We start from the raw sequence: 63753 nt of genomic DNA, 5'->3' as shown, positions 1-63753 counted from the left end.
GTAATAACGATTTTACAAACCATTTCAAAGTTTATTATAGGTTTATCAAATTAAAAAAAAAAAAATACATTCAAAACATATTCCTATGTATTCTGAGCGTGAATAATTGTGTTTGCAGGCAAACGAAAAAAAACCGATTTCAATTATATCGACAAGTAAATACAACAGAAAAAATAGTCAAGTAAATACGCATTATCAAAGATTACTCCAAAAGTTGTAATCAGATCTCGATGAAATTTAAGTATGACCACATAATAAAGGCTTTCGAATAAATTAAAAAACATCAAAATCGGTACACCCAGTAAAAAGTTATGCGGATTTTCTAAAGTTTCCCTCGATTTCTCTGGGATCCCATCATCAGATCCTCATCCATGGTTTCTTTATCATGGTACCACACCAGAGATATGTCCTTTCCAACAAAAAATTATTATCAAAATCGGTTTATAAACGACGAAGTTATCCCCGATCATACATAAAAAAATATATCTATCTATCTATCTATACATTATATAAAAGCGAAAGGTCACTTATCACAAATTCTTCGAAACTATAACACCTAAAGACTTGAAATTTGGCAGGTAGGTTCCTTATAGAGTGTAGACATCCGCTAAGATCGGATTTTACGAAACTCGACCCCTAAGGGTATAAAACGGGGGTTGGAAGTTTGTATGAAAGTCCTAGGTTTTTGAAGTAAGAGACTTGAAATTTAAAATGTAAGCTCTATAGATGGTGAGAAAGTGTCCAAATAATGTATCTTTAGAAATCAACTCTTTTTGGGGTTAAAACGGGGGATCGTAGGTTGACTCACTGATCACGAAATCTCCGAAACTATAACACCTACAAACTTGAAATTTAGCAGGTAGGCTCCTTATAGGGCGTAAACTACCGCTAAGAATGGATTTTATGAAACTGGACCCCTAAAGGGATAAAACGGGGGTTGGAAGTTTGTATGAAAGTCCTATGTTTTTGAAGTAAGAGACTTGAAATTTAAAATGTAAGCTCTGAGATGATGAGGAGGTGTCCAAATAATGCATCGTAATCTATATATATAAAAGAGAAAGGTCACTGACTCATTCATCACGAGAACTCAAAAACCGCTGGATGGTCCATCCATCCAAGATGGACAAAGATGAAATTTGGCAGGGAGGCAGATTATAGTTAGTAGACGTCTGCTAAGAACGGATTTTGCGATATTCCACCGCTAAGGGGGTTTAGTTGGGGTTGATAGTTTGTATGAAACATATACAGCAGCTATAAGTTTGCCTGATAGGTTATTTATACAGCAGCTTAAAAATAAAACTAAAAATGTGGTGTAAAGAGAGGTTTTATAAATACAACTATTAAATTATACTAAATTGTGCCTTTTAAAAAGTTATTCAGTGTGATAAGCATTTCAAGTGACTAAAATGAAAAAATAATTTTCGTTAAAGATCATATCTTCATAACCATGCGAACGTAGTCGCGTGCAACAGTTAGTGTATTATTAAACAAAGTCCTCAAAAGTGTATGTGATCGATTCCCTCAACTACTACAAAACTAAAACTTAAACTAAATAAACTGAAAAACTTTGCGACACACTGATTTCAACGCGGGCAAAGCCGCGGGCACAGCTAGTATATATATATATATATATATATATATATATATATATATATATATATATATATATCGAATTGAGTAACCTTCTCCTTTTTTGAAGTCGGTTAAAAAACTTCATTTATAAATATTAGGCATGGATATTTTTTCCAAATATATTACGAGACCATCTAGGAGATCTCATACATTCATGAAAATAAGTCACACAGTTGCGACAGACAAAAAACCACTACATCCGATGTTTAGTCACCTGGACAACCATTAAATTTCCGGTTTAATAGTTATTTTATTAAAATAATTTATTCCTATGTTTGCTTAATAATATATTAAATGCGACATATGCTAAAAACCACTTAATTTTCTTTAGAACTGCGATTATTTGTCAGGGACAAAACATAGTACTCACAGGACAAATAAAAGTTGATTGACCCATTTATAAACTAGCTGTGTCCGCGACTTCGTCCGCGTGGAATTTAAAAAAAAAGTTATTGTTCAGTTAGCAGAGCTATAAAATAAATAAATTTCTAAAATAAAAGTAACCTAAGTTACTCCTTATTACATTAGCTGTCTGCTAGTGAAAGTCCCTTCAAAATCGGCCCAGTCGTTTCAGAGATTAGCTGGAACAAACATACAGACAGATAAACAAACAGACAGACAGACAAAAATTAAAAAAAAAAATGTTATTTAGGTATAATTATGTACCGTGTATACATCTAAATGCATTTAGTAAAAATCCGTTATTTTAATATAACAAACAGACACTTAAATTTTATTTATTTGTTCAAATCATTGTAAATAAAATAAAGGTGTTAAGATAATATATGTAATGTAGGTAGTTTTTTTCATTTTTATCTATAAAAAATCATAATAAAAAATGTATACCCAAATAATTATTTTCTTTATAATAGAATAAATACCACACAGTTTTTAAATAAAAAATTTATACCAAGGTTTCGTTATCCAAGCCATAATTTAAGAGACACCATCGTACCAAATCTTTTATTTTTAATTTCTCTACTTATGGTATAGAGTTTCAATTTGTTATAACAAATTACATGACATGGATTAGGTATTTAGAGCAGTGTACGCAACATTCATAAAGTTATTTTTTTATATTAACTATTACCTTGCCGACGGCAGTGTAAGTTGTGACCGATTAGCTAATAAGTAACTATTAGCGTTTAATAGTTTAATACAGGTAACTTTTGTAAATATTATTTATCTGGAATATGTATCACAGATGCTCATTAAAATAGCAGACTATTTCGAAATTGCGGTTGCAGTTGATGATACCGCACAAGCATTCTGTTTTATCAAATATAACGTACAAATATAATGGAGGCATTTACCGAAAATATTTACATTGGTAGCAAGTGAATCGGTATCGGCTTAATTTGTGGGGAATTATGCGGCGAAGCCCGCCGGGAAATCAACTTTACATTCAATTTGCCGCCGCGGCACAGATAAAAACCAATCTCTTCATTTTTACCTGGCAACACTGAGAGGAGAGAGCGGTCCGCTAAGAGCGATGTTTTCGATTTAAGTATTATAAAATTGTGATTATGTTCCAAGAAGCTTACTTTCATAATAAATTGAATTCTGTTTTATTTAATACAAAAAATATCTATTGCACCACTGTGAGTTTAAATTCTAAATAATTATATATAAGTAATCAAGTTATACCTACACGTAAATAAATATAATAAATTAAAATGTAGATATCTGCCTTCCACACAATGTTATTATATTTTAGGGATACAATTGATTATTATACATAAAAAAAAATTTGATTCGTTTCCAGTCTAATTTTTTTTTCTAGATTAAAGTCATTCGATATAATAATAATGTAATACCTATTCGTAGAACAGACATGATATGTCATGTGAAAAAATGTGTGTTCGTGAATCTCGAGTACTGATGCTTATCGGTGTTAGTTGACAAGCTGTATTGTTCAAGTCGGCCAAGCGGAGGTATCGTTGTCGTAATCACGGTCGCCAGCAGCTCGATTCAATGAGATGAAATCACTATGCGGTTCTATGAATAATTCAGGTGCGGTCCACCCGCGCCCTGCCTCCCCATATGACTCCCCACAGTTAGCTGGTCGCTGACAAAGTTGACGTCATACATATAATATGTTATGACGGTTTGTAGTTTATGTAAATTATCAGACTTTCGTTTAAATATTGGAAGTTTTTACGCGCATGTAAGTAGCGTGGAGTAAGGTAAACTACTTACAGCGACAAAAAATACGTTATCTAGATCTAGACCTTAAAAGTGTACCTATATACTATTTTAGAGACTCTTAATGCTGAATTGAAACAAAAAACAACAATATAAATGATCAACAGACAATTTATTTACAAGTGTTCATATCATATTATCAAATAAATAGGCAAACTTTAAAAAATAAATTAGTTTAATCTAGTGGTGGTATGAGACGATGGGGGAAGAGAAACTGACTTGAGCCAGAGGGGCAGCGTAAGCTACCTTGGCGACAGGTGCGGCGTAGGAAACAGGAGCGGAGTAGCCTATCTTAGTAACGGGAGCGGCGTAAGATACAGGAGTAGAGTAGGCTACCTTGGCTACGGGAGCAGCATAGGCAATAGGAGCAGAGTAAGCCACCTTGGCTACGGGAGCTGCGTACGCGATTTTAGCAGGAGCAGCGTACGCAATTTTGGCTGGAGCAGGGGCGGGAATGGGAGTACCCTCGTAGCGTACGTTAGCGTTAAATCCATTGACCTTGTCAGCGGTGTACTCTACGATGCGGTGAACACCGTCAGGTTGCACGAGAGAGTAGGATCCGTGCACGGCATCACCGGCGCGGGACTCCTGTTGTTGCTTCACGTCACCGTTGTGTTCATCGTGGACGGAGTACTGGAATTCATAGTGTGCAGGAGCCTCGGGTTCAGCATATGCAATTTTGGCGACGGGGACCAAAGGCACAGCGGAGGCTGCTACGGCCAGCACGAGAACGATGACGAACTGAAAATTAATACTTTATTATAATAAAATATTTAATTTGTAGGCATCTTGTACTTTAGATCTCTTTTATCAAGGCGACTAACGATTGTTTAATCTATTGGTGATAAAAGTTTCACTAACTATGACATTTATTGCTTACATTACTACTTATTGTCGGAGAATATACTATTAATTGTACAGACTCATATTTGTTGCTAGTCTAAATTTTTTGTGCATCTCTTTATAATCTAACCCGTAACCAGTGAAGCAGTTTGATAGATTAAGCATCAATTCTTTTCTTAATTGTGGAAGATGCCTTTCCCAGTAATTTGAAGTTTATATTTTGTTTAATTTTAGTTCAGTCATTGTAGAAAAAAATATTTGTTGCGACTTTAACATTCAGGTAACTTACCTTAGCGACCATTGTGACTGTTGTGATTGTTCAAATTTGAATGTGCTTCTCTGAGACTTGCTTATGGTTTTATAGCGTTCGCGTGAGTTGACATGTCAGTGCTTCGAGCTATAGCGCAAGCATAAACCAAAAGCTACAATTGTCGGCGAGGTCTAGGTCAACATTTCACTTAGAATTGAGAACTGTCGTTTGGTATGATTTATACTATATTTCTGCATGCTTACCTGTACCCCTTGATCAAGTTATATTTGACGTAAATTGAATTAATATTCAAACAATATATCTGTTAATTTTATCTGTTATTCTGTTAATTCGAGGCTTTAGTAACAATGTTATTGTTATCATAACTAAACTGTTTGTATAACATAAGTAGGTATAAACTACTGTTACGTGAAAAAGTATGTGTTTAGAGCATACGCATGAATATTTGAAAATAAACTAAGATTGAATATATCTCATTAGATTATTATATATTACATAATATTTTAATTACTAAGGATATTATTATTATTTTTTTGTAATAAGGTAACGTTACTATAAGTTTAACGGGCGACCTGTTATGCAGGACACATACTTAAATAATAACTAAAATATATTAGTTTCAGATCAAGGCTACTATTGTTAAATTTTTAAGTACAAAGTTTGTTTGAAATTATTTTTGCGCTCCACCGCGAAATACACCGAAGAAAACTTGGACACAAAATTTTAGTCAGGCAAAATAAGTTCTAATCTTTGATAAACTATCCTTATTAAAAAAAATTCAGTGGCATTTGCTTGTTCTTAGATTTATCAAACCTATCTTAAACAAACAATTATAACGTCAATAATTATTCACTGACGTATATAGGCCACGATCGACGACGCGTTGGCGCAGCGGACACGGCACTGGCTGTTGCGCTGGCGGTCGCGGGTTTGATTCCCACTCGCGGCAGATATTCGTATTAGCCATATAGATATTTGTCGTGATCTGTGCGATTGTGATTGTGTATTGTGTGTTTCCGGACTCCCGACACAGGAGAAAATCCTACTGGGGGCCGTTGAGTGTGAAGCGTTTATGATTTATGATAAATGATATAATGTATTAGCTGACTTGCATTCCAAAGTGTCAGCATTGTAATTTTCACAGTGTTCCAAACTACATAGTATGAGTATTTGTTACCGTTTGGGTTTATTTGTATTGTCGCTGGCAATTGGCAAGCGTAATAAGGCTTTAAAATAATATGTTACTTATTTTAAAGAATACGACGGGTTCGTCTTGTTTGGGTGTAATAAGTGTAATCTAATACCTTTAACCGAGCAATTCTTGTATATATATATATACATAATGAAATTTAGTATGCAGGGCATTTCGGGGCGATAAATGGATATAGCTAAGATTTATTTTTAGAAAATGTCGTTTTATGCCTCCAATCCAAGTCCAAATCCCATGTCTCAAGATCGATTATTTTTTTCCTTTTTTTTTCTAATTGCTCTTATGATTTTTTATTTAAGTAAACAGTTCATATTTTTTATTATTATGTCAGTAAAATCGAAAAATATTATTCATATTTTATCAATATGTAATTTGTATTTAAATATGATTTTCAAAAAACACAATTTACTAAAAATACTGAGCTAAGCTCGGTCACCCAGGTTATTTTATATACAGTTAGGATTTAATTTTTTATTTGCGTAAATATACATAAAAACTATAATAATGAGCTTTTTCGACGTTAAGCTGTATAAGATAAAATAAAATCTTAAATAGTTTTTAAATGAAGGGACATATTTCGACTAGGTGTAGGTATAGTGATGACACAAGCTGAATTAAGGTACAGTTCAAAAATTGCTAAAAATTCTCACCATTGGAAGTTTCTTCTTGCTGATCTTACATCAATGTTTAAGTAAATAACCCTTACTTGACTTTTAATTAATATAAAACGGGTTAAAATATTTATTTAAAAATTAGGGAAAGGTTAAATCAAACAGAAGGGCGTTTACTTGCAAGGGTATGTTGTTATTTCGAGTTTTCTGCACAATATGGAATGTCGGTCGGTTCAAAAATACGAAAAGAAATGCGATCAATCTAGACCATGGTAACTAAAACTGGTTGTGGTAAGGTCGATTTTGCTCATTTTTAAGGGTCTGGAATTAATACAATGTGAATTAAAATTAATAATTATTGTAATGTATATACCGACTTAATAATTATTACGGATAGAAAACTAGCCAATACATAATACCTTTACTATATAATAAAATAGCTTTCTTAAAAAATATAAATTCAGACTCAACTATTGTCACTCCAAAAGTTTATTAAAAAAATAGGGTATTAGAATATGACAAAACATGAATACCTAATCTAATGTCAACGTCATATTCAATATTCACTACTTGAATTATTATTATTATTATTATTATTATTATTAATTGAACACTGTCTGTGCCATAATCACAAGAATTACTTAGCATTATTATGTATTTTTTATTTATATATAACAGTATGTACATAAAAGATTCGAGCGCCTTTTTCGCCATCAATTTATGTAGACAGTTATGCGAATTAAACATTACCAGTAACATTTTTTGAGTTAGTAAAAAAAACCTACCTAATTCATTGAAAAAAATCGGTATGATATAATGTGACATTATTACATGACGTCATGACCTGGTATTATAATGATGTGGCGTTCTTGTTACACTTTTTTATTGTCATAGTTGTTTTTTTTTTTTTATACAAGTGATATACATCCACGGGATTTTGAATCCATGTCCTTTTTTATTCTAAAAACATGCAATTTTTATTTTTATTTTTTTTTTATTTCAAGGTAGGCGTTACTCAGCAACATCGCTGTTCATTATTACAGCCTATACAGTCCACTGCTGGACATAGGCCTCCACAAGTTTACGCCAAAAATAACGTGAACTCATGTGTTTTGCCCATAGTCACCACGCTGGGCAGGCGGGATGGTGACCGCAGTACTGGCTTTGTCGCACCGAAGACGCTGCTGCCCATCTTCGGCCTGTGTATTTCAAAGCCAGTAGTTGGATGGTTATCCCGCCATCGGTCGGCTTCTTAAGTTCCAAGGTGGTTGTGGAACCTTGTTATCCCTTAGTCGCCTCTTACGACACCCACGGGAAGAGAGGGGGTGGCTAAATTCTTTAGTGCCGTAGCCACACAGCACCCGTAGCCACACAGAACATCGCTGTTCAAGTTAGACTAACTTAATGTCTCCAAAAGATACGTGAGTCAATAAGAGTACAATGTCATAGTTGTTTAATACAATTAGTTCAAACTGTTTCTTCTACATCCAAATCTATGAGGTCGGTAAATTTTTCAAAACAAACACTATGGTAAATATCAAAGTTTGTTGATTTTTAATTTTAATATTTTACTATCGGTTACAACTAAAAAGATATTTTTTTTAACCATAATATGGTATTTTGAGACAATTGTAGCGATTTATATAATAGTAGTTTATTGAAACCAGTTTGTACGTTTTTGATTTGCTTCGTTTTAACCCGTTGCTGCCCAATGCTGGACTTAGGCCTCCTTAAGCTCGCGCTAAACGTTTCAGTTTTTTTGTAAGCCTAATTCTAATCTCCGCCGATGATCATCGGTCTAGCAGGCCGAAGGACGTCCTATAATACTTGCTAACACGTGGTCTCCCAGACTCATCTGCTTCATCGCCCATCCGTCTTGTGATAAACGTGACCAGCCGAATACCATTTCAACTTACTGATCCTACGTAATGACCAAACCAATTGTCCGTATGTATGCAAAATGGAACCAGTTCTCAGAGTTATAAAATAAATAAATTTCTAAAATAAAAGTAACTTAAGTACTCCTTATTACATCAGCAATCTGCCAGTAAAAGTGCCGTCACAATTAGTTCAGCCGTTTCAGAGATTAACCAGAACAAACAGACAGACAGACAGACAGACAAAAATTATAATTGTAACTATATGCATTTAGTAAAAAGCGGTTATTTTAATATTACAAACAGACACTCCAATTTTATTTAGATATATAGATTATAAGCTTGAACATTATTATGGTTCTGTTGTCAAAGATTATACGTCTAAACAAAAGAGTATACTTACGTGTGTGTCAAATACATGGTAGCATGCCTAATTTTTTTTTTATTTATTTATAGATTTGATGTATTTTTATGCATAATTAAAAAAGATATTAGCATTCTGCACTCCTTCTCTATATAGACTATAAGTGTGCGAAATTTCATACTACTCCGTCCGCGCAATTTTCGTAAAAAGAGGTATAGTTCGCGTCATGTAAAAAGAACGCTGGCCTTGAAGCTGCGCAGAAGCGATTTATCGGTCTATTTGGTGGTACGGGGTAGGGGGACGGGAGTGTTTATCACTGTCGCATGCTTGCCGGTGTGCTATTGGTTGACAGCGGTTGACAGTTCGACGTCGACTCAAATTATTATCGCGCACAAAAGTTTTAAATGACAAAATTCTCCATTTACTATTTATTTCAATAAAAAACAATTATCAATTTATCATTTTAAACACATAAAAACTATTAAGATACGAATATCGAGAGTACAGATAATTATTATTTTTGAATACGACATTTCAATAACTAAAAATTTTTGTTATTGCTTTTGTTTAAAAAAAAATTGTGATTTTGTAAAGTGATAATTATTATACTTATTTAGTCCGAATTATTCGCATTTGTATTTCTAGTATTTTTTAATGTAACCTACCAATAACCATTATACGAAGCCGCGAGTGAAAGCCTAATTAAAAAATAAAACAGTAGTACTTGTGCGCGAGTATACCCATGCGCAAACGCACCCCCTCCAGTTTCTTTCAGCGTTCTTTTTACATGACGCGAACTATACAAAGATTTGTTTCACGTATTGATATATGTATGTATAGTATTTACTAATATGCTTTTGATCGATTTCGAATTAAAATTAAATATTCATATATATAAGAATTTTTGCATATGCTGTCGCATTGCTATGACTAGTTCGAAAATCAAGCTGGAAAACGACCTAAGATATTATATGTGAATGAATACTAAAATGGGAATAGAATACGTAATATAGAAGAATAATACCCTAAAGTTTTATTGAAACTAGTCGTCGCCCAGATCTCGATATTCGACCACAATTTAAAATTTAAATTAAGGGAAACCAAAAAAACATGAAAATAAAGAAGCTTTTTTTAAAAGGATGGGTGTCAATAACCAGGGAATTTTCGCTATAAATCACGAAAAATAAAATAATTGCCCAGAGCCTTACTGTTACATTTTTTCAATACTAGACTATCGACTCTGTACGTATTGCATAATATATCTTGCCTTTAATAAATGTTTTTGTTTATAGTTTAAAAAAGGATATTTTTGGAAATTTTCTCATTAATTGATCATTTTTGTAGCTTTAAATTTTTTTTATACATCAGCGCAATCTCCCAATACTTTATCCTTTACATATATATAATATAACATATTGTAAACAGTAACATATATAAATAAAAAAGTGTTCGTCCTGTGCGCTTGTATGTTACACATATGTGTACGTAAGTGACAATCATCTTCAAAAATATATAACGCATGAATTCAATATAATAATTGCTTCTCTCCGCCAATTTGTGGTTGGTAGGTACTGTCATTGTAAAGTAGGTGCACGAGTGGTGGGTGTCGTCGAACTTATAAAGCCGATGGCGGGATAACCATCGAACTGCTGGCTTTGAAATACACAGGCCGAAGACGGGCAGCAGTGTCTTAGGTGCGACATAGCCAGCCCTGCGGTCACCAACCCGCCTGCCCAGCGTGGTGACTATGGGCAGCACACATGAGTTCACGCCATTTTTGGCACAAACTTATGCAGACCTGTGTCCAGCAGTGGATTGCGATAGGCCGAAATGATGATGATGATTCATATATAAATTACGCAAGTATGAAAGCGGTAACATAACAATACACTTTATTGGACACCAATACAGAAATAAAACATATCAGATTGATTTTAACAGAGTATCATAGGGTACAAAGTGCGGCCTTATCGGTGAAAGCGACCTACCCGATATGCACACAAAATTTCATAAAAATCGGCCCAGCCGTTTCCGAGGAGTATGTTAATTAACACCGTGACACGAGAATTTTATATACAAGAAGATAGGTAATAATTTAATTTAAAGTATTTTTGTAAACGTTGCTGATTTCTCCGTCCTTTAATTAAGATCCTATGTCCTTGAGACTCATAAGCACGCCACATCTAAAAGTGATATTTGTTACAGCTTCTTGAGATCAAAACAACTCATTGATGATAGACTTCCTGAAGTAATTGGTAATATTTTTTACTAAAAATACATCACATACAGATTAACGAAGGCATTATCCTGTAATAGTTTAAATGTACGTGACACTAGTATTTCGAGTAAAATGTTGGCCTTGACTTCGTCGAAAACTATTAATGTTTGCTCTATAGCTTGAAGCATTGACATGTCACCATACGAACGTGCGACGTAATAGCTATAAAATCATAAACTTGTCTCTGAGTAACACATTCGCACTTGAACAATCACAACTATCACAATGGTCGCAAAGGTTGGTTATCTGCACTGTTTCAGTATCCATACCTATTATGTATATTTTAAGCATTTATTAGTTTAAAGAAATCCTTAAACTAATTACAAAAACAACAAATAAGATAATATTGGAATATATAACCCAACTAGAAGTTTTTACTCATACAAATATTTGAGAACCCAATTTATGTGATGTTCGAGATTTTATTGTATTTTAAAATAAATGTTTTTTCCATAGTTCATCATCGTTCTCGCTCTGGCCGTGGCTGCCTCAGCCATTCCCTTGGTGCCAGTTGCCAAAATCGCGTACGCTGAACCCGAAGCTCCCGCTCACTACGAGTTCCAGTACTCTGTCCACGATGATCACAGCGGTGACGTGAAGCAACAGCAGGAGTCCCGCGCCGGTGATGCCGTGCACGGATCCTACTCTCTCGTGCAACCTGACGGTGTTCACCGCATCGTAGAGTACACCGCTGACAAGGTCAACGGATTCAACGCTAACGTACACTATGAGGGTACCCCCATTCCCGCCCCTGCTCCAGCCAAAATTGCGTACGCTGCTCCTGCTAAAATCGCGTACGCCGCTCCCGTGGCCAGGGTAGCCTACTCTGCTCCTATTACCTATGCTGCTCCCGTTGCCAAGTTCGCCTACGCCGCTCCCGTAGCCAAGGTGGCTTACTCTGCTCCCCTATCCCAAGTCAGTTTCTCCTCCCCCGTGATCTCCTACCACCACTAAATAAAAGCGATTACCTTTTTTAAGATAATTTATTTATTGATGTGATATAAATAGTTACAAATAAATTGTTTGTTTAAGATTCACTACGTTGTTTTCTTAAAAACTATATATATGTATATATATGTGTGTGTATATCCATTCTACCACTGTAATCGTAATCAAAATATCTTAACTAAATACCTAATACCTAGTCGTCCAAGTCTCGGAAAATATTCTGAGACATTAAGAATCAAATCAAAAGACTTTTTTTGTTCAAAAATTAATACAAATGGGAAAAATATTTACGAATGGGAACAATACATTACTAAATATAATAAAAATAAATAGGTACCATTTTAATTTGTAAAATGACAAATCAAAGCTTTTGAAAACTACTTGAATTAAGCAATTTTATCCTTTTAAAATAATCCACTTTTAAAACCATACAAAAATAAACCAATGTGTCAAATATATTTATATAATTTTACTAGTTGACCCCGCAAACGTTGTTTTGCCATATATGTTATTAATTCCCTTAACCCCCCCCCCTCTTGTAACTTCGGGTATGAAAAATAGCTGTTGGCCGATTCTCAGACCTACCCGATATGCACACAAAATTTCATAAAAATCGGTCCAGCTGTTTTGGAGGAGTATTGTAACTAACATTGTGACACGAGAATTTTATATATAAGAAGATGTATTTTTTACTTTTTTTTATTAACATTTAAACGTAATTCGTATAATTGTGTTTGTTCGCAAACGAAAAAAAAACCGACTTCAATTAAATCGACAAGTAGTACAACGTAGATCGACGAAAAAATAGTCAAGTAACTGCGCGTTATCAAAGATTACTCAAAAAGTAGTTATCAGATCTCAATAAAATTTATATGTGACCACATGACAAACATCAGCTTTCGATTAAATTAAAAATTATTAAAATCGGTATATCCAGTAAAAAGTTATTGCGGATTTTCAAGAAGTTCCCTCGATTTCTCTGGGATCCCATTATCAGATCCTGGTTTTCTTATCATGGTACCAAACCAGGGATATCCCCTTTCCAACAAAAAAAGAATTATCAAAATCGGTACACCCAGTAAAAAGTTATTGCGGATTTTCAAGAATTTCCATCAATTTCTCTGGGATCTCATCATCAGATCCTGGTTTCCTTATCATGGTACTAAATTTGGGATATCTTCTTTCCAACAAAAAAAGAATTATCCAAATCGGTACATCCAGTAGAAAGTTATGCGGTATAATACAACGTAGGTCGACGAAAAAAGCGTCAAGTAAAAACGCATTATTAGAAATAACTCGAAAAGTAGTTGTTAGATCTCAAATAAATTTAAATGGGAGCAATTGGCACACACCACCTTTCGATTAAAAGAAAATTTGTCGAAATCGCTTCACCCAGTCAAAAGTTCTGATGTAACATACATAAAGAAAAAAAAAAAAAAAATACAGTCGCATTGATAACCTCCTCCTTTTTTGGAAGTCGGTTAAAAAGTAGTAGTACTTTTATTTCTTAAGGAAAAATCCTCCGTCCTATAGGAGAAATCCTAAAGAAAATCCTAAAAAATAATAAGAAAAGAAGAAAAAAAAAATGAAAAATCCTAAAAGAAAGACACGTTAAAAGAAATTTTAAAATTACCTACACCCGCTTTGTATCCATGAGTGGAATTAATAAGCTAACGCCGAGTTGCACGAAAGAAAATTAAAATTTAAGTAGAGATTAAACTAATTTAATCACAAGAATTTCATATAATTCTTGCGATTAAATTAGTTTAATCACTACTTAAATTTTAATTTCTTTTCGTGCAACTCGGCGTAAGTATATTTTTTAATGGTTTTAACTGAATTATTTTTAAATCGCATACGTAGATAGAAGTTATTTAATTAATGTTTTGCCGTTTTACGGCTTTTTCCAGATTAAAAATAAAAAGAGTATGTCAGTAAGTAAGCTACCTTTTGGCCTTAAGATTAGTAACACAGCCTCGTGTCATTATCAAATCGAAATTTTTAGGTTGAAAAAATATTAACAATAAAAAAAATAAAGTACATTACATTTTGAAGTATTTCATATGATACACGTTGTCTCCTCGTAAGTATGTTTCTTTAAAGTTCTCTTACGGAACCTCTGTATGCCGAGAGCATTGGTGAACATTATGTAGGTATATCATTTAGCTGAAGTAGGGCACAGCAGCAAATAATAATAATAATAATAAATAATAAAGCTTTTTATTCCACGCAAAAAATACATACATAGTTTAGAGAAAAAAAGAAAAGAAAAATAATGATGTTAATTACACATATTTTAGAAAAAATTGTTTATATTTAGATAATAATATAGAGAGTGAAGGCCTCATCTAAGGAATTCCATGTGTCTCAATCTTGAGCTATTTGCGGCCAGCAGGTACCAGCTATTTTTATCAACTCGTCTGCCAACTCGACAGCAGGAAATATCCTGCTCAAAATCTGGAGCAGCCCGACCGTGTGTGTACCTTGACCTTACTGAAGATCACAGATAAAAAATACTGCTCTCAATCAGTGTTGTGTTCCTGTGGTAAGTAAGATGTGAGGTAGGCAACGCGCTTGCGATGTTTCTGGTGTTAAGCTACGGTAATCGCTAACAACCAGGTGAACCGTACGTTTGTTTGACATATCATTAATCATGAATTTAGCAATGGAATGACACAGTGGTCTCAACAGCAGGTTCCTGTTGTGGTTACGTTATACTCAGCAGGCAAAATCATGTAAAGGCCAAGGCAGATGTGATCCCAGTTTACGACACTCTAGGTCAAGTAAATGACGATATTTGTTGGATGTTTGTGCTAATCATACAATAAGTAATATTTTTGTTAGTCTTTTGTATATGGGGATATACTCGTAGTAAATACAAATTAAAAGTTGATTTTCTTACAATAAATAAAAATTTAATTAAAATGTTTCACCAATAAATAAATAAAAATCTCGTAGATGTGGAAAAAATTAAATAAAAATCTCTACGTATCATTTGAAATATATAGATTTTATTTAATTGTCAATTAGTAAAATAATATTGACAAGTCTGTAAGTGCTTCGTAATCTATACGTGATATCTACGTATGCATTGCAAAAATTTAGATTAGGACGTACAATTTTTATTGATAGAAATATAATTCCCTTGAGGGCTGAAACAAGAATACCAACCAAGCTGACGATTATTAAGCCAAACGCGGGTAAAACCACAAAGGACGTCTAGTCATATACATCAGAACTCACAAGGTGCAAATTATCAGTACCGGTTTGAAAGAGCTCAATGCCTTATACTTATGCACGGACATATTTAAAATTGCTTATTTTATTTATTTTACTTTATTTTATTATACAAGCATAAATTATTTTTATTTGAATTTTATGGCCACTTTTATCTCGTAAGTTTTAGTTTGAAAAGATTTATTTTTCAATTTAAATATATTTTAACTAATTTTGCCTTTTAAAAGTAAGTCAATCAAATCCCTGTCGAATATCTGCAATTTTTATCCTTTTTGCAATTTTGTCAACATTGTGGTGTTAAGCCCGCCTTTTGTCTAATAAATTTATGTAAAAAAGTAAAAAAAAAAAAACAATGCCAATGCTATTTCTGCAGTCTCCAAATTTTTATTGAGGTCCTTTGTGTCTTCTCCACTCTAGATGATTTTGGCGAAATCATCTGCGCTATCTAGGCACTAGTGTAATTAATATTCAAATTAATAGCTGTTATGTATTGTCCAGTAAAGTATTATATAATTATATCTCATTCAACTATTAACATCCCACGGATAGGACTCTTTTTCCATGTAGGAGAAGGATTGGAGCTTCAATATCCACCACGCTGCTCCACCACGGGTTTACGTATATATAGGGGATAGTAGTGAACTACAATGAGAAACGATCGCTATCAGATATTTATGATAGCTACCGGGGCTGACAGCTTAATATGTTCTCCGAGGCACGGTGGGGAGACCCACAAGGACAGACATCCAAACCAGAAAGAAATATTTGTACAAACATATATCCAAGCCGAGCGGAAATCGAAACCGCAAAGCCTCGGTGTTTTAGGCAACTACTCACACCGCTACCCTAGAGCGATTGTTTAAACTAGTAATATTATATTGGAGTGAAATAATATAAAAATTAGGTATTATTTTCTTTTACAATTAAGTTTTTCAACACATATTTTTAATATTCCGTATGTAGATTGTCTATTTCCTATTTCAATAAATCTTTATTTATTTTATGACTATAATCCATGGTTAAAGATTGACTTAAAACATAATAAAAAATTACTTTCAGCCTCTACAATATGTTTATGTTATTGCCATGATAAGGTACTTAGATTATTTATTAACTTGTCCTTAACTTGCAGCAAAACTCGGTCGATCGGGTGCTTTATATTAAATAACATTATCAAAAATAAATATCAATGTTAAGACCTTATAAAAAAAACTTAAGCGAGTGTGCTTTAGATCACACGACTGAAGTAAAACTTACGAAACATAAGTCTCTCTCTTTCTATCTAACGTATATCTCCCTCTCAACTCGTTTAACTCGTTCGCCTAGCCCGATGCCCCGATCACACTTTTCGTAACAATTTCGTCACGCGTTCGCCAGCTTACTCCCCAAGTCGAGCGTGTGTAAAGAAATTTTACTTCAAAAACGAGTGTACTTTCGACCACAGGACTGAAAACTCCTTAAGCGGCAGGCCTTCACAATAATCCTGCACTGTGTCATAGATATACGAAACTTAACTGGTTATGAGAGAAAGAGAGAAAGAAAATGTGTGCTCGCCCCCCACTCTCTTGTGCCGTTCGCCTCGCCCGATCACACTTTTCGTAACGCTTTCGTCACGCATTCATCAGCTTACTCTTCAAGTTAAGCGTGCATAAAGAAGCTTAACTTCAAAAATATTATATAAAATTTCCATGTTGATATATTGTCTGCATGATAGCGAAGCTTATCACAATAATAATTGTGTTTGCTCGCAAACGAAAAAAAACCGACTTCAATTACATCGACGAGTAATACAACGTAGATCGATGAAAAAATAGTCAAGTAACTACGCGTTATCAAAGATTACTCAAAAAGTAGTTATCAGATCTCAATAAATATAATATATGTGACCACATGACAAACATCAGCTTTCGATTAAATTAAAAATTATTAAAATCGGTACACCCAGTAAAAAGTTATAGCGGATTTTCAAGAGTTTCCCTCGATTTCTCTGGGATCCCATCATCAGATCCTGGTTTCCTTATCATGCTAAACTAAGAATATCTCCTTTCTAACAAAAAAAGAATTATCAAAATCGGTACATCCAGTAGAAAGTTATGCGGTATAATACGACGTAGGTCGACGAAAAAAGAGTCAAGTAAAAATGCATTATTAGATATAACTCGAAAAGCAGTTGTTAGATCTCAAACAAATTTAAATGGGACCAATTGACACACACCGCCTTTCGATTAAAAAAAAAATTGTCGAAATCGGTCCACACGGGCAAAAGTTCTGATGTAACATACATAAAAAAAAATACAGTCGAATTGAGAACCTCCTCCTTTTTTGGAAGTCGGTTAAAAATAATAATATTGACAGCATAAACTGATCTTGCCCTTGAAATCGTAATTTTAAGTTGGTATGGTGTACATTTTTAATATTATATATAGATATATACCATATACTAGCCTCATGGTGTGTATATATATACACGCCATCCACACATATATATATATATATATATATATATATATATATATATATATATATATATATCTATATTCTATAATATAAAAATGAGTCGCTGAATGTGTTGCTAAGCGCAAAACTCGAGAACGGTTGGACCGATTTCGCTAATTCTTTGTTTAAAATATTCCTTGAAGTACGAAGATGGTTCTTACGGAGAGAAAAATTCTAAAAAAAAAATTTAAATTTCCTGAAAAAGTCTAAAAACAACACTTTTCTATACTCCCATACAAAAGATTTGTGATAATACTTAAAAGTCAATTTGAACTTTAATACCATACGATAAAGTTTGTGTTAGGCGATACGAAGTTCGCCGGGTCAGCTAGTCTATAATATAAAAATGAGTCGCTGAATGTGTTGCTAAGCGCAAAACTCGAGAACGGTTGGACCGATTTCGCTAATTCTTTTTTTAAAATATTCCTTGAAGTACGATGATGGTTCTTACGGAGAGAAAAATTAAAAAAAAAATTTTAAATTTCCTGAAAAAGTCTAAACTTTTTTTTCCTGAAAAAGTCTAAACACTTTTCTATACTCCCATACAAAAGATTTGTGATAATACTTAAAAGTCAATTTGAACTTTAATACCATACGATAAAGTTTGTGTTAGGCGATACGAAGTTCGCCGGGTCAGCTAGTATATATATATATATATATATATATATATATATATATATATACTAATATGTGGAGAGCCGGTTTTTTTGTTCGGTTATACATTTTTTGTCGGTATATATTAGCGACCTCTGCAGGAATATACTAGACTATGTTCATAATTAAACTGTCAAGCAGGCATATTGTATTAGTAAACAAATAGCCATTGCACCTCGTTCGAAAGAAACGTAACTTTACGTCGTAAGAAGTCACAGAAAAAAAAAAATCGACATTTTTAGGTATATGAGTTGAAATTCAATGTTATCCTATTTTCATTAATCAAACTTTACCTAACTACTTCATTGATTCATAAAGATCATATTAATTTATGGTCGTTTATTTCATCATTACAGCCTATACAGTCCACTGCTGGACATAGGCCTCCACAAGTTTACGCCAAAAATAACGTGAACTCATGTGTTTTGCCCATAGTCACAACGTTGCCGAAGACGCTGCTGCCCGTCTTCGGCCTGTGTATTTCAAAGCCAGCAGTTGGATGGTTATCCCGCCACCGATCGGCTTTTTAAGTTCCAAGGTGGTAGCGGAACTGTGTTATCCCTTAGTCGCCTCTTACGACACCCACGGGAAGAGAGGGGGTGGCTATATTCTTTATACCGTAGCCACAGAGTACTCGCTTATTTGTATAAGTATAAATGCTTTAATAGATAATTAGAAAATTCTAAGAGATGAAAATCTTAACAGATACAGAATTACATTTTATGTTTTTTTTTGTATTCAAAATTGAAATTAAGCTGCATGCTATGGTTTTTATTTAGTAAATAATTCAAAAATATGTTTTATTTACTACTTAAAATGATAGTTTTACCTTTTTTTAGAGAAGAATAGGCATTTGATCAATTGTAGATAATTGTAAGCTTTAATTAAATAAAGTTTCAATTCAGTTACAAAGTTGAAGATTATCATCTATATGAAACATTACTTTGTTAAGCGATTTTTCGGTTTGAATTTAAAGAAATAACTTATCATCTGATTCCTAGGGAGATATAGTTGACATTATTTATTGTCTCTGGTTTCGTACAATGAACATAAGAGCTATTCACAAAATGTTTTAGTACCCTTTAATAAAAATAAAGCTTTATCAAAATTGGAAAGTGTCACAGTGTTAAATTTTTTTCGCAATGACTGCAGTATAAAAGTGAAATCTGAGTCACAATAATTACATTCACAATACGACATTCACCACATCTGCAATGACTGCTAAGGTGATTTATATCTCTTTTTTTTATATTTTATATTATTAAAAAAAAATAAGTAATAACAATGTATACATCATTGATTGAAGAAAGTCGTGACTAAAATCTTTTTTATCTTTTATAATTACAGATCTTTGCCATCCTCGCTTTGGCTGTAGCCGCATTCGGGTTACCAGTTGTACCTGTTGCCAAAATTGCCTACGCTGAAGCCGAAGCACCTGCCCACTACAACTTCCAGTATTCTATCCACGATGGTCACAGCGGAGATGTGAAAGAACAGCAAGAGGCTCGCGCTGGTGATACCGTGCACGGCTCTTACTCTCTGGTGCAACCTGACGGTGTGCACCGCATTGTGGAGTACACCGCTGATAAGGAGCACGGATTCAACGCCGTTGTACGTTATGAGGGACATCCCATCGATGTTCCAGCTCCCGCTAAAGCTGCGTACACTGCGCCTGCCAAGGTAGCTTACTCTGCCCCCATCAGCTATGCCGCCCCTATCGCTAGAGCGGCCTATTCTGCACCTCTCACCCATGTGACCTACTCTTCACCAACCATCTCCTATCAGCACTGAAAAATCTAGTCATACGTTTCTCTGCTCCTTATTTATGTGATATGAATAGATATAAATAAATTTTATTTAATATTTACTTTCGTTTTCATTGTAGTGATGTCCTTAGAACTAACTAAACATTTAGTATTATACATTATTAGATGGACGCAAATCGATCAAGAAAAATCACGAACAAAAAATAAAATAAAATTAGTTGATATTCTGCCGATACCTAAAAGATTAAACAATACGTTAAAGAAATATTTTTATAAAATTATTTGTTCTGCCTATCAACGACATCCTTGAAAAATTGTCACACGTTTACATTCATCACATCTTACATGCACGTGATACACTTCCAAATTATAAAGTTTGGTATATTTCTAAATAAAGTTGTTATAAAGCTTTTAAAAACATTTGATTAGCTTATAGTCAATTTACATATCATGCCGGAAATATTCTGCTTTATACTAAAATTTTATCAACTAATAGAGTAGGTACGGTGCCTTTTGTCTTCTCGTTTATTTTATTACAATATTAATTTATCTTAGGTTTATTTTAAAGGTTGGGTAAAATATTGAGATGGTAAACAGTATAAACTAATAACAACAGCTTAACTATCCCACTCCTGGAACTGCAGCATACCACGGAGTTTTATAAGCAAATACACAAACTTTACACAAACTTGGCACTTCTATTTGCCGTACTCGTTATCTATTATTATTATTATATATTGATGTAGTCACTCGTAGATAGTCAACTTATCAATAAAAAAAAAATCTAAAACAGGTAAGTAATCAGAGTTAAGCTATAGGTAACTTTATTGGTTTTTTTTTTAACCAGAACTAGTCATTTGAATCAGCTCAGGTATTTTTAATTCAAAGTATTCTAGACTAGGTACATCATTAAATTTAGGACAATTTTTATTCATTATCGAGTCAACATTAGTGATAAATACACGTTTGTTCAATTAGGAACACTGCGATGATACTTGATAAATTGCTTTAGCTTAGTATAATTGGATAAATATTTATATGTAAGTTTTGACGATTTTCAATAATTTTTCTCTATTACATTCCTGATATAAAGATCACTTATAAAATCACTGCTGCTTGATCGGTATTCTTTACAGTTTTGGTATTTTACTGAATCAATTGTATCACAATTATTTTATTATTTGAATTTAGTAGTATTTAGTTAAAATGTCAGTATCATGTAATTTTATACATAATACTAGCTGTGCTCGCGGCTTCGCCCGCGTTGAAATCAGTGTGTCATAAAGTTTTCCTGGCAAACTTCCAATGAAACTCTCATCAAAATCGGCTTAGCTGTTCCGTAAACCTTCCTCTTGAAGCCCTCTCTGGTGAAACCGCATAAAAATTCGGTCAGTAGATTTTGAGGAAATCTATCACATACACTTTTTTTTATAATCGACTAAGTGTTGCCCGCGACTACGCCCGCGTGAAGCGCGCGTCGCGTGGACAAAATGGTTCGTTGAATTCGTCAGAATTGTGATATAAAACAATGTAGTAATAATACAGTATTGTAGTGTAAATATATTTAAAATACACTGCATGCAATTTAGTTTTTAATATGGTACTACGTAAATATATGCCACGTAATAGCGTAACGCACGCTCCTCCGTGACTCCGTGACGACAGGGGTAAAAAATATTGTTATTGTTGTAAAAAATTTTTTTTTTTTGTACTACTTATAAGTGATCAATATAAATGTTTCTTGATCATAAAGGGTTGCAAACGCGGTTATTTTCCTTTAAACCGACCCTGCTATATATGTTTCATACAAACTATCAGCCTCAATTAAACCCCCTTAGCGGTGGAATATCGCAAAATCCGTTCTTAGCGGACGTCTACTAACTAATCTACCCCCCTGCCAAATTTCATCTTTGTCCATCCTGGATGGATGGACCCTCCAGCAGTTTTTGGGTTCTCGTGATGAGTGAGTCAGTAACCTTTCTCTTTTATATATAAAGTCTCTCTTAAATTTGAAGTCTCTTACTTCAAAAACATAGGACTTTCATACAAACTTCCAACCCCCGTTTTATCCCCTTAAAGGTTGAGTTTCATAAAATTCGTCCTTAGCAGATGTCTACGCCTTATAAGGAACCTAGCTGCCAAATTTCAAGTTTGAAGCTGTTATAGTTTAGGAGATTTCGTGATGAGTGTGTCAACCTACCATCCCCCGTTTTAACCAAAAAAGGGAGTTCAGAGAGTTCAAAAATACATTATTTAGGCACCTCCTCACTGTCTATAGAGCATACTTTTTAAATTTCAAGTCTTTTACTTCAAAAACATAGGACTTTCATACAAACTTCCAACCCCCGTTTTAGGGGTCGAGTTTCGTAAAATCCGTTCTTAGCGGATGTCTTCGTCTTATAAGGAGCCTGCCTGCCAAATTTTAAATTTGTAGGTGTTATAGTTTCGGAGATTTCGTGATGAGTGAGTGACCTTTCCTCTTGTCCTTACTTTGAATCTTGTCACAATAATTCATTAACTTTATATACGTCTATGTATGTCTATTACAACTTTCCATTTATATATGCCATGTAGGTACATATACTTTATTTTAATTTTTTATTATTTTTTTTTTTACATTATTTATCTGTTTAAATATATTGTATATGTTTAGGTAAAACTGTACACCTAAACTGTCTACATATATACCATTTCCTTTATTCAAAGGTTGCCTGGAAGAGATCGCTCATTAGCGATAAGGCCGCCTTTTGTACTTATCTCCTGTTTTTATTTTTGTAATTTTGCTCACTCTTGGTGTACAATAAAGAGTTTTTATTATTATTATTATTATTATTACCTTTCGCTTTTATATAATATATAGATATAGATTAACGGTCAGTCTCTTCTTCCAGTAGTTCTTTATAAAATAATATAAAAATCTCATTACTAATATTTAATGAATTCGATAAATGTTTAAATGTTATTAAAATCAATATAATTGAACGAAATATATATATACAATTGAATGAAGTAAGGGAATCGCTTTCCGAGAGCACTTTTCCGATATAGGATAAGGATAGCTTTATTTGTCACAGTGGTTCTTCGTGTTTGAGAGAAACTGCCCTTGACAAGAATTAAGATTATTATTAAAATGTATGGTAACGAATAGGACCAACGATTGTAGGTAGATGCTCTTCAAAGCGCGATGGGGAGATAGACGAAAATAAACACCTAGCGTAGAAACACATATTTGTAAAAAATTAATAACAAATGTTTGTAAAAATAAGACGACCATCATCGAAGGAATGATAGTCTGTGGGTCTGTGTTATTTAAAATTTCGATACATTTTGTCCTTTGTAGAAGAGAAAACCTTTAACCAGTATCGGTATAAGGTATTTCATTAAACGCCTAAACTATTAGTAATCATTCTACACCTACATAAAATAGACATTGACTGGATGCATAGATATCATGAATGTCAACGAATAGCAATTAGTAGAGGATCATAACTGTCAGAAAACAACCTTTGTGACCAATAAATAATTTATCTGTCATTGTGATAAGGATATAATCTGGTTCTTGAAATTTTTTTTTAAGTTTGTCTGATAAAATTGTTATTCGTCCGCTAATCCACACCTTCCTTCTTCTGCGTGGAGGAAGGGCCTACGCTCAGCAGTGACATGTTACAGGCTGAATCGACCCACAATGAGACATTAACTGACTGACATATTATAACATGCTCAATCTTAAGAAACAATTTATCTCCCACTTATTTAAAGGATTGAAATTATTGTATATATTAAATAGTTTAGGACTCGTGTAGTTAAGAAAAGCATCAGAATAAATCTTAAACAAACAATTTATTTGCAACTATTTATATCAATAAATTAGAAAACAATAACGATTTTAAATCTAGTGGTGGTAAGAGATAACCGGTGAAGAGAAGGACACTTGAGTGAGGGGTTGAGCGTATGCGACCTTGGCAACCGGGGCGTATGCTACCTTAGCTACAGGAGCGGCATAGGCAACGGGAGCAGAGTATGCGATCTTGGCAGGTGCAGCGTAGGTGATCTTGGCAGGAGCGGCGTAGGCGATCTTGGCTGGGGCAGCGTATGCGATCTTAGCGGGCGAGGGTTGGGGGATGGGGTGTCCTTCGTAACGAACAATAGCGTTGAATCCGTTTTCCTTGTCAGATGTGTACTCAACAATACGGTGGACACCATCGGGCTGGACTAAGGAGTAGGACCCGTGTACGTCATCTCCAGCGCGGGCTTCCTGTTGTTGTTTGATGTCACCGGTGTGCTCATCGTGGACGGAGTATTGGAACTCATAGTGAGCGGGAGCTTCAGGTTCAGCGTACGCGATTTTGGCGACTGGCACCAAAGGTACGGCGGAGACGGCAACGGCCAAGGAGAGGACGGTGATGAACTGAAATTACGGAAAAAAAATTATATACATTCATCATTACAGCCTATACAGTCCACTGCTGGACATAGGCCTCCACAAGTTTACGCCAAAAATAACGTGAACTCATGTGTTTTGCCCATAGTCACCACGCTGGGCAGGCGGGTTGGTGACCGCAGGGCTGGCTTTGTCGCACCGAAGACGCTGCTGCCCGTCTTCGGCCTGTATATTTCAAAGCCAGCAGTTGGATGGTTATGTATGGTAACGAATGAAGGCGCATATACCTGTATCACTTTCAGGGAGTACCTGTCGGTGAGCTTAAGTACAAGGTACGCTACCCGGGTCGACACACTACTGACTTCCACAAAGTTGTTAGTGAGAGTCTTGTGAACCAGAAAACCGACGCCACCTTGGGAAAGCCCATCACCTTCACGGAAGTAGAACAAGTGCCCGGAGTCCAGGATCATCGTGTCCTCTCCCTCTCTTCGGACTTCAGACAACCCCAGTATGCTCCACTTAATGTGACTAAGTTCTACCTCAAGTTCGGTGAGGTGATGGTCCAACCGTAGCGTGCGTCCATTATACGTAGCCAGGAATATTTTTCTATGGCAGCCTCCCGTACCCCGGTGATTCTTAGCACCCTCTACCCCACCGTTACCACGGCCGCTGCCGTAGCCGGGAATAGTGGGGCTGCCGGGAACTGAGGGCCTTATTTTTAGGTTCGAACTCATGGGGGTTTTTGCCCATAGTCACCACGCTGGGCAGGCGGGTTGGTGACCGCAGGGCTGACTTTGTCGCACCGAAGACGCTGCTGCCCGTCCTCGGTCTGTGCATTTAAAAAGCCAGCAGTTGGATGGCTATCCCGCCATCGGTCGGCCTTTTAAGTTCCAAGGTGGTAGCGGAACTATGTTATCCCTTAGTCGCCTCTTACGACACCCACGGGAAGAGAGGGGGTGGCTATATTCTTTAGTACCGTAGCCACACAGTACTATATACATTAAATGATTCAAATTTTTAGATATATAAAATTTCTTATATAGTTTCAGAAAAATAATATTTTTTTTTTGATTTACCTTAGCTGCCATTGTTGCTGTTTCGATTGTCAAAATAAGACTATAGTTCGTTGTGATACAGCCAAGTTTTTATACATGAATTATCGCGAGGTTTTGGCCATGGTGACATATAAACAGCCGCAGGCTACGGTGCATGCACTAATTAAAGTCACAGTTGAGAGTGAGTTGAAGGTCGCCGTCCTACGGTTGAAAAGTCACATGTAAGTAGATCGTGATCTGCGGATAACGAGACACTGACACACGTCTGGACGAATGTTTATTATACAATAGTTAATATCATTCGTACTCGTATCTATTTCAATCTTAATAGATTAGTTTAGTCGTTTGTGCCTACATATATTTACAAGTTTTTTAAACGATTCTTATATTTCTTCAACGTGTTGGGTAATTTAAATGACTTTATGTATATTTAAAACAAGCTGTCCTGTGCGGTTACGGATGTGTGCTTTATATTAATGATTCTGTCAAATGAGACCTAAATATTTTATTTAAATAAATTTACACTGTTTTCTATCAGATAGCTCATCTATATGAACAAAAATGAATGTTGTTAAGTGCATAAATCGAGAATCGCTCGACAAATTTGGCTAATTTATTTTTTGTATGTTCTTTAAGGCAAGGAAGGATTTAATACAAAAAAAAAAAAATTACTATTAACTTTTGACAGAACGAAGTCTGTCCGGGCAGCTAGTAGGTACTTAATAAAAACAAATATTTTACCATGTTCACGTTCAAACAAATGTCCTAATTATCAGCTTTAAAGATTATCTTTACCTTTTTAAACATATTTTTAATCACTACAGTATTTATCTATTATGTGTATACCTATAATTATTATTTTTACCACTGCGCTGCAGGCATTGCCTATAGATATGTAGTCTATCGAAGTCCGCTGCTGGACATAGGCCTCCTCAAGTTTGTGCCAGACATCCCGGTTTCCTAACCCTGCCACCACCGGCAATCTTACGTAGATCGTCGGTCCAGCGGCCGGAGGACGTTGCGCGGTCTCCACTCCAGGGCACGTCCAATCCAACGGCCATCTATGCTGCGACACAGGTAACCAGCCCACTGCCACTTCATCTTGCTAATTTTGTGGGCTATGTCGGTTACTTTCGGTCTCTCGCGGATAGCCTCATTTCTTTTCCTATTTTTGAAAGAAACCCCAAGCATAGCCCGTCCATTACACGTCGAGTTTACATAAACATATTTAATTATTTATTAAGAGTCACAGACAATGTACGACTTCACTTTTAATACTTAAAATATTCACAAAAATACAAAAACTATTTGTAGTGTTTATACAATTCAAGTAATTTTTAACTCAATATATTTAAGTAATGTTGTTTTAATTGAAAATATGTCTATTAGAAATATTTATGTACAAAACTAAGGGTAGGTTGTTGATAAGGTGTTTTCTTTGAAAACTTGTTAGTAGGTAGAGATACTAGTCTTTTCTTTTCGGAATTCGTACCTACAGCCCAGTTTTCGAACTCCAATAAACAAGTAGTCATTTATGTAGTCATAAAGTTTCTTCACGTTAACTATAATTTATTTGAGTACAAAGTTACGCAATGCAAATTTTATAAAAATCAGTTTAAATTTTTTTTTAAATTTCGCAAAGTTTACTAGTACGATAACAAAGGTCAAATCGGTAAATATAAAGAATGTCGCTCGCGCTGCGTGAAATTGTTTTCTTCACCTTAAATACGACTTAAAATAAATACTCATTTTGATATAAAATAAATATTAATAAAGAATTATGTATATGTACTTACATTATAATTTGGCCTTTTTTATTTTAATTGTGAACTTAAATTTATTTTTGCTTTTTTACAATACTACGGTAATAGTATACGTACTTTATATGGACATGTTTTCGTTTTTACTCTATGGCATAAGTTCACGGGGAATTAATTAGGTATTATGTTTATTGTTCAATGCTTATTTGTAGTTCTGGTTTTATCCATGTAAATCGGGATGCCGTGTCTATTTTTAAAATATATAAAATATATAAATATGTTAAATATATGAGTTAATAAATCTAGATCATTAAATATTTAAAAAATAATAGCAGTAAAGTAAATAATAGCGATAAAATTATTGTTCAGTTCGCAAAGTAATTAAATAAAATTTCTAAAATAAAAGTAGCCTGTTACTCTTTACTACATCAGTGAAAGTCTCGTCAAAATCGATCCAGAAATTAGCCGGAACAAACAGACAGCGAGACAGACAAAATTTAAAAAAAATGTCATTTTGGTATATATACCGTGTATACGTCCATATGCATTTAGTAAAAAGCGGTTATTTTAATATTACAAACAGACACTCCAATTTTATTTATTTGTATAGAATATAGATACCTACGTAGTTGATCTGAAAGACGTTGACTGTTTTGCGAACCATCAAACGAGTGAAATTAATTTAATCTTAACATTTTCTGAATTTTTCTTCTTATCTAAAATTTCTGCGCAATTTCATGAATAGTTCATTCCATAAGACCCTTTTAAAAAGCATTAGACAGCTTTAAAAAGAGATGAATGAAACTCGTAAAGTCTTTCTTAAGTTATGACATGACCATGTAAAATAGTAATTCATTTACATATATAGATTCTAAGTATTAAGTTTGTGTAACGTACCTAGTAGGTAGTGAGTAGGTACACCTGTGAACCATATAAGTGTACACCCGGCGGCGACGTGTGACATAATTAATCATTTATATCATATCAACTTGACTAGAGCGACATGACAAAAGTATAACATTATTTTTACGAAGGCTTGAATATTTATTTGAAATCCATTGCCTTTTTAAGATTCTTATTTAGTTACTTCCAAATTTTTACGATACTAATTAAAAATCTAGTTAAAAAATAATCTATCTTTATTTTGCTCTGTGGTAAAAATTTTAAATTGCCACTTTTATTACGACATACAAAGCATAGCAACACACGAGTTATGTTAAAATTTTATTACGTCCCCGAAAATCGCATACATACATATACTGATGAAATTAAACATAATGACAATTACGTGGTATTATATCAGATTAACAAAAATGACTTCGCATTTAAATCGATATTGAATGTATCGTAATGCACTTTGCATTACGATACATTTAATATATCCAGACAAGGTGTCTTTGTCGAACAAAAAACTTAAAACGAGACTACAAAAATAACCATTTTATTTAGACCCTTCGCTTTCTACTCGGTTCAACTGTTTGTTGGGGCGGTGCGGAAATACCGGGTCATGTAAAAGTGGTTTCTGATGGGGAAATTAAAACTGCAGAACCTTGGCCCACATCTGATGGGTGTGGTCGGAACGTTAATGCGTGCAACACGTCCACATAAGAATGCCCGCCTGATTGATGGAGTTCAACCTTATAAAATATTAATAATTGAAGCTGTTTGTGGTATTTTTAAATTGCACTACTTTTAGTGTATGGTATCCTTCAAAGGTATTAAAGGCCTAAGATGTGGTTCAATTTGATTATTTATTTCGTAAGCGATACCTATGTTTTATGCAAGAATTTTCACTGAGAACTGAACCCTATGTTTACGTTGTAATAGTTTTTGATATTACCTAAGATTAAAGAAAATTACTGTTATATAACATATACTATGAATATTGTGTACTTCAAAACAGTTTGATTAATAGGAATATAACAATAATCATAATCACATTTGCGACATCGTATGGGGGTATATACCAATACATATATCACATATTTTATGTGTAGAGAAAAATATACCACAAATATCCCATGGAAAAATATTTTTTTTTGTAAACATAATATAGTAATTATGTACATCGAAATAAAATATTGTCTACATATATGTTACGAACATAGTATAAAACGACATATAAAAATTATTTTGAATCTTGTAAAAAGTTAATTCTTGCACCTTACAAAATTATTAAATTTGCAATGAGCTATCTAGATATAAATCCAATGTCAAAATATTAAGGTTCCTTATTGACGACCTTAAAGGTTACCTTCTTTTAATATGCAAGTAAATTAATAAAAATATATTCCTTTTTTTTATTGTCGGCGGCGCCTAAACCCCGACTGTCCTAGGTTCGATTCCCGCTCGGAGTGAATATTTGTGTATTTACAAATATTTATTTTCGGTCTGGTTGTTACTCCTTGTGGGTTTCCCCACCGCGCCTTGGAGAGCATGTTAAGCTATCTGTCCCGGTTGTTATCATGTACACCTGATAGCGATCGTACTCATAGTAGGGAATATATCTGCTAACCCGCATTGGAGTAGCGTGGTGGATTACGCTTCGATCCTTCTCCTATATGGGACAAAAGGTCTATGCCCAGCAGTGGGATATTACAGGCTGAAGCGTAAACGTATTAATATTTAAAGTCATAGTCGTTATGTTCGAAGTCCATCTGCAATTTGTTATTACCTGTAAGTATGAAGTAAGTCTTTGAAATAAGAACATATAACAAATTCGTTTACTCAATTATAATTTATTTTGGCCTGCAATGTTTATATTATGTAATCATAACTTTGCTTAGAATCAAGGACGACCCCTGGAGGTGAAAAGGTCAATTATAGTTGTGTCTCGAAATTATATAACCAAAGCCAAAATTAATACAAATTTCCGTAAAAATGATTAACATGAATATTAAATCTGTATCAAGTTCATTTCATTGAATTGATATATTTATAGTTTGCCTACACATGTCGAAAATTATGTTAATGAAACACGTAGGTACAAAGTATGCGTTACATAAATAAGTAATAACGAAATTACATCGGTATCTAATACATATTATACCGTATTCGACTTCTACTCGTTGAACGAGTCTCCAGTGTTGCATTAACACTATGTCAAGATTGACAAAATACTGCCCGTGGAAAAATTTGAAACCTGTTTTTTAATGTAACATATTTTTTAAACAAAGTAATTAAATATTAATCGCTTTAGTAAAATTTGTAATATTACACACATACAATTATATCTTATTACGTTAATTACATTACTCTTTAACTTAAGAGCCGTTAATTAAAAATACTACTAAATAATTGTAATAGAAATTATGAATTTTTACTTTTTCTGTGCCATAGTGAAATAAATAAATATCTATCTACATATTAATAACATATTATTTTACTTGAAAACTGATTAACATTTAATCAATGACGTGAATAATTGATTTAATCTATATATTATATTGTGCGGAGGGATGAATATGAAATTTCACACACTTTCATAGTGTATATCGAGAAGGAGTGCAGAATGCTAATACTTTTTTTATTATGCAAAAAATACATTAAATCAATAAAAAAAAAAAATTACACACTCTAACGTGTATTTGACACACATACGCATATATACTATTTTGTTTATTTATTATAGAGGCTTAACAAAAACCTTTTAATTGGCCGGGCACAATTTGATCTGGCTTATCCTGACGCCTGGCAACACTAGATCGATTGTACTTAATTGGCATGGCCTAAAGGTCTAGATATCAGGCCATAAACTCGAAAAAAAAAAATACTTAATTGGCAGTTTTTAAACAGGTCCCTGTCCGTCTTTTATTCAAAAATATTAATTTTAAAATACTGAACTATAGTAATGTTTTGTAATTTTTTTTTGAGAACAACCTTAATAATGTTCAAACTTATAATTTAAATTAATAGTGGTCGAATTTCGACCTATGGGCGACCACGAATTTTAATTATTAGTCTACTTAAAAATATTACTGTAATAAATGTTAATAATCCAAAACTAACTAATATTATGAAAAGAAAATTATATTAATAGTATTTAAATAATTAAAGCACTAAGCCGAATTTCATAACTGTTTCATCATCTGCTAAAGCTTTAAAAACTAAATTATGCTATTATATCACAGGTTCGAAGTATAACTTGGGTATCTTTAAATCAAGAGTGAATAGGCATCTTCAAGGCAAGCGCGCACCACCTTAGAATGCATCTTCACTTGCCATCAGGTGAGATCGCAGTCAAGCGCTAGTCTATGTATTTAAAAAATAATTGTGTTTGCTCGCAAACGAAAAAAAAACCGACTTCAATTACATCGACAAGTAATACAACGTAGATCGACGAAAAAATAGTCAAGCAACTACGCGTTATCAAAGATTACTCAAAAAATAGTTATCAGATCTCAATAAAATTTATATGTGACCACATGATAAACATCAGCTTTCGATTAAATTAAAAATTATCAAAATCGGTACACCCAGTAAAAAGTTATTACGGATTTTCGAGAGTTTCCCTCGATTTATCTGGGATCCCATCATCAGATCCTGGTTTCCTTATCATGGTACCAAACAAGGGATATCCCCTTTCCAACAAAAAAAGAATTATCAAAATCGGTACATCCAGTAGACAGTTATGCGGTATAATACAACGTAGGTCGACGAAAAAAGCGTCAAGTAAAAACGCATTATTAGATATAACTCGAAAAGTAGTTGTTAGATCTCAAATAAATTTAAATGGGACCAATTGGCACACACCACCTTTCGATTAAAACAAAATTTGTTGAAATCGGTCTACCCGGGCAAAAGTTCTGATGTAACATACATAAAAAAAAAAAAAAAAATACAGTCGAATTGAGAACCTCCTCCTTTTTTGGAAGTCGGTTAAAAAAAAAGAAAGATTGAAGCATACTAGATACGTTTAAAAATATTAGACCGTATAATATAACAATTAAAACATAAAATGCGATATTTATCGTGTTAACCATTGGTCATTTTAAGTTTCCGATATGGTAACAATGATCACGAGTATACTGAGTGCGCGAGTACCCGTGACCCTAGCGCTTAAAGGAGTGTCAAAAACTCAGTTATTCGAAAGTACATCACGTAAAAGTACATCATGATAAAAGTCCCTTTTTCCTTATCAATTATATCTGAGAGTTTAAAACTATACCATCTATTTTCTTAATAAAGTATGTTACACGTTTTAATAAAAACGAATAACGTAAGATATAATGTCATTAATTTTATTGGGCTAGCCACGGAACTTTAGGAGTAAGTCTTAACTGACTTTCAACCTTCACGGTGTTCCGCTTATCCTTCAATTTATTATATACTGCCTTATGAATGAGTACGTTGTTAATAAAATACTAAATAAAACAATGTAAACAACTGAACCAGCAAACACATCACAGTTAACAGTCCCCAGTAGGTATTAAAAAGGCTTAAGATTTATACCATACTAAAAAACAATACATAACAGTATTTTTTATAATTTTTTTAAATAAAGCATCACCAACAGAAAATACACTAAATGCTTATGAATATACTTAACGATTAATGTTTCAAGTGTTTTCTTATCTATAGGTTTTATTACAGCTAAGCTTAAGAATTTAACTTTAATGTCAACCATAAATAATTGTGTTTGCTCGCAAGTTAAAAAAACAACTTCAATTACATCGACAAGTAATACAACGTCAGTAGACGAAAAAAAATTAAAAAATAAACGCACTAGTCGTCACCACGATTTTCGAGGGTTTCCTCGATTTATCTGGGAATTCATCATCAGATCCTGGTTTCCTGATTATGAGGGTGCTAACTCTTGAGATACCTCCTATCAAACAAAAAAAGAATTATCAGAATCGGTTCATAAACGACAAAGTTATCCCAGAACATACATAAAATATATATACGGTCGAATTGAGTAACCTCCTAAAAAAGGAAAACATCTCCAATATAAGTCATCACATAAGTATTTAACAAAACTTATTAACTAAATACTTAGATTTAAATATTTTTCTCTACAATAATGTGTTCAATATTATTTTAAACTAGCTATGCCCGCGTCCGCGTGGAATAGTGACTTTGGACAGCATTTTTAAAATATCTTTCTATCTTTTGGTTGGTTTTGGATTATAAACACCGTCGTTTGGGTATTTACATGTTCGGCGTGATTCTTAAAGTTGCATAACTTTTTTATTTATAAACCGATTGACATGAATCAAATACTAAATATTAAGAAAAGCTGACCACAATATATAACTGAAAACCACATCTAAAGCGAATAAGCCGTTTCTGAGATTAGCATACACAAACGAACAGGCAAACAGACAAAAATTCTAAACATCATTGTTTTGAGTGCTATTTGCGTTGATAAAGGTCCCATTTATTTTTTTTAATTTATTAAACTTTATTGCACACACAAAAAATAAGATACATTTTAGAACGATTAGATACAAAAACAAATAATGTATGCAAAGGCCCATCCCATTTTACATTTACATTACATACTTTTTATTATATGTATTGTTTTTAGGCTTAAAATACTACTACATACTAGTTATATTTTACACTACTACTATTACTTTTTTTGGACTTGACATAGATAAGAGACAAGGGCTCAAATAATTAATATACAACTTGTGTATGACATAATCCGATCCAGTTTTTGACCTGCACACGAGTTGCGATACTATCTAGTACGATGAGCAATGTCAGCGATAGTTGTAAACGGTATAAAAGCTCCGCGCCGCCGAACTGACAACATAATACGATAACATACCAATCAACATGGTTGCCAAAGTAAGTAGAGAGCGAACTTCACGAAAAAAAAATGTATCATAATTATTCGAACTTTTTTTTTCTAAAGTTAATTAATTGTCCAAATACTATTTTATAATATCATTACTAAAGGATTTGGATGTGTTTCAAAATATAAATGAATGTTCTTATCGTTTTCAGTTTGTGATTTTCTGCGGAATGGTGGCGGCGGTATCAGCAATTGCTGTGCCTGTCCAAAACGTGGCCTACTCCGCCCCCATCAGCTACGCTGCCCCTCTCGCTAAGGTTGCCTACGCCGCACCCGTCACCAAAATCGCCTATGCTGCCCCCGTAGCTAAATACATCGAACAAGAAGCACCCGCTAATTACGAATTCCAATACTCAGTGCACGATGACCACAGCGGCGATGTCAAGCAACAGCAGGAGTCTCGCGCCGGTGACGCTGTTCACGGATCCTACTCCCTCGTGCAACCCGATGGTGTACACCGTATTGTAGAATACACCGCTGACAAAGTGAACGGATTCAACGCTGTTGTACGCTATGAAGGACACCCTATCCAAGCTCCTGCACCCGCCAAGATTGCGTACGCCGCACCCGCTAAGATTGCGTACGCCGCACCCACCAAGTTTGCATACTCGGCACCCATCTCCTACGCCGCTCCTGTTGCCAAGGTCGCCTACTCTGCTCCCATCACTTACAGCGCCCCAGTCGCTAAGGTCGCATACGCTGCCCCCGTTGCCAAAGTAGCATACGCTGCAGCCCCAGTCGCAAAATTAGCTTACCAAACCAATCTCGGCCACGTCTCCTTCTCCTCACCAGTTGTGTCATACAGTCACTAGATTAAGGAAAATTGTTAATTAACTATTTATTATGTAAAATATACGAGCTCAGTCAACGCATTTGTCGTTTTATTCATGTCGAGGGAAACTAAAGAACTGCACAAGGCATCAAACGGCATATCCGATATCAAAACGTTCCAAACGAAGTTAGGTGGAAGCGTGCGGGTAGTGTCGGGGAATCAATTGAATTACGTAACATTATGAGGCGAGTGGCTCTCGTTACGCGGCACGTCCGTGCCCCTCGGGCACACTGACGCATCACTCTTGACACCTATTCATTCCGCTACTTTAGTTTTGTTCAACCACTGCAATTGAAACTTAAGACGAAAACATTTTTCTATTTTTAGGAATTCAATTTATTTTATTTTTATTATTATTATTATTATTTTTTTTACTTTATTCTAATCCACAATTACATTATCAATCATACCTTAAATATCTTAAAATATAAAGGACTTATATAGAAGAAAGGAAATTTAATTCAGAAACGACGACGTACGACGAGGTAGGGGTCAATTCTTTACTGCATGGCTTTTATTCGTATAAATTTGATACAAATTATTTCGCTAGTATCATAGTTTACGAACTAATACATACTAGTGGTCGCCCAGTGGTCGAAATTCGAACATAATTAATTTAAATTTTAAGTTTGAACATTATGAAGGTTCTGTTGTCAAAAACGAGTATATATGCGCGTGAATATCAAATACACGGTAGTGTGTGTAATGTTTTTTTTTTTTTAAATTGATGTAATGTTTTTTTATGCATATTTTGAAAAATTCTAGCATTCTACCCTCCTTCTCTATATAAACTACAAGTGTGCAAAATTTCATATTCCCCCATCCGCGCAATTTTCGTAAAAATGGGTACAAAGTTTTTGCTTCACGTTAGATTACATACTCGTGCTTTGAAACTTTTATTGGCCTAATCTTATTGATAAGTTTACCAGTTAAAATAAATGAGCAAATCATACACCAATGCTTACACATTCTGGTAACACTAATACTTACTACACGGTATGAGATCGAAAGTAACATATCGTTGATGTTAAGCAATACATTTTTGAAGTTTTTACGTTAAAAATGTATTGATTAGCATCAACGTCTACTTTAATAGTTACAAGCAAATATAAATTGACAGGAATGACTGGGAAAGTGGTTGTTAGGCATAAAGCAGGGGCTTGTGAATATATGACGTGAATATTGTATTCGTTAACTCACGCATCTCTTGCTATTTTCCAACTGAGGGGTTCTATGGTACAACATTTTAAAAGTTTGCACATCAAGAACTTAAATTCAATTGGACAGCAAACATCAATGTTAAAATGTTATGGTCTTCAACAAAAGTTTTGTATTTCTCTTCTATGACTGTTTTGATTCTTCTTATTATTGACAGAGGTAGGGCACAGCAGGAATTTCCTGCTCAAAATATGGAGCAGCCCGACTGGGGTAGTACCTCGACCTTACAGAAGATCACAGCAAAATAATGCTGTTTTCAAGCAGTATTGTGTTCCTGTTGGTGAGTAAGGTGACCAGAGCTCCTGGGGGGATTGGGGATTGGGTCGGCAACGCGCTTGCGATACTTCTGGTGTTGCAGGCGTCTATAAGCTACGGTAATCGCTTACCATCAGGTGAGCCGTACGCTTGTTTGCCGAACTAGTGATATAAAAAAAAAAAAAAAAAAAAAACTTCATTTTTTAATGCGCGTCTCCGACTGACCGTGTCGACCGACCGACACGGTCAGTCGGAGACGCGGGTTCGAATCCCGCTGGAGCGGTTAATTTTTGATATGATATTCAAAAATGTTTACCAACAGTCTTTTTCACTCATCAGTTTCTATAAATTTGAACTGGTCTGATTTTAAATTTTCTTCAAAATTAACCCTTCTGGGTGTCTGATGTCCTTTGGATCCGAAAGTCACATTTGCGTATAATCAGTAAACCTATGTCGATGCTCTATTTCGGGTTGCAGTATCCAGTTTCTTGGCAGAAAGCAAACAAACACATAAAAAACATAGGTACAGTATAAACGTCATATCATGTTTTTATATAGCCCTTAACCTTCCTCGATAAACATGCTGTATATGTCTTTTTTTTGTGAGACGGATAGTCATCTATCAAGACTTCATGCTTTTAAATAAACTCTTCGACATTACTATTTTAGTACAAACAGAAAACATTCGTATAATTAATTCGTTGTGCGAATTTCTGATGTCGATGATGTTACTACTTGAATAAATAAAAAGTGCGTACAAATGTTTTGTTGTAGTTTTATAATCCGCCCACAAAGGGTTGTCGTGTTAATCCCCCTATTATCGGATGATTATCGCCCTCCGATGTTGCCATTACTAGAGATATTATACCGAATGTTACTTTGAGCAATCCTCAGGGAATATGAAGGGTTGATATCTTGTGATAAACTTGTTTTTAATATCTTTTAACATAACATTTTGTTTATAGGTAAATTTTACAGGAAAAGTGGAGTATGTGTTAAAAGTGGGCCTAGAGTACGAAAAAATAGTAGCTTCAGCACACATAATGCAAGTACAAAATTAATATTTAATATACAGAGTACAAAGTGAAAAATATTAAAACTTGCAAAGCTATGTTTAAATTCGCTTTGTGATGTGCGCTAATTCATATATTATGTACTTACTACCTTTCCGCGTAACTTCACCCGCGTGGATATAATAATATAGGCTTTTCCGTTTCCTCCCATTAAAATATAGCCGATGTTAATGAACTTATATAGCCGACCGATGGCAGGATAACCATCCAACTGTTGGCTTTGAAATGCCCAGGCCGAAGCCGGGCAGCAGCGTCTTGGGTGCGACAAAGCCAGCCCTGCGGTCACCAACCCGCCTGCCCACTTGGTGACTATGGGCAACACACACGAGTTCACGCCATTTTTGGCGCGAACTTGTGGAGGCTTATGTCCAGCAGTGGACTGCAATAGGCTGAAATGATGATGATGATGAATCAGTGATAGTTAAAACTTATTCTAGGATTTACTAAATCATTCTAAGTGTGCAAAAACTACGATAATACCGCACAGGTTGGCTAATAGTCCCTTAAATTTTAAAACATTAAAAAAATACATACCCTATAAAACGCAACATGTAAATCCCTATTCACGAGATAGCATTCGATATCGGAATATTAACAATCGTCGTCAATTATGAGAGAATACATCGAGCGAACAGATACAGCAATTACGGGCGCAGGAAGCCCGCGCAGGCGCTTTTCCTAATTGTTTCCGTCTTCCCTCCCCCGCCTAAACCCTCGCAGAGACAAATATGAACGGCAGGCTATCACAACATGTATCTATTTCTATTACCCCGTGTATAATATTTAAGATATCCATATTAGCGTCTCGAACTGACTAGTGGACTTGGTCAGTTGTACATACTTATTTCTCTTTAGGAATTAGAGGTTTCTTAGGTAGAAACTCATGCAAATATGTATATTGTCTTAAAGATTCGGAGAAACGTACCAATAATGTTTGTGCTGGAAAACATAACGTTAAATTAAGAAAGACTGAGAAGAAGAAAAATTTATATATTTAATATATTTTCGCAACGAGTTTGTCGGTAAAAGGTTCATTTTGTTTGGTAAGAATAGTCTTAACAAAAATCAAATTGTGCTTTTTAAATTTCTATAGTATTTTATTATTAATATAACTAGTAATACCCGTGCCAAATTCGCACTGAATAAGTAATTACCGAACGTAATCATGTTAAAGTTGTTTCAAAATTGAAGCTGTCATATACCTATATAGTTTTAATAATTAATTAATTTACAAAAACAAAAACAAAAATATTTTTTTTTAGTGGAGCAAGCAATTATCCATAAAATGATATATACTTTATGTTGAATAATTGTGAGTTTTTTCTAAAAAGGGAGGCAAACATCTTAACCTTAGCGTATTGATATATAATTATGATATACTAAATTCCATACGGTGTAATGTCGGTCGATCGGTTCGCTGTTTGTAATGTTAACGAATATAATAAAAATGTTTCTCTTGTTCGTTCTGTGACGTAACGACATTTATATTGACATATACAGACCGCAACATTTGTACAACCGCGAACATTTTTTAATCAATGCGATCTATACTCTATACATATCAACATAATTGACTACATGAAACAGTTATCTGAAATCCGGAAACAATCTACAATGGACAATGCGTACAGCGGCTGGACACGCGTCGCCACGTGTCCAAACTAAAAAAAATATATCAATATACTACAGAAATATATACCTAAATTCAATAACAGTAAATAGCATAACAGAATGCAAGATTATTAACCAACATCATTTTGTTAGCTGTATTCAAGTCCTTAAATTCTCGCAAATTAGCAAGTATGAGAAATTGCTATTCATGCTTATCAGGCTCATTATTTAATGCGTCGATTTGTATCGCGTAGAATGAGTTGTACTCCCATGTTATTGTTCTAATATAAAATATAAACAGGTACAATATTGTACTAATAAAAATATAACAAGACCTCCCATATATAGATGTAAACATGAATAAACGTAATATCCACAGCGACTTCAGAATAAGATTTTCTAATATTTATGTACATTTTGCATTTTTTTTTGCATATAGCCTATCTGTTTAAATATTATAATTTTATAAAATCATTTGTATTGATGAACAAAGTAAAAATATAAACGTCTTTTTGTTTAGAGAAATAGTCGTTTTCTGCAATTACTTTATGTAAAATATCAAAGCAAAAAATATATTTAAAAAACATTTGTCCATTATGATACAAAACGAAACTTTAAAGAAGCTTCATTTTAGTTTATTTTTAAAAGAAATAATAAGTAATTTTTTTTTTTAAAAGAAATAATAAGTAAATCAAAAACTAGTCACATTTTAAAAAAAATAACATAAAACAAATACGCATATTTAAGCACAATATTTGCGCAACCCTTCATCATCGACGGTAATGACGCTAAACACCCCGGCTTACCGTATTCCCTCGACATCTGCTTTGTCCGACCGAAATCTATTTAATCGTATCGTATTGCTAATTTCGGCATTAGTCGGTGCGTTCCGTCGCTTATTTAATTATCTATTCCGTTTGCGGGGACTTGCGCGTCCCTTGGGTGTATACGACCGCCGAATGAATACGAATGCCGTTTATTCTTGTCTTCGTCGTCAACCAACTGTATAAATAAGCATATTTAGATTTTCATAATTAAATTCATGTATAATTATTCATTTTGAATCATTTTTGTCGTATACCTAAGTCAAATACCGCGTTTTTGTCTGATTAGTGTCTTGATCCTAACTACGTACACGCTAACACATCAGCCCTTGTGCGGGCTCAGGCAATCAAACTAAACCTGAAAAGTCTGTTTTGTTTTATAATATACTCGTAAATATAAATATCATTTATCATACACACATTCATTACATTGTTTTATAAATTCAAAGAAGCCTTTAAGATTTTAACAAAGGACAAATTTTGATTCCAATATGCTTCTTGGTTATCATTTTATCACAATTCTCAAAGACGACAATTTTTTTTTTAAATCAGATGCGCCAAAACGTTAAAAAATGTATTTTACTTGCTTATTTCACACCACTTTTTCGCATCGTCTGTTAGAACTACATATGTTGTCGTTAGCGACCAAAAATGACCAGACTTGCCAGTAGTGACTTTCTACTAGGAAGTTCATTGTTAGTAGATTCTTAAACAGATGAGTACCTCAATTAAGACACGGAGAGGTACTGGGAAGTTACTTTTTTATTTATTTCAAATAAGGAAAGAATTGCTAATAGAAAAGAAGCTCAAAATACATTGAGACCAGGCATAAGTAATGATAATCTACATGGCTGACATCATAATTATGTTGTAACTAAGAAGAATAAATACAAGTGCTATATATTAACGATATGTTTGCGGTCTTTATTTTATCGTAAGTTAACGTTGAATTGAGATGAGAACCATTACTTAATTTATCATAATATATTTAAATGGTCAGATAAGTCAAAATGTATATAGAGTTAACTTAAGCGTTTGATCATTTCATTGGTCTTTGTCGAAAGCCATTATTTATTCTCTTGTTAAACTTTAACGAGGCGCCCCAACAAAAGTACGAGCATATTTTATTGACACACCAGAAAGCCCTCGACTTCAAGTTCTCTCATCGAAATCACAGTTCATCCACGCGTAAAACATCAATAAAACCATCGTTAATTTGCGAACATTTAATTCATAATTGCTGTAATGGGGTCGACAATGGGTCCGCGTCGTTGAACATCGAGATGAGAAATGAGGAGATATTCAATTATGTGGCATTCAGGCTCTGCTGTTTGCATCGGTGCCCGGTCGAGTGTGAGGAGAGCTCTCATTGGCTAACCACCCTCCAGGGGGGATCCTCCTCTGCCTTTCATAACAAGGCTTTGTGGATAAGCCCCATGTTTAAAATAGTAGTAAAACAGTGAAGATGAAATTGCTTGAAAGTTATCTCAAAAGATACAGCTGGAACGTTGAAGTACATTACTCTAATTTATAAATATTACCGTTTATTCGTGGCTTTTAATTTTTAATCAATTTTATTATATCATTAGTATTTAACAAAAAACTATTGGTAATACGTTGGACTTTGAAAATATTACATCTTACAAGCAGAAAAAAATATAGAGATGTATAAAAACTAAATAAAATACACACATACTAGTTTAATCAAGTAACATTCCATACTAGTCTTGTACGGAGCGGAGTGAGTTAGCGAGCAGTCGCGAGTCAGCCCCAACCCACATTAATGTTATTATTTGGCAACATTTACTAAATAATTTGCTCGTTAAACGTCCGCCGATACGTCCCCCGGCCCGGCTTCCCTAACTACTGTATTGTGTCGCGCGCCTCCCCAGGGCACTAACGACTAGATTCAACCAATACGATTCTAACAGTAATTACTTTCTCGTCTTTGTATCGAGTATTTGTAGCAACATACTCTTTTGTTACGATATTAAATTAATAACAGGACGTTATTGTACCTCGGATTAGAAAACTACCACCATGAAGACTTATACGTTTGGATTTGATGAGTTTTCTCTAATCTCGCTCTGTGTGGGATTATCTTTGTGACTTGTGTCCGAAAACGAGACGCGATGGATTCGGAGGCCAGAAAAATGCGAAATCGTAAGCTTATTTGGCAAAAGTATCATGTATTTTTTCAATGTCTGTGTATCTATTTATATGTCTAAAATATCTTTATCTAAAGTTTTTTTTTACTCTACTCTACTTTAGTACTCGTTTTAAGATTGAACACAATTAATAAATTAGTACAAAAGTAATCACAGAGTTTTATTGAAAAAAATTAATTGCCTTCTAATGTTTTTACCTTTTTTCGTAAACGTGTATAGAATGAATACAAGTGTTGTTAAATTTACTATTTCAAATATATGGCACCAAAATATAAGCCAGCGGGAGCTATGATGTATGTAAATGCAGGTAATTGTTTTCGCCCCCTCTGCCCAACCGCTTTTGAACTTAGGTGTCTGTGTTTCCACGCTAGCTTGGAAGGGAATGCGAAATTTGAATATTTAGCGAAACACACATTTAGATTTATGTACTCACTAATATTTTACCAACTTTAAACACAACATTATAATACGTATACTAAATGAGCAGACGTAGTGTTACCGACTAAAAGGCTCAATTTGTATACATGAAAAAAAAAAGTTTTTTTTTTTTTTTATAACTTCGATGCGGGCTTAAAATTGAAAATAGAGTTACACATTACAAATTATCTATTAAATCAATATAGTTAAAAAATGTGTCTTGCATGAATGTTTATATTGGCCGTTTCATTCCAATATTCCTTGGAAAGACACCATTTCATACCATTAAGACCGTTCCACCAGAGCCTAAACTTCTCTTTGGTTGATCGTATCTGATTACGATGTAATATATTACAGAGGTTGCATATAGGATGGTCGGATTTATATTTAGCATCGATAGTGTATAAATTAGTCCATTTGAAGTATGTTTCATATACAGCCGGCGTCTGTATGGCTTGGTACATGGCGAATGCTAAATTGTAAGGATGCATCTCACGGGCGTTTATGTACGAACTTGGAGGCAGGAATCTAGAGGATAGGATTAAGCTTATAACTAGGGTCTGTACAGATTAACAAAACGTTCAAATATATTCTAAGTTAAAATCGTTCAAAGAATATAAAGGCATTTTTGATGATAAAAGGTAGTCCACGATTTTTGTACTTAGATAGTATTGATAATTTTTTTTTAGTGTTTAATATGATGAAATATTTTACTCAACGTGATACCTGCTGTAGTTCGCACCACCATAAACAACTGGAACAGCATAATTATTGTAACCATGAAGCACTTTCTCTGTAACATAATCCTCTGCGAAAGAATTTTCGAAAGCCATGTAAAAGTAGTAATGTTTCTTTATCATTTCATCACAATCATCATTTGGATACCTTTTATTGAAACATTTGTCATAAACATCTATTTTCAAACCGAAATGGAAAAGATACTCTTGTAGCCTTGTTAGGTATTCGTCTCTTAAACTATCAGCTTCGCAGTGGCTTACAAGCCAGACTGCTGTTTTTCGCTTCCCTGCCAAAATAGTTCTTATATTCTTAAGTATAGGGCGGGAACTCGTTCGCCATTTGACAGAAACGCTAGGGGCAACAATCTTTCCCTTACGATTTCGCACCACAAAGTAACTCCACACAATATCCGAGTCAAGGCGATATGTAAAAGTCAAATTGAAGAATCCATCATTATATACTTCACAAGCTGGAACATTGTAAGAGGACTCTAACGTATTAAAAATATATACTTGATCCTGATTTCGGTTTAATGGTCTGTCTTTAGAATTGAGAATGTCGTCATTAAAAAGTATAGCATCAAAACTTGAGTAATCTTTGTCAAAGAGAGCTTTGTACTTTGTGAAAACACAATTACTGTTTGAACAGTTGAATCTTGGTGATATAACTTTACCGTCTTTGATTAGATAATAATAATAGAAATTTGACCAAATTAAAATGTATTTTATGTCTTTTGGGTTACTATGTTTTATGTTGCTATCTAGGCGTTTAGTAACAGAGAAAATTGAACTAACGTCATCAGCTAAGTTAAGGATATATGTAAATAACCATATATGTAGTGAAACACATATAGATACGAAAAAGAAGGTATAAACCATAGACTTTACGGTATAATTAGTTAAATTTAAAAGATAAACCATATTTATGAACAATTATGTATAAGAATCAATATAAACTAATGTATAAAAATCTATTACAAATAACAGACAGCGTAATAACAGATGCAAAAGTCGGCTATCAAAAAGTTTTCATTCTTAGAGAGGTATCCTTACGAAATAGTTTATCTATTTAATCAATCAAATTTTTAAACTAAACAAAACATATTTATTTTAAATTCAGGATCGATTATTTTTTGTAGTTTCCATATTTATTATTATATCATATCTTTTATCTCAACACTTGACCGGATATAGAGCAATCGGAAAAGATTCATATGTTATTATTCTGCGTGGGAGTTTGAATTAAATAGAAAATCTATTGTGAATCTTTGGTGGGCACAGAGTCTGTTTGATAATGTAGACAACCTGACAATGGCTTTTAATGCTCTACTAATCCGAGATTAAGATACTATCAGAGCAGGACATGATAAACACTTCACGCACAAACACAATTCATCTTTCATGAACAGTTAGGTTCGAGTGTTGAAAAAATACTGACCATCGTGACGGACCGTCAACTCGTACGAGACGAGAGCATTGTGTTCAGAAATATTGTGTTATTGTTGGCAAAATAAATCTATTATTTGAGTGTAAAATGCTCGAGCAAAAACTGTGTGGACAATGGCGTGTAATTGAATTAAGTGGGCTTGGAAACCTTGTTCCGATGTATACTCGTATCCGTTCTTAGAAGGTGTGGGATACGTGGTGTCGTCGCCGAGCTACAGCTGCGCTGGCCCACTTCCTAAAGTATTTGATGACCAGTGTATTATGATTATAAGTTATAAAACTCTATCGTTATAAAATGGTGTATATACTTTTCGGTACGTTACTGTGCTTAAAGTTTAATTTAAAATCTAACACTAAACTAAAATGGACAATCCCAACCATTAGCTAAAATCGATATACGAAATATTAATTATTAAATGTTTGTTAGTTGTTTTTTAATTCTTTTGTCGAATTCAAACAACAAGTTTCTTTTATAAATATAATATACACACTTGGAGGTACAATATTCTACTTTTTAACCGACTTCCAAAAAAAGAAGAGGTTCTTCATTCGAATGTTTTTTTTTAAATATATGTTACCTCAGAATTTTTAACTGGGTGGACCAATTTAGATCATTTTTATTTGAATCAAAATGTGGTGCGTGCCATATAGTTTTATTTAAATTTATTTATGATAAGACGTACTTTTTGAGTTATATCTAATAATGCGTTTTTATTTAACTAATTTTTTGTCGACCTACGTTGTATTATACCACACAATTTTTCATTGGGTGTGCCGACTTTGATGATTTTTATTTTAATCGAAAGCTGATATTTTTCATGTGGTTTGAATTTGATTGAGATCAGATGACTAATTTTTGAGTAATCTTTGATAGCGTCTATTTAATTGACTATTTTTTCGTCTACTTACGTTGTACTCTATTGTTTTCATTTGCGAGAAAACACAATTATACACAATGTATTGTCGTATGTATAAATTGATAATAGAATAATTAAAATCAGCCTAGTCTAGTACTATAGCAAAATTTTATCATCACAAACATATTTTTCTATTTACTATTTATTATATTATTTATTTCCTATTTTGTCTATATTTCCTTTTCTTCGTTGTAAATTTTTTTCTCTGATAGTGTACAATAAAGAGAATTTGTATTTGTATTTTCCTAGAATTCTTTAGAAAATAATATGTGAAGATAAAACTTCTACGTATATGATGTATAAAAATGAATGTGAAAAATTTTAGTTCCAACTTCACGTTAACAAAAAAAAATGTTCTCAACCAAACTTTTACACCCTTTTTAAACCTGTTTCCCTTAAACATCTAAACGGAAGTCCATAAACCAGTAGCATGTTGACACAAAAATTGCAAATGATTATTTTTTTTTTGTCTACTCGAAATTTCCAACAATACGTTCCCAAGGGTTCAGTTTAAGCTGTTTAAATATTTATGAACTATTTACGTATTGACAAAATGAAATTTTCGACAATGGCTTTCACGTATTGTTCGAACACGAAATGTTTTCAATCGCGGGACGATTTAATACCCACTCGACGGCTTCCGCGTTGAGTGCGGATTGATTTATTTACGCTACGTTTGATGGTTAATTTTATTTTGGATACTTTTAATTATCATATAGTTAGTTACATTTTTTTTAAATATATATGTTACATTATTAATGTGTTGCATTTAAGTTTTATAAATTATTTTGGCAATGAGAATTATTTGATGAATTATAAAGTAATTAAAAATGGGTTAAATAATTAAGAATATATTTTGTGTCAGGTAATGTTAAGCATAAACTTGATAACACAAAAAAATCTGTTAGATGTTGCTTGGGTGACTACATAAAAACGATTTGGAATTGGTGAACTTATGTAAGCTATACGGAGGCCAGTATAAGCCAAGTAATTATTTTAATACAGCCGTTTTAAAAGTATGAAGTGAAGTATGAAATTTCACACACTTATAGTTTATATAGAAAAAGAATGCAAAATGCTAATTTTTGTTTTTTAATTATGCATAAAAAATACAAAACAAACATTACACACACTACCATGTATTTCACACACAGACACAGACACAGACACACGCATATATGAGCATTTCTCATTTTTTTTGCCACATTTTTATAAAATCGTTAAAAATAAAAATATCTATATAAATCGCTTATTGTCATGAAATTGATAGTTTACTTTACTAACATTTGAATTTTTTACGAGAATATTTATTTTATTAGGAACTTTTGTGAAAAAAGTATTAAAAACTAAATGAAGGTAGAAGAATGTTCTTATTTTGTTACTCCTTATTTATTAAAAAAAGACGTTAAAGTCACAATTGTGATGTCCCGAATAATAAACTTCTTGATACTTCATGATGAATTTAATAATATTATCCCAAAAAAAAGATCAAAAAAGTAAAAACTCGTTTTCCAATTAAGTGCTAATTTTTTTTTTGTTACCTTGCAATTAAATTAAATTTTATGTTTTGATTATATAAACATTACACAAAATTGACGGATGATTCATACTTTTTATTAAAATGTTAAGTATCCTTGAGTCTCTCTCCAAGCTGTATTGTTTTATATCAAACATTAAATACATAAAACATAAAATAAGTTCGGGATTTTTTGGGACAGTAACAAAACAAGAGTATTTGGTAACAAAATAAAAAAAGTAAGGCAGCGTCTACAATGCCTATTATTAGTTTAAAGAAAAGTAGTACAAACTATTATATATATCTATTATATAACTATTATAGTTTATTATAACTATTTTAGTTTATATTAATATAGATACGAAAGTTTGAGTATATGTTTGTTGTCTTTACGCCGGAATGGCTGAACAGATTTGAAATTTAGGTAACTTTTTACACTGGGAGAGAATATATACTATTTTTCATCGTCATTACCAATATTTACTTTTTATTACCACGCAATGGAAACTGATAACGAGTACTGAGTAGTAAGTAACTATAGTAAATGAAAAAAAAAACGTCGGATTAGTGCTTAGCAACATTTAATAACTTTAATAATAATTTTATTCAAATCTTTGTCATACTTAATTTTTAAATAGGAACATTTTTAGGACATCATTTGAGGGCATTTATATAAAATTGACCTTCTTTTATAAAATATTTCAATAACGAAACAGTATTAGAAGCTTATTTGTAGTTAGAAATATTTAATATTATTTAAGCATTCATCACAGTTGACACCCGTTTTCACAGATTTAGCTGTCGGTCTACGTAAACTACAAGAAACAAACATTAAATATTAATAATATAATAACGCTTATTAGTAATCAACAATAACATTTTAGGAACATTTGGTTCAGGATAATAAAATCAAAATTTTCTTATTACAGCGGATTTTTCACTTCGATATATTTTTTAAATTGCAAGGATCAGTAGCCTACATATGTAAAATATAAACCATAATTATAATTATACCTAAATTATGGTACCTAAAAATATTGAGGAACATGACAATCACTAAACTGTAATACCTACCAATATGGACTGTATTACAGTTTTGTATAGGACAACTTGAGTACCTAAGTATAATTTAGTCTTATATTTATCACATAGGAACTTAAAATATTAGCCATACGTTCATTTGTAATTCGGAACATTGAGAAAGATGAATGATTCTAAAATTTGACATAGCTTTACTGGCTTTAATTAAAAATCACATTTGTATAACCTACAAACATATTTAAAATATATATTAGAAATTTAAAAACAAATTTTTAAAAACAAAAAATATTTTATAAAAAAGCAGCGCACACACTGCTAATAATAACTGTGATATTAAAAAAGGTGCATCTATTTATTGCAACTATCGCATTCATCATCAGGATAATGATCATACACGCTGACATATTCGCATGTTTTGCACCAAAACCAATTGCTTTTTATTAAATATTTCACATCATCTCTATTCATGATCAGTATAAAATGAGATGGCGATGCATTGAACGTGCTTTGTGTAGAACCACCACAATCGAAACATGTCTCTGACAATATGAAATGTGTTGACGACCAGGGCCAGGAAAAATTTTCCTTAAGAAATATATAAAAATCATTCTTAACAATAACTTTGTCGATATCAAAATATACGACCATTTTTGAAAGTACTTCGCCACCCACTATCCTGTAAAAAAAAAATATTTTACACTCAAACATGAAATTTTAAACTTACATATAATACTTAACCCTCTTAAACACGAGCTTAATCATCTCCAAAACAAAAATTACAAATATAGTCAAAATAAAATTGACCTTCGGTGCATGTTACACAAAAGAATTTTTTACAACTCATACATTTTACTAAACTGTGCATCGATGTAGAGTTTTTACATTTGCTGCAAGCTATTTTACGCGTCACAACAGAAATCAACGATTTTTTCTTCGGTTCCTTTGTGTACTCTTTAGAGGTTGAACCTAAATCCAAACGATTTTTCGAAATTGTTGGGTATAGTTCAATTTGATAACATGTCAGGTTATCATTATTTCTCATGTTCTCTTTATCATTTTCAATGTTTAGACGCTCGTTATTAAATTCTATAAAGCCGTAATTTTCTTTTTCGTCTTTTTGTCCTGATTGTTGTGGTAGGTCATCATCTCCTATACATATAATTGGCAAGTCGGAAGCAATGTTAAAATGGTTTGCGAAAACGGTGTCACCAATTGTAGGTTCTAGGTTTGGTAGCATAGATGATTGTATTTCGTTGTTTAGGACTTGGTTATCTGTTTCTTCAACTCCATTTTCATCACGTTCATCTACTACAGCACTACAGTAGTCTTCGTGTACAGATAGTGGCACAATTTTTGAAACATTTTCAAACGTGTGTTCAGTTGGGTCATAGCAAGTGCAAGATATTTTAGTTTTAGCACAAAAACAACTCAAAATACGATGCTGAATTTGATCATTACCACGTAAACAAGTAACTTGATGAATGTTCATGGTTCCTTTTATAGTTTTAAGATTATTAGGAACAAATACTTTAATAGCGTTAATTTCCATTTCAGTTATATAAACAATTTTAACAGCTTTAACTGAAGACTGTAATGTCGAATACACATCTGCAGCACTTACAATATCATGCCCGTATGAAACTTGCCTGTCAAGACACCTCTTTACTACACCTCCAATAGCGTCAGCCACCCCTTTCCCGTGGCCGCTTTCGAAAAATGACCAAGTGATATCAACATTATGTAATGAAGAAAAATAATTGATTAAAAAAAAGTTATTCTTCTGTCGATATTGAGAGCTGGGTCCGTCCGAGAATATGTGAATTTTTTGAAGATCTGTAACCAAAGTTTTACCTAAGTCTATAATTGGGTTTAAATGAGCCCATATTGCATGTGGCTGATGCACATTGGAGGGTGAAACGGTACAAAATGATTTCTGTCCACCTTTAAAAAATATAACGCCAGTATGCAAAGTAACTTGCGTTTTCGACGCACCAAAGTGCATTGACTGCACCTCTTCCGACATTTTACATTCATAATTTTGTGAAAAATCACAATGGATAACTATTTCATCATCCAACAAGTTGTCAATACAGTATTTGTAACATTTTGCTTGATGCGAAGAATTAAAACTGTGTTTTTTAAATGCTGCTATGTCAGCTTCAAACAACTTTATTAATTCTTTTACTGTGTTGTTCTTGTGTGACTTAACAGTCTTTTTGATTTTTATTTCTTTTTCTCCGTCATTGTTATTTTTTTTATACGAGTGGATCTCACTTTCCCACATCTGCCATGTAATATTTTGATAGCCTGAAATATTTTCTAAATCATAATGAAGTGAAATTCTGTTACAATTTTTACATTTGCCATACATGCAATCAATATTTTCTACATTACAAGCTACTTTTGCCAAGAGAGTATGCGAACTACGGAAATCGATTATTTTATGACGATTCAGTGCTTCTATTTTGAAATTCATGTTTGAGTGCTTAATGCAGAGGCATGTATTTCGATTGTGTATGGTTGGACTTAAAATGTAAAAAGGTTTGAATCGACAAAATGTAGAAAATGCTGCAATACCACCTTCTTTCTTGTACTGCTCATGTAAACCTCGCAAAGACATATTAAGATATCTTATTTGCTGTTTATTTTTTTTTAAAGTTTTGCATTCGCGTTTGCCTGCAGTTGCCCTACTTACATCATCTCGAATATAAAATTCTATTATAGATTTTTTTAATCTCGAAATACTTTTGATCGATTTTTTGTTTCTCACTCGTACACCAATTCGTCTTGAAATTAATGTCTGTGATTTACTATCCTTCACTAGATCATTTTTTGCAATTTTCTTTATCAGGGCCCTCTCTTTATTACTTTCACAATTTTTGTAAGTCAATTTCAAAGAAGCTTCTAAGACCTCATTTCTGGCTTTTATTTTTAATAATTCGGTCTCAAACTTCTTTCTTTCTTCTCTTATACATTTTTGTAGTCTGTATATTTTTTTTCTTGCAGTTTCGTGAGATCGTTCTAGATAAGTAATACGACTTTGAGCTTTATCATATTCTAGTTTTAATTTATTTTTAGACTTTCGTAAACTTGCTGTAGCTTTGGACAACCTTAAAATAGTCGATGGTGTTCCAGGCGTCGCCTCGTCCGGTGGTATTTTATCCGTGGCCGAAGTTTTGATTTTAGTTACCGAGTCTGCTAAAACAGCTGTTCTTGATAAAGAGCTACTACTTGCTTCTTTTTTAGATTCTCTTTTGTCCTTTTGTTTTTGTTTTTCTTCTTTCCACTTTTTTCGTTGCATTTTTTTTTCCGTTTCGGTCATTTCCGATATTTTTTTATATTTATATTTTGATTTTATTCTTTCTAGATTTTTCTTCCTTATTTGTTCCATCTTATCCGGATTTTCTTTTAACTTTTCTCTGTAACGTTTCATTTTTTCAGACGGAGTTAGTGGCATTTTCTTGCGCTGTTGAATGCAAACGTAGCTTTATAATTCCGTTTTTGTTACTTAAATTTCCGCTTATACGTTACTACGCCAAAGTAACAAAATAAAATGGTAACAAACACCTGTTTAATTTTTTCAAAATATTATTGTGGTGGTTAGAATTAAAATTACGTCTATTGTAACTCATTCAATTTTAGTGTAATTTGTTAACTATTATGACACGATAAAGTAAGGTGGTAAATGTTGTTAATTTACCTTGAAACAGCAGTAACAAATGCCGGAATGCGATTCACTTTTTAAACTGGACGCGTCCTTCTCAAATAATGTCGGAACAAGACTGAGGCCTAAATCAATATGGCGGCATTTAACGGAACCTGTAGTGTTGCCAAATCGCAATTATTTAACTAAATGGAAGTTTTTTAACTTATAATGTATTGAAAATGGGTAACAAAATCTGAAATCCATTTTTGGAACGTTCTCTGGGACAAGTTTAAAATTAATTTATACCTATTAAAGTTATGCAAACGACCAAAAAAAAGCAATTTAAGTAGATCCCCTCACCCCGCAACACGGTTTAATATCAAAATGTCACTATAGTTTTATTGAACTTTATCAAAATAATCGTGTTTGAAATAACGGATGGCAGATTGGGACATACGAATTTTCATACATTGCCATTTTTGATAGTTTGTATTTCATTGTTTTTTTTAACTAAATACTATGTTTTTACAATTTATTTGAATGTTTTCTGTGACTTTCTATAATTATGTTTTATACTAAATAAAGCAGAATCCGCAAAATACATATTATACAAAATTATTCATCTACAATCTTGTGGGACATTCAATAAATGTAAAATGGTAAAAAAAAAGAGAAATGCTCATATACTCTATTTTTTATTATTATTTTTTAAAAGTAAAGTTTGACAACAGAACCTAAATAATGTTCAAACTTATAATTTAAAGTAATTATGTTCGAATTTCGATCACTGGGCACTAGCACCACATAAATACTTGATAATATTGCTAATGGCTTCGGAGCATTGAGAGAAGTAGGGTGAGAAATGCCTAGATAGTCCTAGAAAAGTACCTACTTACAGTTTTGTAAATCTGCCTAGCAGATGAAGAGATAGATGTGCTGCAGCTGAGGTAGGGTACAGGAGGAAATATCCTGTTGAAAATCTGGAGTTACAGAAGATCTATCAGCTAAGTAATACTGCTTTCAAATAGCTTTGTGTTCCTGTGGTGGGTAAGGTGACAAGTAATGTTAGGGGGGGGGGGCATTGGGGTCGGCAACGCTCTTGCGAAATTGGTAGTGTTGCAGACTTCTATAGGCTACGGTAATCGCTTACCATCAGGTGAGCCGTGCGCTTTTTGCTGACCCAGTTGTATAAAAAAAATTATCTGTTGTGTGTGATCTTTGACCTAACAATGTCACTTATTGTTAGACGACGAAGAATTTTAATCCTTCATTTCATTCAATTTTAACCACTTCAAACAGGAGGAGGTTCTCAATTCGATTGAATTTTTTGTATCTGTGTTACCGTGTGCGACCGCTCTGGCGTTACTAAGCCGTGCTGGGGCGCACGTGCCGTGTAGGCGCCTAAACACCGGCGGTTGCGGGTTCGATTCCCACTCGGGATGGATAATAGTTTTTGTACAAATGTTTGTTTCAGATCTGGAGAACTATCCTTCGTGTCCTTCAGTCACGGGTTTCCCCATCGTGCCTCGGAAGCACGTTAAACTATTGATCCAAATTTTTTTTACAGACACATGACAGCGATCGTGTCTCATAGTAGGAAAAGTATCCGCTAACCTACAGTGGAGTAGATTAGTGGTTTATGCTCCGACCCTTCTGCTACATGGAGTTATAAGCCTATGCCCAAGTGGTGCGTTACAGGCTGACTGGAATGTTACCTCATAACTTTTTGCTGGGTGTATCGATTTTATTATTCTTTTTGTATTCTACAGCTGGTGCTTCCCGAGTAGAAATTTTTTCGTCTTCCTTAGAAGGACCGGACCAGGCATGCCTGATCAGGACTAGATAAGGCATGTAACGCAGATAATTGGTCTGGACCTGATCAGGATGAGATGAGATTTCCTGATCTGGACCTGATCAGGAAATCTCATCTCTTCCTGATCAGCGGGTTCGGTTCGGTCCTTTTAAAAAACACGAATGTATATTTATGAAAAAATTGTTTAAAAAAAAAGCGAATTGATATACCTAAATATGTACTAACATAATTATGATAATATTTATTTCCGTTTATTTTTTCCAGTGTATTATTTATTTATGTTTTTACTTTAAATATTAATTATTTTTATTTATTCTTATGTTATTAATTAATTATTATTATTATCTAAATTTTATTTATTAACTTCTAATGATTAACTACTAACTACTATTTCCTATTACTTACGACTGCTCCACTGTGTAAAAATGGACTCCCTGCTAGATTGTCCTGATAACTGTATATATACTAAGTGCGCTTAAAAACATTAATAGCGCGATTCAGGCTCAGTTCGCGTCATTTCTTTCAGGCCATCCTGATCTGGACCGGACCAGGTCCTGATCCAGTATGCCTTACCATACTTGGTAAGATTTTACATCAGGCTAGCCTTGTCTGGACCGGACCTGGTCCTGATCCAGTATGCCTTACCATACTTGATTATATTTTACATCAGGCTATCCTTGTCTGGACCGGACCTGGTCCTGATCCACTATGCCTTACCATACTTGATTATATTTTATATCAGGCTATCCTTGTCTGGACCGGACCTGGTCCTGATAGAGCTTGCCGGATCAGGCATGCTTTATTCTACCCTGATCCGGTCCAGATACATGATCTGGTTGAGCCTGACCTTTTTTCTACTCGGGTTGTTGTGTGGTACCATTTAATTCAATTTTTAACGAGTATTTCTAATACTATGGCATATTTCGTAAAGCGTTTAAAGTTTTTTTTTTGTTTGAAAACTAACACAATTATTCTAATAATTATACATTTATGCCTAGTACTCTGAAGGTGTCCGGAAAACAATAGAACTCCATTACCTACCTGGGCATTGTCGCCCTCAGTTATTCTCTTATACACATACTAAAAATATCATATATATACGTACAAGAAAAATAAAGTTATCCAATGTCAAAAGGGTAAGGGGACTCTCGTAACACTAATTTGTTCAATTCCACATGAAGTATAATAACATATTAGCCTCTTAATAATTTACTATCACTAACGAAATACGGATAAGAGTCTCCTAACAGGAGATTAATATTACAATATTTACATAATTCAGTTATCACTTGTAATCGTACAACAGTATATTTTATTCAGTTTTATGACCGAATGTTTTACATAAATAAAAACGCCACATAATCCGGCGGTCGCAGTCGGTATGGGGCGGAAGCGTAATCCACTTAACGTCGAGTAATCTTTGAATACTGCACCTACCGGGTAGTGGCAACCACTGTGTACACTACAGTATTGTCCGCGGCTAATTCAATTACAATAGTAGCATGTGTTCGCCACTCGTGTGATAAAAAATTAAATCAATGTATCTGAATGTTTCTTGCTTGAAATAAATGTGAAGACGAAATATCTTTTGTCTATGGGTACATATTATGTATGTACCTTAGGGCCTGTTTTACCAGTTGTAGATAACGCTATTTGATGGATGGTGATATCCAACAGATAAAAGTTTTTGATGTATTGTTCTTTTCGACCATCGAATTCCCCTATATTTATCACATAAGCTTATCGGAGTTCACTGGTGGACGTAGGCCTCCCCAAGTTCGCGCCAAGCTTCCCGGTTCTCCTCTAATCCTTATTCAGTCCCCACCGACAATCCTATTGACTGCCCTCTGGAAGTTGTTTCGGCCTAATTGGATGGCCAGGTAGACTTAATCCTGAACAACTTTGAAAAGGGATGTCGTGAACCGATACAGCTCTCGGTATGACTTGGTTGTTAAACAAAACTTTTGTTTTATCCATATTCATACCGAGAGCGAGTCGTCAGGAGAGTTGTCAGGAGTACCCGTTTAGGCCACCCAGCATTTGGCCTAGCTCATCCAACATATCTGCAAAGTCGATGTCGTCGGTGAAACGAAGGTGAGGGATATATTCGCCGTTGCCTTTGATGCCTCCCCCCCTCCCTATATAAAGGTCTTGAAGGCATTCTCCAGCTTAGTGGTAAGCAGTTTCAGTGAAGGAAAATGTGTCTTGTTCGCTGGTAAAAGATATTGATGGTCATCATCGCCGCGTCGTACATATATCTCAGTACCTTAATATATCGCCAGTTGATATAACATCTTTGCAGAGGATCCAGGATGGATCGGGTCTCAATAGAGTCTAAAAAGAAGGTTTTCTCGCTGATTGTACATATCAGTCTTTTGTATAAACTGCCGACCAGTATGGATGTGGTAGTACGGTAGCCATATCCCATACTGCTCCGGTAAATGAAATTCGTCGGACATTGTGGCGAGACGACCCTCGGAAACAGCTTATAGACGTGGCTCAGAAGTGAGATCGGTCTATAATTCTTTACGAGAGCATTATCGCTTCTCTTGAAGCAGCACCACCTCACTCTTTGACCACAAATCCGGCCTGGTTTCGCGGTGAATGACGGCATTAAAGAGTCTCACTAAGGCTTTTGGGATAGGTCGCCTTGTTGCCTTAAAGAGCTCAGTTGTAACTCCGTCATCCCTCGAGGCCCTCCCGTTTTTAAGCTGTCTGAGCACCGCACTAATCTCATTTACTTCGATTTCCGGGTCGTTCGATTTCGGTGTCCCGAGTCTCAGATTTGTATGAGCTCGACGAATACAGCTGCCCATAACATTTCTCGACGTCTTCTCAGATCTGAGGGCGAAAGATAACGATTCTGTTTTAAGCTTCGAAAGAAGGCCAGAGGTTTTTGGAAAACTTTCAATCCTCTATTTAGCTCTATACATACTGTAATATCTCTTGTATAGCAGAGGTCTCTGCGTATGAGTTTCCTTACCCTCTTGGAAAGAGCCTTCTGTTCTATCGAAACTGCTTGAGCAGCAGGCATTTCGCGCCTCCATCTCATCCAATCCAAGGTTCTGTGTCAAAGTATCTTCGAGCGTCTTCACCACGTTGTTGGTCATCTCGTCCATGTTGTCATTCGTCATTGTGTCCATGAGAGGTTTCCAGCGAATCTGATCCATTAAAAAGTTCCAGTTTTCAACTGCTCTGAGCCACAAATAATAGTATCTGGGGCAGCGTAGGTCGGAGAGTAGATTTCATCCAGCGGGCCCAATCTTTTTGGAGGCATTTATTCAGAGTGTCCGTAACAACTGCGGGTCGACACACTCCTGACTTGCACAACGTGGCTAGTGAGAGACTTGTGAACCAGGAAACCGACATCACGTTGGAAAAGCCCATCGCATTACGGAAGTAGAATAAGGGCCGGGATCATCGAGATTTCAAGTCCAGGATCATCCTATCCTCGCCTTCTTTTCAGCCGGTTTCCAAGTCTATAGTGGAACTTTGTTATCCCTTAGTTGCCTCTTACGACACCCACGGAAAGAGAGTGGATGGTTAAATTCTATGTTGTTGTAGCCACATAGCACATGTATTTATATATTCTTATTCTTTATTGCACTTTAAAGATATAACTATAAATATTTTTTACAAAGGATGTTGGCAAGGACGAACTTATCTCTATAAGAGATCTCTACCAGTCTACTCATGGTGGTGAGAAACGATGCTACCGCGGGACACAGTAGCGCAAGATTAATAAGTAAAAAAAAAACGAACAAAAAGGTTACAGATAACAATAAAGCTATAAACTTATTTTGTAATATATATATTCAAAATTAGTAATATAAAGTCCTTATGAGATGTTTCTATTCGCAAATATAATAATTATGTATCTTAAACTTATACTTGTTAATTAAGGAGAAACAGGTCCTAATAGCCTATTCTAACTCCTGTTGTTAAAGTTTAAACGTAACTTATTTGGAGAATAACCTTTATCCACAATTCATGAAAAAGGCCTTAAGACTATTTTTTCCACAAATAAGCTTTATTTCAATAAACATTTTTAACTAGTGCTATCAAATGCAAAAATTTCTTAGGTATAGACAGAATATAATTCAAAAAAAAAAGAAACTAAATTTATATATATTATATGGATATATTATATGGATTAATACTTTTTACTATATTGTAGATACATACTTGTCTGGTAGATATCGCACTTTTAGCGATATGACAGTCTTTGTACCTACATATTATTTGTATATTAATATGTCTTTTTATATTCAGATGTATAATGTAAAAAATACCTCATATGACGAATATAAATGCTACTCAACATCCTTTCCCAAATTTATGAAATCAGAAATTAACTATGAGTCTTTAAGTGATAACAATTTTTTAGAGTATTTTTTTAGAGTATTTATCTTTGGTCTATCTTTACGCAAAATTGGACGCATTTGTACATAACAATTGTGAACTTGGGGGTCGAACTTAAAATCTGGTGGTTAGTACAATGTTTAGAAATGGAAGAGCTCTATAACCAAATGTAGAGTTATAAAGACATATATAAAAGGTACTGCTATTTTAACTGCGAGACGAATCTGGTCTTCCTGAGAATACTTAGAATTACATACGTCAAACATTAGAAAACAATGTTATTTTTTCTAAAAAATCATATCAAAATCTATTTATAAAATAAAGTTGTAAAACAAAAAAAGTCACTCATATTACAACAAATAAAATTAAAAGCACGATGAAATATTACAAAATATGACATCCCACTATCTTTTAAATCTTAAACTTCGAAATTATCTCTGATCTTTCAGGGAATTAGAGAGATGGAAGGGAAAAAATATTTATTGTGTTTACACAAATACGTAGGTGGTAATCCGAGTAAATGGTGAGGTACTTATTCAAAATATTAAGTCACAAGATCACGGTTTCATTGTTATTTAAGTTAAAAAAAACGTAATAATATTATTGGGTTCTAATTTCGTTTGTACGCGTTAAATCGCGACCGAATAAAAGTGTCAACTGGAATAAAAGAATCAACTTGAAACTAGTGAATGGCGCTTATGGTATTGTGTTACGACCTTTATAAAAAGTAGAAAATTAATCAAAAATAAGTTCTATACCATTGCGATAAAGTATATTTTATCTTTAAATGGAGTGTTACGTCAATTCTCGTTTTAATAAAATGATGATTATTCAAGTGTCGCAATGGGCTTGATACGATTTTTTTTTATATATTGTTTGGATTCTTAGAAAAACTTTTATTGGCCGTGCGGTTTTCAAGAGGTCATTCATAAGCACAGTAATAATATTCATTTCTGAGTAACGTATAGATATTCTTTATACTTCATAGCATTATTTTGATTCTTAAATATTGTCTTATTATAACTTAGACATAGAGTATATAGATAAAAGACACACTGATGTAGGTCGTATCTATAGATTTCTTATCGATCACTTCAGCCTATCGCAGTCCACTGCTGGACATAGGCCACCAAAAGTTCGCGCCGAAAATGGTGTGAACTTATGTGTGTTGCCAGTAGTCACTACGCTGGGCAGGCGGGTTGGTAACTTTGTCGCACCAAAGACGCTGCTGCCCATCTTCGGTCTGTGTATTTTAAAGCCGAAATTTGGATGGTAATCCCACCATCGGTCGGCTTTATAAGTTCCAAGGTAGCAGTGGTTATCCCTTAGTCGCCTCTTACGACACCCACGGGAAGAGAGGGGGTGGCTATATTCTTTACTGCCGCACAGCAGATTAGCGCCGCGTTGGCGCAACGGTATAGCCATGGATTGTACCTGTTGCGCTGGCGGTTGCGGGTACGATCCCCGCACATGACAAACATTTGTATTGGTCATACAGGTGTTTTGCCACCATACCTCGAAGACCACGTTAAGCCATCGGTCCCGGTTCACTCATACTTAGTAGGGAATATATCCGCCATCCCGCATTGGAGCAGCGTATAAATTAGACTAAGAGTCTTTCTCGCTTCAGTTAATAAACTTTAATTTTTAGATTCACGGGTAGCGATTTCGCTTTCGCATAGTTCTTTAACTACCTGTCCCATAAATAAAGTAGATCTCGATGGTAAAAAGAATCATAAAACAAATTTTATCTATTGGGTGCCGTTACACGTCAGAAAGCTAGTTTTAACGCTAGCTGGTAAAACAGGTCCTAAATTAACAAAGTCATCTAGATACTGGATTGTAACATACAGGAAAAAAATGTCTGTATTATCTATCAATAAATATTGACCTAATTACTCGTAGTGTAATTTTGAGATATGCGTTATTACAAAAAGATATCTAATCTCTTTAAGCAAGCAATTTTTGTTTATATATATATACTAGCTGACCCTGCAAACCTTGTTTTGCCATATATGTTATTAACTCCCTTAATCCCCCCCCGTTGGCCGATTCTCAGACCTATCCGATATGCACACAAAATTTCATAAAAATCGGTCCAGCCGTTTCGAAAGAGTATGGTAACTAACATTGTGACACGAGAATTTTATATATATACAAGACTAGCTGACCTGCAAACGTTGTTTGGCTATATAAATATATTATAACCCCCCTTAATCCCCCCCCCCCTTAGAACTTTGGGGTATGAAAAATAAATGTTGTGCCGATTCTCAGACCTACCCGATATGTACTCAAAATTTCATAAAAATCGGTTCAGCCGTTTCGGACGAGTATGGTATCTAATATTGTGACACGAAAATTTTTATATTATATACGATAATTTATAGCCTAGGTGGGAAATCGAGCGGTCCCGAAACGAGAACACCCCTGTTCAACTCCACATATCTCCAGGTCGATTATTTTTTTCCCTTTTCTTTATAATTGAATTCGTGATATTTTATTTAAATACCAGTTCATGTTTTTTTTATTATTATGTTGGTAAGATCGAAAATATTATATATTTCAACAGTATGTAAATAAATAAAATTACGCATTTAAATAAAATTAACTAAAACTTACTGTGGTAGGGCCCAGCAGGAAATTATCTGTTCAAAATATGGAGCAGCCTGACTGGGGTAGTTCCTCGACCATACAGAAGATCTCAGCTAAATAACACTGTAACTTCAAGCAGTGTTGTGTTCATGTTGGTAAGTAAGGTGACCAGCCCTCCTTGGGGGAATAGGGGATAGGATCAGCAACACTCTTGCGATGCTTCTGGCGTTGCAGACGTCTATAAGCTACAGTAATCGCTTACCATCAGATGAACCGTAGGCTTGTTAGCCGACTTAGTTATATTTTTTTTTCAAAAAAGACGATACATATTCCAAAAAAAAAAATGAACAAGCGCAAGGCATTCAGGTGCTATAAGTCATATAAGCAATATAAATTATTCATGATATAGGTACCTAATAGAATTCATTATTATAATTTTCGATACTTTCGATTGGCGATGAAATTTTCATGCCATTTTTGCCGCAAACTTTTGGAGGCCTATGTCCAACATTGGACTGTATTAGGCTGAAGTAATGAAGGGATATTATACCTAAATATGAGGGTTATTTAATCGGTGGGACCTAAAACACAGACATTAAATTGTCTGTCTACCTTAAAATCAGTAGATCGTGTTTATAAAACATTAAGTACATTCTTAGGTATACCTAAAAATCGTAATATATCCTAATCCCTATAGGGACGCATTATATTACCTCACAATTCATTACTAGCTATTTATAGCTAATTTTTTGTTGTATGATATCCTCAAAAACATTTTGTAAGCGTATTTTAATTAAGCGTTGTGCCTACATTTATTTGTAAGTAAGTATATATCGTAAGGTATGTAACGCAGAAGATTTGTCTGGATCTGATAAGGATGAGATGAGAAGTCTTGATCGGGTCCAGATCAGGAAATCTCATCTCATCCTGATCAGCCGGTTCGGTCCAGTCCTTTTAAAAAACACGAATGTATATTTTTGGCAGCGTGAAGAAGAGGGAGGATCCTCCACCAGACGGGTGTTGCGTCTGGCGGGCTACTGCGCCCCAACGGTTGTTGTCGGGATCTTGTATATATAGTTATTCACTTTGAAAACTCTGATAGCGCGATGTAGCATACGTCAGTAATTACGTCTCTAATTACGTAGTTTGAAGTCGTTCGTATTTCGCGCGATAGATGTCGCCACATCACTCCCCTCCGAGACCGGAGGTCGATAGCAGGTTAAGTCGTCCATTCATCTTGTGATGCTTGCCGGGCCAGTGGAATGTTCCAGTGAGTCGGAACCAGATGCCGCATAGTTCACGGTGAGTCGGAACTGTCTGCGGTGATGCTGCATATGCTCCAGTGAGTCGGAGTGGTGCAGTGCTGCGTAGTGGCTGGCTGCTGCGTCGACCAGGAGAGAAGTGCGTCTCTGCTTGCTGACCGGCCGAAGTGCAGTGTGCTGTGCCAAAGTCGCTGAGAAGGCTGTGGGTGATGACCAGGAATGCGCGTCCGCTGCATGCTGGTGGTCAGGATACCCGTAGTAGCCGTGGATGCTGGCTGGCTGTATAACTCGCTGCTTGAAAGCTTGAGGTAGTGATGATGACGTCACGATGACGTAACTTGCGAAGGCTGCGCTGATGTTCATGCTCGGGGTCACCAGTTTGGGGAATGTGAGAGGAACTTGGTGTGAAGAATCACGTCGGGCATCGAAAAGGGAGGATCCTCCGGCCAGACGGAAGTTGTGTCTGGCGGGCACTGGCCCAACGGTTGTTGTCGGGATCTTGTATATATAGTTATTCACTTTGAAAACTCTGATAGCGCGATGTAGCATACGTCAGTAATTACGTCTCTAATTACGTAGTTTGAAGTCGTTCGTATTTCGCGCGATAGATGTCGCCACATATTCTTGAAAAAAATGTTTAACAAAAAAAAGCGAATTGATATTATAAATATGTTACTTAACATAATTATCATGATATTTTCGTTTATTTTTTCCAATTTATTATTTATTTATGTTTTTACTTTAAATACCAATTATTTTAATTTATATTATTAATTATTATTATTAATTAAATTTTTATATTACTTCTAATAATTAACTACTACTACTTTTTCTTTTGTACGTCTGTCTACTTACTTTAATTTCTGTCTGTAATCGTCCCTTTTTGGGTGTGCTGGAAGAAATCACTCACAGGGATAAGCACTCCCATTATACGTGAGTCTCCATGACAAAATATTGTGTATAATCTTGTACATATAAAAAATTGTTAAATAAATAAAATAAATAAAATACTAATTAACTACTTCCTACTACATACGACTGCTCCACTGTGTAGAAATGGGCTCCCTGCTAGACTGTCCTGGTAACTGTATATATACTAAATAAGTACTAAGTGTGCTTAAAAAACATTGATAGCGCGATTCAGGCTCAGTTCGCATAATTTGTTTCAGGCTATCCTGATCTGGACCGGACCGGGTCCTGATCCAGTATGCCTTACCATACTTGATTATATTTTACATCAGGCTATCCTGATCTGGACCGGACCGGGTCTCGATCCAGTATGCCTTACCATACTTGATTATATTTTACATCAGGCTATCCTTGTCTGGACCAGACCTAGTCCTGATAGAGCTTGCCGGATCTGGCATGCCTCATTCTATCCTGATCCGGTCCAGATACATGATCTGGTTGAGTCTGACCTTTTATCTAGTTGGGTAGTAATTCAGTATGAGACGTATTTACTTTACGAACTTCGTATTACACTTTCCCTTTGTAAGTCTACATTTGAAAAGATAATACTCTGGATAAAAACAAAGTTAAAAGTTGTAAGGTATCGTTTTCAAATCTTGTTAGTTTATAATACCTACTTAAAGAACATCATTATAAAATTTACTGTATCGACTATGAAAGAAAA

At 34.2% G+C, this 63753-nt stretch overlaps 5 protein-coding genes across 5 annotated transcripts; 2 read left to right on the top strand and 3 right to left on the bottom strand.

The window, feature by feature from the left end:
* Positions 1–3926: 3926 nt before the first annotated feature.
* On the bottom strand, positions 3927–5013 carry LOC123659139 (cuticle protein 8-like). Its single transcript, XM_045594396.1, has 2 exons — positions 4970–5013; positions 3927–4578 (listed from the first exon to the last, which is right to left on the bottom strand). Exons 1-2 carry the CDS (start codon positions 4979–4981, stop codon positions 4018–4020), a joined length of 573 nt encoding a protein of 190 aa, XP_045450352.1. The 5' UTR covers positions 4982–5013; the 3' UTR covers positions 3927–4017.
* Positions 5014–11483: 6470 nt separating this feature from the next.
* Positions 11484–20491, top strand: LOC123659138 (cuticle protein 18.6-like). Its single transcript, XM_045594395.1, has 3 exons — positions 11484–11528; positions 11748–12179; positions 19974–20491. Exons 1-3 carry the CDS (start codon positions 11517–11519, stop codon positions 20415–20417), a joined length of 888 nt encoding a protein of 295 aa, XP_045450351.1. The 5' UTR covers positions 11484–11516; the 3' UTR covers positions 20418–20491.
* Positions 20492–24213: 3722 nt separating this feature from the next.
* On the bottom strand, positions 24214–25887 carry LOC123659140 (cuticle protein 8-like). The gene is made up of 2 exons (XM_045594397.1): positions 25850–25887; positions 24214–24800 (listed from the first exon to the last, which is right to left on the bottom strand). The coding sequence occupies exons 1-2, from the start codon at positions 25859–25861 to the stop codon at positions 24285–24287; spliced, it is 528 nt and encodes a 175-aa protein (XP_045450353.1). The 5' UTR covers positions 25862–25887; the 3' UTR covers positions 24214–24284.
* An 8484-nt stretch (positions 25888–34371) lies between these two features.
* Positions 34372–35262, top strand: LOC123659265 (cuticle protein 8-like). Its single transcript, XM_045594513.1, has 2 exons — positions 34372–34383; positions 34543–35262. Exons 1-2 carry the CDS (start codon positions 34372–34374, stop codon positions 35200–35202), a joined length of 672 nt encoding a protein of 223 aa, XP_045450469.1. The 3' UTR covers positions 35203–35262.
* Positions 35263–42985: 7723 nt separating this feature from the next.
* Positions 42986–52587, bottom strand: LOC123659264. The gene is given in 4 exon segments (XM_045594512.1): positions 42986–43316; positions 43515–44202; positions 49328–51911; positions 52146–52587. Coding segments are annotated over 3 exon segments (3594 nt in total). The 5' UTR covers positions 51903–51911; positions 52146–52587.
* Between the last annotated feature and the right edge of the window lie 11166 nt (positions 52588–63753).

The sequence above is a fragment of the Melitaea cinxia genome, chromosome 13 (genome assembly GCF_905220565.1).
Source record: "Melitaea cinxia chromosome 13, ilMelCinx1.1, whole genome shotgun sequence".
Lineage (NCBI taxonomy): Eukaryota > Metazoa > Arthropoda > Insecta > Lepidoptera > Nymphalidae > Melitaea > Melitaea cinxia.
This window is presented reverse-complemented; position numbering and strand designations above follow the sequence as displayed.

Coding starts and splice junctions, on each gene's coding strand:
- LOC123659138 (XM_045594395.1), top strand. Junction 12,180..19,973: donor ACGCCGCTCCCGTAGCCAAG/GTGGCTTACTCT, acceptor TTATAATTACAG/ATCTTTGCCATCCTCGCTTT.